A 72,089-nucleotide genomic window follows, 5' to 3' on the forward strand; every position below is an offset into this window, starting at 1 on the left:
TGTTTGCTAGTATTTTGTTCAGGATTTTTGCATCTATATTCATCAGTGATATTGGCCTGTAGTTTTCCTCTTCTGTGACATCTTTGTCTGGTTTTGGTATCAGGGTGATGGTGGCCACGTAGAATGAGTTTGGGAGTGTTCCTCCTTCTGGTATATTTTGGAAGAGTTTGAGAAGGATAGGTGTTAGCTCTTCTCTAAATATTTGATAGAATTCGCCTGTGAAGCCATCTGGTCCTGGGCTTTTGTTTGTTGGAAGATTTTTAATCACAGTCTCAATTTCAGTGCTTGTGATTGGTCTGTTCATGTTTTCTATTTCTTCCTGGTACAGTCTAGGAAGCTTGTGAATTTCTAAGGATTTGTCCATTTCTTCCAGGTTGTCCATTTTCTTGGCATATAGTTGCTTGTAGTAATCTCTCATGATCATTTGTATTTCTGCAGTATCAGTTTTTACTTCCACTTTTTCATTTCTAATTCTATTGATTTGAGTCTTCTCCCTTTTTTTCTTGATGAGTCTGGCTATAGGTTTAGCAATTTTGTCTTCTCAAAGAACCAGCTTTTAGTTTTATTGAGCTTTGCTATCGTTTCCTTCATTTCTTTTTATTTCTGATTTGATCATTATGATTTCTCTCCTTCTGCTAACTATGGGGTTTTTTTGTTCTTCTTTCTCGAAGTGCTTTAGCTGTAAGGTTACGTTGTATATTTGAGATGTTTCTTGTTTCTTCAGGTAGGGTTTTATTGCTATAATCTTTCCTCTTAGAACAGCTTTTGCTGCATCCAATAGGTTTTGGGTCACCATGTTTTCATTGTCATTTGTTTCTAGGTATTTTTTGATTTCCTCTTGGATTTCTTCACTGATCTCTTGGTTATTAAGTGGTGTATTGTTTAGCCTCCATATGTTTCTATATTTTACAAATTTTTTCCTGTAATTGATATCTAGTCTCATAGCGTTGTGGTCAGAAAAGATACTTGATACGATTTCAATTTTCTTAAATTTACCAAGGCTTCATTTGCGACCCAAGATATGATCTATCCTGGAGAGTGTTCCATGAGCACTTGAGAAGAAAGTGTATTCTGTTGTTTTGGGATGGAATGTCCTATAAATATCAATTAAGTCCGTCTTGTTTAATGTATCATTTAAAGCTTGTGTTTCCTTATTTATTTTCATTTTGGATGATCTGTCCATTGGTGAAAGTGAGGTATTAAATTCCCATACTATGATTGTGTTACTGTCGATTTCCCTTTTTATGTTTGTTAGTATTTGCCTTATGTATTGAGGTTCTCCTATGTTGGGTGCATATTTACAATTGTTATATCTTCTTCTTGCATTGATCCCTTGATCATTACGTAGTGTCCTTCTTTGTCTCTTGTAATAGTCTTTGTGTTAAAGTCTATTTTGTCTCATATGAGAATTGCTACTCCAGCATTCTTTTGATTTCCATTTGCATGGAATATCTTTTTCCATCCCCTCACTTTCAGTCTGTATGTGTCCCTAGGTCTGAAGTGGGTCTCTTGTAGACAGCATATATATGGGTCTTGTTTTGGTAGCCACTCAGCCAGTCTATGTCTTTTGGTGGGAGCATTTAGTCCATTTACATTTAAGGTAATTATCGATATGTATGTTCCTATTACTAATTTCTTAATTGTTTTGGGATTGTTTTTGTAGGTCTTTTCCTTCTCTTGTGTTTCCTGCCTAGAGAAGTTCCTTTACCATTTGTTGTAAAGCTGGTTTGGTGGTGCTGAATTCTCTTAGCTTTTACTTCTCTGTAAAGGTTTAATTTCTCCATCAAAGCTGAATGAGATCTTTGCTGGATAGAGTAATCTTGGTTGTAGGTTTTGCCATTTCAGCACTTTAAATATGTCCTGCTCTTCCCTTCTGGCTTGTAGAGTTTCTGCTGAAAGATCAGCTCTTAACCTTATGGGGATTCCCTTGTATGTTATTTGTTGTTTTTCCCTTGCTGCTTTTAATATTTTTTCTTTGTATTTAATTTTTGATAGTTTGATTAATATGTGTCTTGGCGTGTTTCCCCTTGGATTTATCCTGTATGGGACTCTCTCTGCTTCCTGGACTTGATTAACTATTTCCTTTCCCATATTAGGGAAGTTTTCAACTATAATCTCTTCAAATATTTTCTCAGTCCCTTTGTTTTTTCTTCTCCTTCTGGGACCCCTATAATTCGAATGATGGTTTGTTTAATATTGTCCCAGAGGTCTCTGATACTGTCCTCAATTCTTTTCATTCTTTTTTTCTTTTTTCTGCTCTGCAGTAGTTGTTTCCAGTATTTTAATCTTCCAGGTCACTTATCCGTTCTTCTGCCTCAGTTATTCTGCTATTGATCCCTTCTACAGAATTTTTGATTTCATTTCTTGTGTTGTTCATGATTGTTTGTTTGCTCTTTAGTTCTTCTAGTTCCTTCTTAAACGTTTCTTGTATTTTCTCCATTCTATTTCCTAGGTTTTGGATCATCTTTACTATCATTATTCTGAATTCTTTTTCCAGTAGACTGCCTATTTCCTCTTCATTTGTTAGGTCGGGTGGGTTTTTACCTTGCTCCTTCATCTTCTGTGTGTTTCTTGGTCTTCTCATTCTACTTAACTTACTGTGTTTGGGGTCTCCTTTTCGCAGGCTGCAAGTTTGTAGTTCCCGTTGCTTTTGGTGTCTGTCCCCAGTGGCTAAGGTTGGCTCAGTGGATTGTGTAGGCTTCCTGGTGGAGGGGACTAGTTCCTGTGTTCTGGTGGATGAGGCTGGACCTTGTCTTTCTGGTGGGCAGCACCATGTCCGGTGGTTTGTTTTGGGATGTTGTGAACTTATTATGATTTTAGGTAGCCTCTCTGCTAATGGGTGGCATTTTGTTCCTGTCTTGCTAGTTCTTTGGCATAGGGGGTGCAGCACTGGAGCTTGCTTGTCGTTGAGTGGAGCTGAGTCTTGGCATTGAGATGGAGATCCCTGGGAGATTTTTGCCATTTGATATTACATGGAGCTGGGAGGTCTCTGGTGGACCAATATCCTGAACTTGGCTCTCCCACCTGAGAGGCACAGCCCTGATGCCTGGCTGGAGCACCAAGAGCATGTCATCCACACGGCTCAGAATAAAATAGAGAAAAAAGGAAAGAACGAAAGGAAAAGATGAAATAAAATTAAAAATTATAATAAATAAAATAAAGTAAAATAAAATTAAAAAGTTATTAATACAAAAAATATGAAAAAAAATTAAGTAATTTTTTTAAAAAAAGAAGAGAACAAGCAAACCAAAAATCCAATCCACCAATGATAACAAGTGCTGAAAACATTCCAAAAAAAAAACCAAAAAACGAAAAACAGACAGATAGAACCCTAGGACAAATGGTAAAAGCAGAGCTATACAGACAAAATCACACACATAAGCATACACATACAGACTCACAAAAAGAGAAAAAAAATATATATATATCATTGCTCCCAAAATCTACCTCCTCAGTTTGGGATGATTCGTTGTCTATTCAGGTGTTCCACAGATGCAGGGTGCATCAAGTTTATTGTGGAGCTTTAATCCACTGCTTCTGAGGCTGCTGGGAGAGATTTCCCTTTCTCTTCTTTGTTCGCACAGCTCCTGGGATTCAGCTTTGGATTTGGCCCTGCCTCTGCGTGTAGGTCGCCTGAGGTCGTCTCTTCTTCGCTCAGACAGGACGGGGTTAAAGGAGCAGCTGCTTCGGGCGCTCTGGCTCACTCAGGTCAGGGGGGAGGGAGGGTACGGATGTGGGGCGAGTCTGCAGCGGCAGAGGCCAGCGTGACGTTGCACCAGCCAGAGGCGCGCCATGCGTTGTCCCGGGGAAGTTGTCCCTGGATCCCGGGACCCTGGCTGTGGCGAGCTGCACAGGCTCCCCGGAAGAGAGGTGTGGATAGTGACCTGTGCTCGCACACAGGCTTCTTGGTGGCGGCAGCAGCAGCCTTAGCGTCTCATGCCCGTCTTTGGAGTCCGCGCTTTTAGCCGCGGCTCGCACCCGTCTCTGGAGCTCCTTTAAGCAGCGCTCTTAATCCCCCCTCCTCATGCACCAGGAAACAGAGGCAAGAAAAAGTCTCTTGCCTCTTAGGCAGCTCCAGACTTTTTCCCGGAATCCCTCCCAGCTAGGTGTGGCGCACTGGCCCCCTTCAGGATGTGTTCAACGCCGCCAACCCCAGTCCTCTCCCTGCGCTCCGACGGAAGCCCGAGCCTCAACTCCCAGCTCCGCCCGACCCGGCGGGTGAGCAGACAAGCCTCTCGGGCTGGTGAGTGCCGGTCGGCCCTAATCCTCTGTGCCGGAATCTCTCCGCTTTGCCCTCCGCACCCCTGTGGCTGTGCTCTCCTCCGTGGCTCGGAAGCTTCCTCCCTCTGCCACCCGCAGTCTCCACCCGTGAAGGGGCTTCTAGTGTGTGGAAACCTTTCCTCCTTCACAGCTCCCTCCCACTGGTGCAGGTCCCATCCCTATTCTTTTGTCTCTGTTTTTTCTGTTTTCTTTTGCCCTACCCAGGTACGTGGGGAGTTTCTTGCCTTTTGGGAGTTCTGATGTCTTCTGCCAGCGTTCAGTAGGTGTTCTGTAGGAGTTGTTCCACATGTAGAAGTATTTCTGATGTATTTGTGGGGAGGAAGGTGATCTCCACCTCTTACTCTTCCACCATCTTGAAGCTCCTCCTAAGGTTAAGTTTTGTGTTGCAGACCTGTTGTAGGGAGAAGACGGGGAAAGGACATAAAAATTTTGTACAGGGAAATTTTATTTGTTGGCAGTAAGAAGCACACACATATAAACATTGGTATTCTCATCACTTACTAATATTATATATGTATTGCCACATAATTATAATTAAGTAAATTATAATTTTTATTTTGTGTTATTTACATTATAAAATAAAATTATCACTTACCTCTTAAATTTCATAAAATTGCTGTGAAATCTCAAAAGATGTAATAATTTTTGTCTCCATAGCACGTGCTTCTCACCACTTGGTGGCGCTATTCTGAAAGTTCCCCCCCCTTAATTTTTAAAGGATGTCTATTTAGTGTTCTTTTCAGTGTATCCTATGAAAGAGCAAAAATAAATAAATAATAAATAAAAATTATTTACTTTAATGTAATGAATATAGATTTTAGCTGACTTACATGAAAAATTTCCTTATTGCTCATGGAGCTCCCACACATTCTAGAGCCGAGATTACAAAGAGATGAAAAATACCTGATCCTCAAATGAACCATTATGGGAAATAAACGCATAATGTCTATAATGTTAACAAAATTCAAGAAGTCGATGTAAAAGCATGTAAATTAGAGATACAAGATAAAGTCCCAAAAAGATAAAAAGAGGTAAAAAATTCAAGATAATTCTCACTGGGGATTAGGAAGAGGGAGTGGGTGATACTTTGATAACACAGAGAAAAAAGGAAGTAATTTAACTTGCAGTATAGGTTTCCTCCTCTCTTTCAAATAATCTATATAGCTTTTTCCCCTATCATGAACTGCTCAACATTAGCATCATCTTGCTCTTAAATTTACATAAAGAAATAAACCTAAAGTAATTGGGAAAAATAAAAATAGTCAATGAATCTGCCCTAAGTGTAATCATGACTGTGTAATAAGGAATATTTGGGTGAGAAACTTTAGTTAATTATTTATGAGGTAATATTATATGACGAAAGAGTAGATGCCATGAAGGAATAAAAGGAAATTTTCAAAAATGTATGACCAGTGTTCATTATGTACAAATGTCTGAACCAGCTGGACCTCAAACACTGTATGATGTTCCTCTATACTCATGTTTACCTGGAGTAGGCTGTTTGTTATCTTAAATGCACTCTTAATGACTAACCTTGTTTGATGCAGTTTAGGGTGAGGCACAAGAAAGTTTAACTAGAAAAAATAATTAATTTAACTGTTCTGTGGCAACTATTAGAGAACCAATCTTTTACCTAATTACAGACCAGTTAGGATAATTTGGGCTACACGTAACATGCAAACCAATTCATAGTGACCCAAACAAAAAGGATATGTGTTGGCCTGCATAACAGGCAGTCCAGGGTTGAAAAATCTCTCTCTTCTATTATGTCATTAAGGACCTGTGCTCTCAGTCTCTCCATTCTGCCATCAAGAGCTTAAACCTAAACCAGCTTCCAACCTCCTGGTTTTAAGGTGGTCACCAGTACAGATCAAAGCCACATGTTTCCTTGTTCATGACCAGCTCAAGAGAAAGAAAACACCTCTTTCCTAACTGCACAACATAATTCCATTCTATTGGACTAATTGGGCCCCTTAGGTTATTACATGCCCATTCCTAAACCAATCACTGTCACCAGGGGAATGCAATGCACTAGCTGGCTTATGCCTGAGTTCCTGACACTTAGAAGAGGAGAGGGATTTTCATGATTGCCCTGGACCTCTCAAGATTTACTCTTAGATTTAAACAATTTGATAAAGTGCATGGCAGCTACAATGGGTGTTGAGGGATACACAGATGTTTGGAAGTTGAACAGCAATCGTGACTCCCCCACAGAATAAAACACCATCCAGCTTAAACTGACTACCATTCATACCCGATATTTACTATCTCAATACTGAGTCAATATCTTTTAATATGTTTTTGCTTAGAAAAGGACTTTCCTTTGAAGGATCTTCTCAATAAAAGGTTGCCACCTGAGCATATCCTTTTATAATATAGAGACAGATAAAATATACATCCAATTTGATGAATAGACATGAAGAAAATATTTAACTCTCAAAGTAGTACAGATATTTAATTCTACTCTATACATACATCATGTATTTATTGTGTGCAACTTTTTTCCCAAATATTTAGCTGTTATATTAACTATACTTTCTAGTTAAACTTTCTTGTGCATCACCCTAAACTGCATCAAACAAGGTTAGTCATTACGAGTGTATTTAAGATAATAAACAACCTACTCTAGGTAAACCTGAGTTTGGAGGGGCATCATTTTGAGATCCAGCTGGTTCAGACATTTGCACATAATGAGCACTGGTCATATTTTTTTTTAATTTCCTTTTTATTCCTTCATTGCATCAACAATTTCTTCGTATAATATTTGTTCATAAATAGTTAACTAAAATTTCTCACCCAAATATCTCCTTATTACACGGTTATGATTACACTTAGAGCAGATTCATAGACTGTTTTTATTTTTCTCAATTATTTTAGGTTTATTTCTTTATGTATATTTAAGAGCAAGAAGATGCTAATGTTTAGCACTTCATGATAGAAAAACAAAAACTATATAGATTTGAGAGAAAGGAGGAAACCTATACTACAAGTTAAATTGCTTCTTTTTTTCTTTGTATTATCAAAGAATCCCCCACTCCCACTTCCTAATCCTCAGCAAGAATCATCTTTAATTTTTTACCTCTTTTTTTCTTTGGGGGAATTTATTTTGTATCTCTAATTTACATGCTTTTACATCGACTTCTTGACTTTTTGTTAATGTTATAGACATTATGCATTTATTTCCCATAATGTTTCAACAGAGGATTAGGCATTTATCATCTCTTTCTATTTATTGACTGTAGTATGTGTGGGAGCTTCATAAGCAATGAGGAAATTCTCCACGTCATTCTGCTAAAATCTATATTTATCTCTCATTGGTACTTCACAAAGGGAACATTTGGCTTTATCACCATTCAGCATGAGGTACTGTATTAGGTATTTATTTTTAACGGTAACTGAGTAGCCCAATGCTGGCTGTGTGATGGTTTGTCTAAGGTCCATGGTCTAGTTGGCTGTGACTCTTATAGAAATTTGTTCAGGGCTATTCAACCATTATGCCTGTTGTACCTGGACTTTTTCATTCAGTTGAAGCTCCAAAGCTGAAAACAAAGAGGATAATTCTTCCCAATTTTAAAAGAGGCATCAGAGAATCTGTGCTGAACTTGCTAAGTGATGACCTAAAAATAGACACCTTAGCCCATCACCCATACAAGGGTATGTAAGAGGTAGTGAGGAGAATGATTCAAGGATGACAAAGAAAACAGAGTTTTGGAGAGAATTTTCAGAGGGCCAGGCAATCTTCCAGTCCTTTGAGGTAGGGACTTCTTATCCATTTCAAAACAAGTAGGAAGGATGTAACCCAACCAGCTGGAGAACTTGATCTTGGGTTTCTAGAGTTCATGGGGTGCTGGAGCTGGTGGCTAATTCTCAGTTGGAGATGTGTTAATGTTAAAAATCCATCAGGAAGTATCTTGACACATGAATGATGGGCGTGGGAAGCACATATGCATTGCCTGTAGGCCACAATGACCCGGTGAAATCCCCAAATGGTGGGACATGAATTGTTTTCAGAAGGATCCAGCAGAAAAGTTTGAAATGTTCTGGGAGATAGAAGCCAAATCAGCAGGAAGGAATGACCTTTCTATCCTCTGTGTGGTTATGTCACTGGTAAATACACAGATTCATTTATTGCATTTTGACTTTGACTTTTAGGGATTCCATTTTCAAATTTAAATTAGTTTTTTAGTTATTGAAATATATAAATAGTTGAAAAGTCAAATCTATGAAACAAAGATTTTCAGTGAAGTCTAGTTGTCATCTGATCTTTTTCTTTTATGTCCTGCTCCTGCATCCAGATAGATGGATTGATAGATAGATAGAGATAATAGATAGATCTATAGATATAAATAGGTCTCTATATATAAACACACATTTATGTTATATATATCATATATACACACATAATACACACACATATGCACTTACACGCGCGCACGCGCGCGCGCGCACACACACACACACACACAGATTTTATAGCTACATAGTACTGCATAGTACTCCACTGTGTGGATATACCATAGTTTATTCAACCATTTCTGATTGATAGATAGTTTTGTTTTCCCCATTACAAATAGTAGGTAATACTCAGAGAGGGAGGGAGATGAGTCTGGGAACTAGGAAACAGAATGTGTAAGGCTTTGAAAGCCATAGTAACAGTTTTGGAATTTATTCTAAGGACATCCACAGCCACTGAAAAGTTTTGAGCAGAGGACTAACATGCTATGCTATTTGTTTTGTCTAGGACTGTGTGAACTGAAGAAGAGAGGCCCAGGAAGGTGACTACTGCATGAATTACAAAGTTCTCTGTTAGGAAGATCATTTCTATTAATGAAATATGTCCTTTGCTTACCCTGAAGCCTACAGTTTTAAATAATTTCCTAGGAAAGCAGATTGATATAGCCAACTAGAGTCTGCAAGATATTTAAAACTAGGTTTCCAAGATTAAGATTTTAAGTTTATATTGCCTGGTCCCAGGGCATATATTTATTTAACATTTCAGATTATATAAAAAATCCCATACAGATTATAAATTAAGGAAATGCAGAGTAATTTCTGTATGTACACAAAGACTGAAATCTGAAATAGCTTTGTGTTCAATGAGAGTCCTGAAGGTCATTTAGTTTTTCAGAATCTGTAAAGCTTTTCCCAAACCATGCCATTAGCTCTCCTGTGGTACTACATATTAGAGCTAATAACGCAGTTACAACTTATGTAGTTAAACAGTGACATTGCTTACTTCCTCCAGAAGTTCTTCTTTTTAGACATACAGTCATCTTCATTGTACAGTTGTATGGATTCACATTGCTGCAGCCGAAGTAAAATTATCAATATAAATTCTCTGTCTTAGTAAATGCCAGATTTTCTATCAATTAACCAAATACTGAATTTCATTAAAGCTCTAACCTATTTTAAAAGAGTATGTAGTGTTTCCAGGCAAAGACTCAGGTTCTTTTTTTCTTTTTTTAAGTGACTTAAAGAACAAAGGTTTTTTGTTTTTGTTTTTTTGTGGTGCGCGGGCCTCTCACTGTTGTGGCCTTTCCCATTGCGGAGCACAGGCTCCGGACGCGCAGGCTCAGCGGCCATGGTTCACGGGCCCAGCCGCTCCGCGGCATGTGGGATCTTCCCGGACCGGGGCACGAACCCGTGTCCCCTGCATCGGCAGGCGGACTCTCAAGAACTGCGCCACCAGGGAAGCCCGGTTTCTTTTTGGTTGTTGTTTCCTTTTGTTCTCTTCTTGTTTGTTTTGCCATCTTTTGCCTTGTGAAATGTGTATAAATTCTCTTTCTCTAAAAACTAAAACAGTTATATTTTAATATTCTAGCTACAAATAATAAATCTTATGGGATTCCTGGTAGATGAAGTAAACCTTTATACTACAGAGGAGGAGAAGGAGAAGGAAGGGGAAGAAGAGGAGGAGGAGGAAGAGGAAGAAGAAGAAGGAGGAAAAGGAGAATATGTGGCCACCATATTCATGGGTGGCCTTGAAAGATATTTTGGATGAAAATCTTCTCAAGGGGAAGATCAACAAGGAGTGTACCTGCTCATCTAGTTTGTGTGAGAAGTGGCCGAAAGTGAGACTATGTATAGGTTCCTAGGCAGTAACCAAACAGATGAACTTCTGGTCAGAACATTGGAAAGGACCAAAAGTTCAGAAATAAGAAGGTATGGGGTAGAGGTATATGTCTGGACATATGGAATGGACAGAAAGTATAAATACTTTGTAGCAATTTTAATGCCCATCAAAAAACATGCACCACAGAAAAGGTCCTGGATAACTAAGCACACAAAATTACTTGACCAACAGATATTAGCTAATCTCATTATCAGCAACTTCAGACTTAGCATAAAGGGTATATTAAAGGAATGGTCACAGTGGCATAGATGGAGGTTATGGATGTCTCAAGCGCATGGACTCACTTACCAAGCCCTATGTAGCTACTTCTGCTTCTGAACATGTAACTTGTTCAGTAACAGAGACCAACTCTGTGCATCTGATTGTTGAAAACAAGTCTCCATGTGTTTCTCATACGTTTGAAGGCTTTACCAGCAGAGGCACTGGCCACTTTTGTTCAGGACTATCTTTTCAAGGATGTTTATAGTGAATAGACTTTGAAGACAGAGGTCGTGTCTTCCCCTGGAGTTAAGGGGCAGGTTTGTTTACTATCCACTGTTATAGTGATAGCACCTCCTTCTGGGGAAAAGATACAAACCTACTTCCCATTATAAAATATCTGGGTTCCCTAAGGTTGGGGTTCCTGTCCTGTCCAACTCACTGCATGTGTATTCCTCTTCACAAACCCCTTTTGGGAAATGGGGCTGGAGCAAAGATGATGATACTCTCACTACTGCTGTTGCTGTACATAATAAAGGGCCTGTTTTCTCTGATTCAGGAGTCTCATGTCTTCTGGCAAAATCTATGAAACTATGGCAGGCTAATGTAGTTTGTAAATAGAGTAAAATCTCAACTCTTTCACAGTTCTTGACAACAATATGTCACTATTACTTGAGGAGACCAATAGACCAGTTGGAACATGTTGACTACGTTGGCCCCTTCCATTCTAGAAAGGCCAACAGTCCTTCCCTCTTAGAGGAATAGATGCCTACTCTGGGTATGGATTTGCCATTGTTACCTGCTTAGTTTCAGTGAGCACCAATATTTCAGGGTTTATGGATTTCATATGGCATAGCATCAGATCAGGTAACCTACTTTGTGGTGAAAGAGGTATGAGAGTGGGCCCATGACTGTAGAATCCAATAATTATATCACATACCAAACCATCCAGAAGCAGCCAACCTCACAGAATGCTGGGACAGCTTTAAAGGCTCAGTTTCAGCACCAGTTCAGAGGCAATTCTCTGAAAGTATGGCATGCCACACTTTGGTATGTATTAAATTAGAGGCCTCAGTATGGCGTTTTGTCCCCAATAGAAAAATACAAAGATTTGAGGACCAGAAGGTAGAAGTAAGAGTGACCATATATAGCATCTCTCCCAAATACCCAATGGGTATTTTGTGCTTCCCATCCTACAGCTCTGGGCTGTGCAGAAATGGAGCTCTTGAAAGCCAAAAGGATTATACTGTTATCAAGGTCATCAACAAAAATTCCATTATATTATAAGCTACAGCTGCCACCAAGACGCCTTGTCCACCAGGACTCCTCGTGTCCAGAGACCAGCCAGCAGACAAAAATAGAAATTTCCATGCTAACAAGGGTAACTGACTCTGAGTGGCAGGAACTGGTGAGGCTGCTTTTACACAATGGGGGCAAGAAGGAACACATGTGGAACCCAACTTATCCACTTGGGTACCTCCTAGTACTCCCTTGCTCCACTGAACAGATATATGCAGCAACTCAGGCCTGATAAGGGCATGATCATCAAGCATTCAGTCCCTCAGGACACCACCAAGTAAGTAATCAAGATATGCTGAGGGGATAGCTGAGGGCTTTAGAATGGATCATATAGGTGGAAAAAGATGAGAACCAATGAGATCAACCACCATGACCAAGGCTCTAGTTCACCCTATAAATTTCTCTTTTAAGTTTCCCCTCAGGAAGACAGATCCATGGGAACCATGGAGGAGCTCCTCCCCAAATAAGTGTGGAGAAGTAAATCTGTGTAGAGCAAGTGCTAAACTGTGGCAGCCATGAAAATGGACCATTCAAATATCTTGCTGAATGAAGTGTAATTGATTGGTGGCCCAAGCTGTTACATTAGGAATCCACCAACATGACTGTGCTGAGGCCACACTTCCCACATGCTGCTTCTAGCCAAAGACTGAACACACAAGGAACTCCTCTGATGGAAAACTTTGGCTCAAAACCTCCCATTGCCTTAGCTGAAATTTTCTTCAAACTGCAGTGCAAGACCCTCCTTCCTTCCTTCTCTCCTTCACAGAATTCAGAACTACGTTAGAGTCAGAAGGCTTTCCCCACCTTCTCCAGCCCCTTTTCATTTGTCCCTCACAGATGTTTTCTTCAGTATAGTTCTTGCACATCTAACCCCATCTTGCCTTCTGCCCTTAGAGGACCCAAACGAACACAGACGCATCATTAATAAGTACATCCAGAATAAAAGACTTTATATTAAGTAAGCCACTATGAATAGTGTCAACAGTGACCTCCATTAGCTCTGCTAGATGTAATCATCAGGAATGCTGTGAATATGCGTCAGAAATAGAAGCTGAGTACTCTACCTTACAGCAATTCTATAACTCAAAAGTGACACTGTATTGCAATTTTCTTGAGGTCAGAGCCAAGATTAAACTTTCTGTGATCAAGAAGAACTGTCCTCAAACACTCTTTTTGAATGTTGAATGAATTTGGAGATTACCATTTGTGGTAGACTTGATAACATTTCTTAATTAATTTGACCTAAAATTACAAGGCAAAACTATAAGTACTGATATCAGTACTTATACGCAAAATTTACACTGCAGGAGTGTCATTTGGATGACAACTAATATTGTTTGAACCATAAGTAAGGTCAAGCTGCTTTATACACCACCTAGGTTGTCAAAAGTTAAGATAAAAAGAAATACCTCCACTACTACACAATTTTGAAAGAGATATACTTTTCAAGCTCAACCTAAGTTCTAATAGTTCCAGGTTCAAAGGAAATTTCCATGTTTCAAAATTCATTTAGCTACGTAAGTGAGGAGCTTCCACCTAACCTGCAACTGAAAAGGAATAATCTGAAATGTAATGACATACTAAAAGGCAAATGTCTAGAGAAGAATCTAACGGAATTCTATAAGTGCCTTTCATGTGCTCAAGGATTAATATCAGTATTTGGCAGAATTTAGCTCTGTGAAAAGATATTTTCAAAGATAAAATAATAAAATCTCATTACTGATCAGCATTGTGATGAATACTTGCAATTGATTTTGATGATGGGAAACACTGACTTGGAACACAATTAGTGAATATTATTCCTAAAGGAGAATTCCACTTTTCTGATTAATATGCTTATATTGCCAAAAATTGTCTTCAATTATTATGTTTTGAATGTCATCAATGGAATCCTGATTTCTCACTTGTTATTTAATGTCCTCTATAATAGTCTCAATTTTGCCTCTTGGCCCACAAAGCCTAAAGTATTTATTAGCTGATCCTTTCCAGTGTAGGTTATGAGTATGAAAGGTTCAAAAACAGAAACCGTATGCAAAGCCTTGATTGTTTTTCCTTGCATTTGATATTAATTAAATATACTCTATTTTCCAGAGTGTTATTTGAGAACAATTCTCTGATGCCTTCAAATACAAACATGTTTGCAGCAAAGCAGATATGTGAGGGGAAAATGTCGATGAGGAATTTTGAATGATGCCATTTAGATTTTCACAACCCAGTTTCCTTAATCTTATACTGCCTGAAGTCATCATTTGTGGCTTGACATAAGACAAAATTATTTGAAATTGTTCAACATGCTCCATTATAGTAGTATTCTTAATGATATCAGATGCACTATTAATCTAATTTGTAAATTGTACTGGTACCTAAAATGTTTTACCTGTATTTAAGTTTCAAAATACAAGAATATACCAATAACTGTGATCTAGGGTAAAATATATGACTATGCAGAAATTATATGTTTGGGCAGTGCAGGAAGCTATTTACAGATTCTACCTGCCTTACTCTGTGGTCATCCCCTGTGGCATACCCAGATATTTTCATAAGCTGGCAAGAAAAACACTGGGAGTGAGATAAATATGCAGTTTATACTCAACAGAAAATGTAATGAAAATATTAAATGTACTTGTGCTCACATTAATAATCTTTAAGATTCAATGTTAAAACTATAGTGCCACTAATAATGAAGTTTTTAAAAAATATGCACACCCAAAATAAAGCTTTAAATGAAAAATAATGAATATTAGTTATATTACTCTTCAGAATGGAATTTCAAGAGTGTTATTAAAATTATAAAACAAATTAGACCCAGTTTGTTAATGCTTTTTTTAAAAAACTATTTTAGAAGATAAATGCTTTGTTAGAATTCATTCATCTCAAACTTATTCCTTCCGCATGCTAATTAATAGAACAGGATCATGGTTTTGTTAATTAAAATACGATACCTCAGGGAATTGAAATTAATTTTGAAGTCCTAATAGATACTCTCATATCAATAAATCTCCCAGATGTTTTGTTAGCATTATATGAAAGTGGATAAAGGCACTCTTAACTTGACTTTGGAGAAAGTGAGAGGGAATTATCCATTTTAGCTAATCACAATGCATGAGGTAGATTAATGTAGTTTTTCATTAAGATTAATCTCCATGGATATGTTAGAAATTTCAGAATAAGCTTTCAAACACTATATATCTAAGTCTTTTGTTCAAATGAGATTCAGTTTAATAGTTACTGAAAGCTGTAACCATCTGGCAGATGTTTTCTGGCCTATGTGAAATGAGTTGAGGGGCTCATTTCTGTTTCCAATGAACACATGTCCAGGTCACCAGAAATACCACCACAATTTGCACCCTAATTAGCAATCTCAAGCGTGTTGTGGGCTGCATGGTAATGGAACATGGGCTACTCTCCAAATTTGGAAATGAATCTATTCAGATACAAATAGAAATGCCCTTGTAGGGTCAGCATCAAGAGAGCTTGCGTTTCTGTGTAGTGTAAATTTCAAAAACAAAAGATTGGGTTTTTTTTCTGGCTTTAGGTATTCATTTGACATTTTATCTGAAAAATTCTTCTTTTTCACTAGCAATTTTTTGATATAATATAGAGTAAAGCATATGTCATTATGGTTCTTAACATTTTGAGGAAAACAGACCCTTCTGAGAATCTGATAAAAGCTACAAGAGCTTACCCCATAAAATTAATTGATGGATATATACCAATATTTATATACAACGTCAAAGACTTTACAGAATAATGTTATCCTAAGATAAGGGAAAGATCTTAGAAACTATGACCAAGATTTTCACTGTGATGTGTAGACTAAATTCAATAAAGAAGTTTCTTCATTACAATAATAGGCCCAATAAAAATACATGGTAAGAATTTTTAAATAAAAAGATTCGATACAATTGTCATTTCTTTCATATGCTAGTTGGAATGGTACCCCCCAAATTCCAACATTTTCTTAGGTTGGTAGTTCTCTAACGTCTGAGGCTATATTTCTATAAATATATTTGTTTGGTCCTATAGGCTATACATTAACTACAAGTCACTGCCTTTTACATGAGGCCTTCCATTTTGTTTATAACTATCAAATACCTGCTCTAAAAGATTAAATGCAATGTCCTTGACCTGTGAGAAGAATAATTACACAAGTATGAAAATGAAATTCAGGAGAGAAAACAAGAATTTTCTTTGTACATCAAATTTATATAATATTAAGGCGGGTATACGCCACTTGAAAAAATCTGTTCGTTTAAGTCAACTAATCTGTATTGAGTTAGAAAGAGACATAAACAGGATAGAAGGGGTTGCTGTCCTTTTAACACAATGAGTGAGAGATGAACATGTGGAAACAAGCAGCTCTAGTACAGCATGGGATAAGCCATGGGGGGGAGCAACAAGATGGGACAGTAGTTCTTAAGAGGTAAACCTGGGTGATGCTCAGGGTCGCTGGACCTAGAGCTCCTGGAGGGCCACATGTGTGTTTTGTTTGATTCTAATTCTTATGTCCAGCGTGATGACTGGCCAGCAGAAAGTCACGTAATAGAGATTTTGTGTTGAAAATTCAATTTGTCATGGAGTTGATGATGGTGGTGGTGGTGTGTACGTACAACTTATAAAACATCAGAGCTTTCTGAACAATCAATATGTATAGTTATTTATACATGTTTTACAAAATGTGTTATACAAATCGAAAGATTTGTATAACACATTTACAAAATGTGTTATACAAATCGAAATATTAGGACTAATATTATGAATTTGAGAGTTGATAGAAATTAGAGTGCACATGTAGATCAGATTGTTCAGGGAGAGAGTATAGAATGAAACACACAAAAAAAGGACCAAGGATGCAGCATAGGTAACACCAAAATTAGAAGTTAGGTAAATGCAAGAAGGCCCTCAGGGTCATAAAAGCAAAACCAGGAAGAAATAATATCAAATAAGTCAAAGAAGGAAAGTGTTTTGAAACAAGCAAAAACCAGATTGCGCTTGTCTAGGTAGAGAATGGCGGGTAGTGGGTGGGGAGAAGAAGCTGAGAAGGCAAATAATGATGTTTATTTCAGGAAGCTTTTATTCAAACAAAGGAGACAAAGACTCTGGCATTGCAACTGACACAGACACCAATGAGAGAAATATGCTCCAGATTTTCCTTCATGTGACACATGGATTCCTGCCCAAAGGATTTCACACAGATTTAAGAACTCTCTGCCAGGAAGGGGAGGTCAAATAAACATTACAGTGAATTATGAGAAATGGTTTCTGGAATCACCTTTCCTCTAGGTTTATCTCCCCTAATTACTTGTAAAATGTGCCTGAGGCTAAGGAAATGAAGCACCTGAGACTTGGAGACTTTTTGCAACTCTGTAGCACTGTCATTCTTTTTTTTTTTTTTTTAACTTTAATTAGCCTTCTGAGGAGCAACTTAGAAAGGCCAATGTACCATTTCTCAGATAATTCCTGGTTATAAAGAATATAAAATATGAGGGGAAAAATTAAACACAGATGACATAGAAGCCCTTAACTCGATTTCCTTATTTACAAATACTTGCAGCCAAATACAACTACAATGTTCACTTTCCTTCCTTGCCATTGTTTTGTTTATTTCTACTTCACTTAAATAATTGGTTTTGTTCTGTGACTTCTCTTGTGCAGTAATGCATGCGAATATAAATGAATTAAATCAGCCAAAGAATAAAATTAGATGATAACGTGTGATTCCTTCCCTCTGCGTTTTTTGCTAAATAGAACAATTTTTAAAACTGAAAACTCTCAAATTTAGCTTTTCCCCTTTGTTTACTTTAAACTAATAGAGGGTCTAATCCTCTCCTTTCTTCTGGCACACTAACCAAAGGGACAAGGTGGGCCTCTGTGAGATCCCCTATGGCCTCCTACTTTGTAATCTCATTTTAGTTAAACTCAAGAAAACGCTGTTTTGGAAATCCCGCCATTTGGGAAAACATGAATGGAACTTGAGAGCAGAGCATTATGCTAAGTGAAATAAGCCAGACAGAGAAAGGGAAATTCTGTATGATATCACTTAGATGTGGAACTTGAAAAACCTGAATTCATAAAAACAGAAAGTATCATGGTGGTTACCAAGGGATGGGGGTAGGGTGAGGGGGAGAACTGGGGAGATGCTGTTTAAGTGTACAAACTTGGAAATAGTAGATAAATAAGTCCTGGAGAGCTAATGTACCGTATAATGATTATAGTTAACAATACTGTATTATAATATTCAAAGTTGCTAAGAAACTAGATCTTAGTTGTCCCCACTGCAAAAATAGAAATGATATTTGTGTGACATGAAAGAGGTATTAGCTAAGGCTTTGCTGGTAATCAGACTGCAATATATACACATATCAAATCATCATTTTATATACCTTAAACTTGCACAAAGCTTTATGTCAATTATATTACAATTTAAAAACATTTAATAAAGATGATTATTTGAGGAAATAAAACGGTTTGGAACTCTTTTTCCCTCACTCTTTCTTTAAGCTCTTGGTGACAGAGTGACTTAAGGCTTTCTGTGTAACTGGATAGGCAGAGTTCACACTTCCACCTACCCGGGCAAAATTACAGATCCCTTCTAGACCCAGCAGAGGCATAAAAAGGCAATATTCATACAATAACTGGACAGGTTACGGTTGCTTATTAATTCAGTAAATAGCTCAGTAAATACCGTTCTCTTGGTAAATGTAACAGGGTGATCACAGAGACCCAAAAGAATCGACAAATGCCAGCTCTTAAGGAGGATGAAACGAATCTTTAGTCTGGGAGGTGGGTCACGTTCTACTCTTTTTCACTTTCACTTTCCTAAAGAACTGTTTGTATCTGATCGCATGTTTGTTTAATGAAGTGTCTGGCTTTAAATGAGTTAATGAACCTTTGTTTGCAGAGCAAACTAGGCAATGCTGGTTCTTACGTGAATAGCAAGCTGACCATTGCTTCATTTCTCCTTAATTGTAATATCGTTTGAAAGCTTTATGCCACTAATATATTAGAAGTGATTTTGAGAGAATATTAAGATAATTAATATTAAGAAAATTTTGAAAGCAGATTAAATCAAAGCTCCTCTGTTTGGGGCTTCCCTGGTGGCGCAGTGGTTGAGAGTCCGCCTGCCTATGTAGGGGACACGGGTTCGTGCCCCGGTCCGGGAAGATCCCACATGCCGCGGAGCGGCTGGGCCCGTGAGCCATGGCCGCTGAGCCTGCGCCGGAGCCTATGCTCCGCAGCGGGAGAGGCCACAGCAGTGAGAGGCCCAAGTACAGCAAAAAAAAAAAAAAAAAAAGCTGCTCTGTTTGAAAGGAGAGAAGAGGAGTCCAAAGTCTCTCTGCCCAGCCTCACATACACCCCTGGCTGCACTCTGCATCCCACACCCTGCCCCTCACACTCAGAAGCCCCTGAGGCCTGCTCTTGGAATGTGAGGATTTCCCGAGACAAAGTCAGAAATTCATTGATCTAGACTATTACCTTCTCACATTCCTTTCCTCTCCTAACTTTGGTTATTTTATGACTCATAATCACCTTCAACTGTAGAGCAATCAAAGAACAACTGGAACCGAATTTTGTGAAAAACATACACAGCACTTGTAAAACAGAGAGAAAATTACTCGCCTTATCAATTTACTGTGATTAACTAAATTAAATTAAATATATTTAATTTCTCTCATAGCATCTGATACAAAGATAATAAGGGTATAAAAATTAATAAATAAAAACCTCAGTTAAATAGAGGGGCAGCTCTCATGCTCTTCCATGATAGCAGAGCCCAGCAGGAAGAAGAAAGACTCCCTCTTCTTGCCCGGCAAGAAGCTTAGTCAGTGAGAGACAGTCACAAATCAGAGTATGAAAAGCCATGGACTGTTTGTTTACTGTAGCCCTCCCAACTTCCTTTTCCCTCTATAATAGAGCTGTCCTCTCCATTCATGCTAGGGACTTACTTCCACATGGCTCACCATAGTTGCAGACCCCAAACTGCAATTCTTTGCTGATTCTGAATAAACTCTTTTTCTGCTGGAAAAATAACTGGTAGTCTATTTGTTTTAGGTGAACAAGACCATGTGAATTTCCTTCCTTCCCCTTACCTCCTTCAAGTATTCCCTTTTTCAAATGAACCAAGGACTCTAGTGATGCCCTAGATTTTTTAAAAGAAGAAATTTTATTTAAAGTCATGATTTCTGCAGTGAAAATCATTTTCTCTGTGTGTTTCTCCAAACAGGGGAATAAGTATTCTAAATAAGGGCTATAGAAAATGGAATTCAAAGGAATTCTCTGATGGTGGACCTGAAGCATCTTGATGGGGACAGCTCCCACCTGTTGAATTCCATCAGTGTGTCCTTAGTGATGCAATGAAATTTAAACTCATAGTAGCTCCCTTTTAGGGGTTAGTGTTGCATTATTAACAAAAGATACCAATACTGGCGTCTTTTTACTCAAACAGAAGGCAGCAACCCATGGCTTAGCAGGTGGTACAGTGCACAGTGTTGCCATATCTAATGAAGGCCATACATATTATAGATATGGCAGATTTGTATATTGATTACAACAATTTTTCTAACAGATGAGAGTAAAATCCCAGTTCTAACAAAATCACAAAAGGGTCTCAAGGTAGGGGTTTCATGGCAGGTATTTCCCTTTTGTCCCTAAAAATCCATTCTCTATCCATCTCCACCTATCCCTACCTTGCTCTCTACTCAGAAAAACTGATTTGTTTGTTCTACAAAATAGAAGCCCCTGTCTTCTTGTTGGAGTTTAGCCAGAGACGAGCCGGGAGATGGGAAGGTCAAGGGAGGGAGAAATCAGAGTAGCTATATTCCTTTTACATACCTCTCATGTCAGCCAACCCCACCCACCTCTGTCTTTCTGGGTTCTTGTTGTAAGTCACACACTTGTCCCTTTGGGGCTGACTAGTAGACTGAGGGGTATTCGTCCTAGGTCACCACACCTACAAATTTAGAAATAATGGCTTTGTAAATAAATAAATAAATAAATATTTCTGATCTTGTTCTATTTTGAAAGTGCTTCTGTTTCCTCTTGGTACCCTGACCGCTGGGGGTCCCTTCCTCATTCATATACAAGCAGTGCATGTATTGGCCCTTCTTTGTGCTCATGCTCCAAATTCAGGGCCTTGGGTCCACTGATATGTGCCTCTGTACTTTCTCCCTAAGAGAGAAAAGGAAATAAAGGGAAAATCTCAGAAGAAGAGAAATGTTTATGGGGAAAAGGACCCTCCTAGAGAATCTAGGGCATACGCTTATGTTCAAATTCAATTTGGAGAGATAAAAAAAATTCGTACACATTCCTTTTTACTGTGAAAAACACCATTCCAAAATTCAGAACAACAAAAATCTCGATTTGCTATTTATTTAAAATGCTTAGTGCTTAAAACATAAATGTCAAACCATATAAAAGTTTTAAACTATGAGTCTTATAAACTAACTTCCAACTCCTGGTTCCACTTTCTTTTAAACAATTTACATTTTTTTCAAGATGGATATCAGAAGATATGCTTAAAATATTCTAAAAACATTCAAATATCTAAATATTAATAAGAAACTATCTATAAAATTATTCTAAAATATGCTTATGCTTTAGCTTCCTGATTTATACATTTAAATAGTACCTCTTGAGTCAACAATATTAGGTTAGCTATTTAATAAAATCACACTTGGTTTCACCAAACATTATACGGATAAATGTATACAATTGCTTTTATGTTCAAGGTTTCTAAAATTTACCTTCTGTTATTTATCTATAACCATATTCTCTGTGTTTTATCCATAGGTTGATTATACAAACTGACCAATAATAGCATTTATCATATGGCATACAATACTGCAGAATCAAGTTATATGGGGGAAAAATGGATACAAGTAACCTTTAGCTGCTAAATATGTGCCAAAAGGAAAATATTCTCAGCATCAAGGTCAAATTAATTTTCTTTTCAGATACTCAATGAATTGCTCAAAACATTGTCACGTGACTGTGCTTGTTCCTCCATCTTGAACCATAAATCCAGTTATATATAATTTTAAATGAGAATTAAAAATAATCATACTCAAATCCATAAATTATGTACAAATACAGTATTATTTATGTTCAACTTTCAATAGATTTATTAATCCTAAGAAAAATTGTTAATGAAAGTGAGATCATAGCTTCAGGAAGGTTACCTTGGTAACAGTTTGGCTTGGTTTCCATGGTTACAAAGAGTACAGCTGAGAGGCTCAAAGAATCACAATTTCCTTTGATTGGTAGAGTCTCAAAAATGATGATTTGGAAAGTGACAGGGGATTAAAAAAAAAAAAGAAAAAGGTTTCCCTCATGAGGAAAGAGACATTAGTGTCATAATAGCACACTGATGCTCAGACACAAGACAGGCCTTTGAAATTTAATGAAATCTCCCTTCGCCTCTTCATAAAAAAATTGGACAGACTATCTCAATTTATAACAGCATGAATCTGCAAACCCAAATTCCTGCTCCTGATTAACTGGTCAAAATATGTTAGATGGTTTATGAAGAACTTTTGAAAAATTAGTTTAAAAATTTACTAATTGACTTAAAAATGTAAATGATTCAAAAGACTAAAATAAATTTTTTGATTTCTCTTATTGTTTTCTGGGTTTGAGTAGGAAAAAATAATATGGTGTAATAGAAGTATAGTGAGTGATAAGGGCATTAAGAAATCAGAGTCAGGGATATCTCTGTAGCTAGTTGCATGTACTTAAGCATATCATTTTATTTGCATTTATCAGTACTTACTATCAAAATTAACACAGAAACTGAAAACTATCTAAGCTACTCGTTGGAAAAATACTATAATACATGATTTTAAGATCTCTTTCTGTGCCTTGAGTCCTTTGATTTTAAAATATTTCCTCCCAGTTGAAAAGCACACTGAAGAGATGTGTGGGCAGGCTAGGAAAAATGTGGACAAAAGCTCTAGACACTTAGCCCCTCCCTACTGTGTCAGAGCCTCATAAGAAGAAGAAAAAATGTCTAAGACTCTTCATTTAGATTTTCCCAGCAGGAAGGATGTTTAAAGGAAAGACAGAATGAACAATCTTTCCCAGAGTTAATTGTCTCCAGCCGGAAGGCAAAGCAGTCAAAGACAAAGAACTTAAAAAGCAAGGCAGATCCACTGAGAGAGGAACGAAGCCCATAGAAATGGATGCACTAAAGGCCATGGGTCTAGACACCTTGACTGCGGTCTCCTAGTCCCCTTTACCAGGCAATTCCCCAACCCCTCAAACTCTAACCCCCCAGTTTGTAGACTAGTCATTCTGGAAATTCTGTGGGCAAAAGCAACAGTTTCCAATTGTGTTTCTGTTCCCCTGCTTGGTGAGAATGTGGAAATGGCAGCTGGAAGAAGTGACAAAAGAACTACCCAGCCAAACCTTGCCAGAAGCAGAGGAGGGCTCCAGGATCCCACTTGACTTTGGATACAAGGGTATCCACCAAACAGAAGCAGGATACACAGCCAACTTAGGACATTGAAATGGATATAAAATCTTTCACAACAAATGGAAAAAGGAGTACAGAGATCAAATCTTGCAAATAAGATAACACAGAGTCCAGGTTGAATTCTACTCTTGATTTTCATGGTCTTGGGCTACATAATAGTAATAGATTGTTAAAAAACAAGATGTTAAACTGGAGCTCTGTGAATTATATATCAGTCCAGAAAAGAAAATCATGGAGGATTTATCCACACTACCTCAAATAGATTAGAAGATCCTGGCAGAGCTGGATGAAAGATAAAACATTTTAATACTGCAGAGATGCTATTAGAAGGAAAAAGGAAGGGAAGAATGAGAGAAGAGAGAATGAAAGAAAGGGAAGAAGGAAAAAAAGAATTTGGCTGAAAGGGAAGTTGGATGAAATGATGGCATACAAAAGTGAAGTAAAAAATTAACTCCCGAAGGAAAAATTATCTAAGAAAATAAATAAAAATTTCTTACTGTTCCTTGACAAAAAATAATATAAAGAAAACACAAACCCAAAATACTAAGTTTACAGTGTTAAAATAGCTGCATAAAATGCAAATGCAGAACTAAGGACCAAGTTGAAGGGGCAAAAATAGCATTACAGAACTAAGAAATAATCTGAAAATAACAGGTACTTCCAGTAACTAGATTATACTAGATAATATAGGTAAAATGCATAACATAAAAGATAATATAGGAAACTCTTGAGATAATAATGTGAATGCAGATGAACAAAGTTATGAAAGCACTTAAAAAAAAAATAGTAGATACAGAGCAGGTAATAACAATGAAACTAGGATAACCCTTGAAGTAGAGAGCACAACTAAAGGAACAGAGAAAAATACTTTTAAGAGAAAAATTCTTTTAAAAGAAAATTTTTCTTATATAAGAATAAATGGATGCATGGATCAAAAGATTATGTGTTTCTTTTTCTTTCTTTCTTTCTCTCTTTTTTTTTTTTTTGGCCACATCACGTGGCTTGCGGGATCTTAGTTCCCCCACCCAGGCCTTCAGCGGTGAAAGCGTGGAGTCCTAACCACTGGACTGCCAGGGAATTCCCAAGATTATGTGTTTCTAAAAGAAACGGTGGCGCAGTGGTTAAGAGTCCACCTGCTAATGCAGGGGACACGGGTTCAATCCCTGGTCCAGGAAGATCCCACATGCCGCGGAGCCACTAAGCCCGCACACAACAACTATTGAAGCGCGCGTGCCTAGAGCCCATGCTCCGCAACAAGAGAAGCCACCGAAATGAGAGAAGCCTGCGCACTGCCACGAAGAGTAGCCCCCACTTGCCTCAACTAGAAAAAAAAAAAAGTACTAAAAAAAAAGGGTTACAATACAATTAGCTTCTAACATGGTAGTCAACTTCTTGAACTTCAAGGCTAAAGAAAGTATTCTTCATTCATCTAGGTAAGGAAAGTAAGTCACTTATAAAGTGGGAAATGTCGTTGTCCTCAGACCACCACATAAATATTGAAAAAGTCATAGGAGCAGAGTCTACAAAGTTCAAAGAGGAAATCAAGTATAATCCAGGAATGTTATACACAGCCAATCTGTCAAGCAAGTGTAAAGACAACAGAAAGAAATTTTCAGATATGCATGGTTTCAGGAAACACGAGCCCACAAGCCCTTTTTGAAAACACAACATCATGACAAACGTAGCCCTAAATAATATACTGATCTTGTGGTAAAGAGCTAATGTTAAACATTGAAAACTTTATGTATAGAACTAAGAGCAAACATTAAGATATGGTATAGAAGATAACTTTAGACTTTATTACATACATGTGATCAATATATAAGTTTAGGCTTTATTGAATAGAAAAAGAATCTATAAATTTCAAGCCAAGAAGCTGAAGAAAGGGGGGTTGTATAGGAATATTAAACGGGGTGATTAAGATAGACTGCATATAAAAGGTGAAATTTAGGCAAAAATGTAAATGATATGAGGGAGATTATTTGCAAATATCTTGCAAAAGAACATTCCAGATAGATGTTACTCAGCAAGGGCTTGCTGCCTTATTTGCAGGTTGATGAGCAAAGAGACAAGAGGCAAGCCTCTCAAATCCGTTTGCTGATCCAAGGTTAGGGGTAAAATTTAAGGGGCTGGGGCAATCTCAAACTTGGAAGCTGATTGGCTAATATTGAATTCGTACATATAAGTTACTCATCTGCTGGAAGCTAGATTTTCCTTAAGGAAGGACTTCTTGCTTTGTAAAGGGCTCCAGTGACAACACTTCTATTCTTTGAGTTCCATAGACTGAAGATTCTTGGCTCTGGGGTCATGCTGGAGACAGGGGTTCCTGTCCTGCACCTCCACAGTGCTGTCTCTGTAAAACAACTCAAGGTTTGATTTTTCAACAACCTATTTGAGGAGGCGAAGTCAGTTTAAGCTGATGCTATTTCATAGAGGGAATAGTTAGAGCAAGTCGTAAAGTGGAAGAATCCCAGGCATGTTCTAGGAATAGTAAGAAGGCCAGTGTGACCAAAATAGACTAAGGGGAAGAGTAGCAGAAGATGGGATAATAGAGACCAGATACTATAGGATCCATTGAGCTCATTCCAAAGTTTCAGGAGCAGGATGATATGATCTAACTTACATTTTCAAAGAGTCGTTCTTGCTGTTGCATTTGAGAATTAACTGTAGGGGGCAAGGGTAGGAACAGGGAGTCTATTCCCGAGACTACTGCAATAATCCAGGCATGGAATTATCATGGCTGGGCTAAGATGGAAACAGTGAAAGTAATAAGAACTGGTGGGATTATTGATGTAGTTTGAAGAAAGAGCCAAAGAACTTCCTGTGTGAAATATAAGGTGTGAGATAAAGAGAGGAATCAAGAATGACCCACAAGATTTGACCTCACTGGGAAGACAGGGTTACCAATGACTAGACGGGTAAAGCAGATTAGGAGTTCAGTTTGAACCTGCTGAGTTTGAGATGTTATTACGTAAGCAGAGAGTTCAGAACAGCAGCCTGAGCTAGAGATATATTTTGGGGTAATCAACATTTTTAAAACCATGAGACTAGACAAGATCACCAAGGAAGTGAATGTATAGGAAAAAAGGACTAAGGATTGAGCATTGGAGTATTCCAAAATAAACATTTGAAAGAAGAAATGTCTCCAGCAAAGCAGACTAAGAATGATCAGTAAAAACAAACAAACAAAAAAGGGATATGCTAAAGCCTATTAAGAAAAGTGTGTCAGCAAATGAACTTATCTACAAAACAGACTCACAGACATAGAGAAGAGACATGTGGTTTCTAAGGGGGAGGCAGGTGGGGGAGGGATGGATTGGGAGTTTGGGATAAGCAGATGCAAACTATTTTATATAGGATGGATAAACAACGAGGTCCTACTGTATAGCAAAGGGAACTATATTCAGATCCTGGGATAAACCATAATGGAAAAGAATATAAAACAGAATGAATATATATGTATAACTGAGTCACTTTGCTGTACAGCAGAAATTAACACAACACTGTACATCAACCATACTTGAATAAAATTTTTTTAAAAAAGAAAAATGTGTCAGGAGGAGCACATGATCAACAGTGTCAAGTGTTGTCAGTAGATCAAGCGAAAGGAAACAAAATTGACCACTGGATTTAAGAACATGGAAATTATCATTAACCTTAACAAAAGTATAGTTTTTTTGTGGAATGGTTAAGGCAAAGGTCCATGTGGGGCAAGTGAAGAGAACACAGAAGGAGAGAAGTCAGAGGCTGCAAATACAGAAATCTCTTTTGAGGAGTCTTGTTACTAAAAGGAGCAAAAAATTGGTCTGTAGCTGACAGGAGAGGGGGTCAAAAAAAGTTCAGATGGAAGTTATAACAGCAGTTTGTACACTGATGGACGTGATCCTGCAGAGAGTGAAACTTGATGTAGGAGAGAAAGGAGAGAATTGCTGGTACAATGTCCTTAAGTGTGCCTGAGAGGAGGAGATGCAGTGCACACAAGAAGTGACCAGCATGGACAAACCATGTATGGATACACTGGGGAAAGCAGGCTATGTGCTTGTATAGTTGCTGACAGGTGGATGATATGGTGGTAGGAGTTTCTGAAAGTCATGTTCAGATTGTTGTACTTTCTCAGTGAAGTAGGATGCAAAGTCATAAGCTGAGAAGAAGGATAGGATAGGAGGTGCTTGTTTAGAGAGAAGGCATGAAATTGTTGTTTAGGTTAGTGGATGAAATGGTAATCTGGCAGCATTGAGGAACCACTTGATTTTGAGGTCATGAATATAAAATTGGGACTGATATGCATTGTTTTGTGTCCTTTGTTCATGGTAAGGTACAGACCTGCAGTAAAAGTGTTGCAATTAACCAGGATTTTTTTTTTTTTTTTTTTTTGCTGGTTGGTTGGTTTTTGCTAAATAAGTACTACAAAATAGGAAATATGTATATTCAGGGGTGTGATTATAAGAACTCTCCGTAGACCTTAGGCTGAATAAACAAGCAAATGAAGACATCAAGCGGGGGCAAATGGTAGGCAGGATGGGAGGCCTCGGTGCATCAAAAGATTGTTTCATTGAAAGTATCAGAGAGAGCAGGCCAGAAATAGAGGAAGGAAATAGAGGATAAGATACATGAATTTAATATGATGGAAGGACTGCATTCACTAGTCACCAAAAATATCTAAGATACACCTATAAAGAGGATATCTTTTTAAAATATAGGCTGCGGTTGAATAGGAAACAAAACCACCAGAGGAAAGTAAAAGGGCAGGCACTGTTGGGATCATTTATGTATATATTGTATTTTCCAAGTGTCAAGATAAAAGTAGTATTGAAACAGGTGACAGAGAGTCAGGGTCTAAAATCACTGAGAAGCGGAAAGCAATGTCAGCAGATACCAACAAGAGAGTAAACTTGTTCTGTTCCTCCTTTTTTAATAAACATTTTTACCACTGTCTCTTCAGGTTAATCTGTGTACATCTAGTTCATTATTCCTAATAGCTGGTTGCTATTCCACAGTGAGTATCCACCACACTTTGTTTATTCATTGTCCCAGTTACAGACAATCTAAGCTGCTTACAAATCTTCACCACCACTAGCTATCATGAGTTTCCCTTATGGTCCCAACAGAAGAATTTCACTGAGATATCTGCCCTCGGTATATACCCAAATACTACCAGATTACTCTCTAGAGTGGAAACACCTATCCACACATCACACCAGTTAAAAATTAGAATGTTGCCATGACTTAAGGATCTACTTGTAGGTCTCTCCCTTTCACATATCTTCCTTATCTCTCTAAAGGTAACTAACAATCTGATATTCACTTTATTTTTCTAAAAATGTATACTTTTAGTTTTTATGTATGCATTTGGTTTATAGCCCATTTCAAACTTTACAGAAATGGAATCACTCTATACAAGCACTTTTTTTTTTTTTTTTTTTTTTTGCGGTACGCGGGCCTCTCACTGTTGTGGCCTCTCCCGTTGCAGAGCACAGGCTCCGGACGCACAGGCTCAGCGGCCATGGCTCATGGGCCCAGCCACTCCACGGCATGTGGGATCCTCCCAGACCGGGGCACGAACCCGTGTCCCCTGCATCAGCAGGCGAACTCTCAACCACTGCGCCACCAGGGTAGCCCTATACAAGCACTTTTTGATGACTCACTTCTTTTGTTCAATATCATGATTGTAAGAAATAACCATATTGCATGCGTGTAGCTGTAGTTTATTCATCTTCATTTATGTGGAGTATTCATTATATAAGTATGCAACTATTTGTCACATTTTTTGTGAATGGAAATTTTGGTTGTGTTGGAGAAGGTAATCAAGTAACTGAGAGGATGTGACCACCAATTGACCCTCAAGCTGGACCCAGGCAATCAGAGGCTCCTCAGTCCCTCCCCTGTCCTTGGAATGTGTGTTCTTCTTGCCTTCCCTAAGCTAGAAGTTGCCCCATGGACACAGCCTTGAGATACAAGGTGTTGTTGAGAACATCTGGACAGTATACATGACTGAATCCAGTTCAAAGCCTTATATAAGTTTTAAGACTCTAGTGAGCAGTTGTGGAGATCTATTCATTTTGCAGACACCCAAGCAAGCTGCCTAAGTTCCCTTGCTTATTAAAACTACCACCTACCAATCTGGAGTGGTCTGCCTCTTTCTTTGGTCTCTCTTTGTCCTCCATGTACAAGGGCCAGTTTGCAAACCAACAGGTTGCTTCCCATTGGGGGTTATAATGATCAATGCTTCTAACGAGTAGTCTTCCATATTTCTCATGTGGGAGATGTGCAAGGGTTTCTTTGTATATACCTTCAAATATACAGTTGATCCTTGATGAACACAGGTTTGAACTGCCTGGGGCCACTTATACATGGATTTTTTTTTTTCAATAATATACAGTCATCCCTCTGCATTTAAGAATTTCACATCCACTGATTCAACCAATGACAGATTAAAATTTCCATCTGCTGTTCATTGAATCCATGAATTCAAAACCCATGGATATGGAGGGCTAACTGTATTCACTATACTACACCATGTTAAAAAAAGGGGCTTGAGCAACTGTGGATTTTGGTTTACCTGGGGCCTCCTGGAACCAATCCCCTCTGATACCAAAGGATGACTGGACTAAATAATGCCAAACTGTTTTCTACATCCTTGTGGCCATACACACACTCACCAGCAGTGCATAAGAGCTAACATGCTCCATGTCCTGTCAACACTTAGTATTGTCAGTACTTTTAACTTCTGCCATTTTAGTAAGTGTGTCATGGTATCTTATTTAATTTTTCTCTGTTTACTACAGAAGCTGAGCACAGTACAGGTCTGTTTGTATAAGATTTCATATGTTTAGAAATTCTTTATATTCCCATATTTTAAGTAGAAGAATTTTTTTAACCTAAAAATATACACATAAAAGTTAACAGTAATGATTTGGGGAGGAAAGGAACTGGTATCAGGGGAGAAGATAATCTTTTACTTTTCATTTATCATTTTCAGTATAATTTCAATTTGTTTGCCCTATCAATGTGTTACTTTTATTTAAAAACTATAAATTACAAATTGAAGTTCAAAATTATCTTAAAGCACATATGTATTTAAACAAACACATAAGCTTAACACACAACTTTTAATCTGTCACCAGCCAAGCCGTTTTCTGGATAATTATGCTAGAATTTCCATGTCCAGTACAGTAGCCACTATCCACATGTGGTTACTGAGCACTTGAAAACTGACTAATGCCACATGTTGAAATTATATGTTTGAAATAGTTGGTGAAATAAATCATTTAATTTCACCTGTTTCTTGTAAGTTTTTTTAATTATTTTTTTAAAAGTATTTATTTATTTATTTTTTGGCTGCGCTGGGTCTTCATTGCTGTGTGCAGGCTTTCTCCAGTTGTGGTGAGTGGGGGCTATCTTTGTTGTGGTGCATGGGCTTCTCATTGCGGTGGCTTCTCCTGTTGCAGAGCACAGGCTCTAGGCATGCAGGCTTCGTAGTTGTGGCATGCGGGCTCAGTAGCTGTAGCTTGTGGGCTCTAGAGCGCAGGCTCAGCAGTTGTGGTGCATGGGCTTAGTTGCTCCGTGGCATATGGGATCTTCCCAGACTGGGGATTGAACCCGTGTCCCCTGCACTGTCAGGTGGATTCTTAACCACTGCACCACCAGGCAAGTCCCTCTTTTAAGTTTTTAATGTGGCTCCTAGAAAACTTTAAGTTACATATGTGGCTCAAAATATATCTCTATTGACAACATTGCACTCGAATCTATTTAGTAACTAGAGAAAAACATGACTAAGGATATTGCCAAAGAAAAAATACAGCTATGCAAAACATAAATATATTTCGCTTTAAGCCAGCCCAAAATTATTTCTAGTTATGCCAAAAACACAAAGCATACTTGGATACATCTTATTCAAATCACAACTGACTACAATTTGAGGTCAGGTGCAAGATTATAATTCTCATCAATTTTTACAGTTCATACATTTGCTTGTAGACAAAACATGGAAAGAAGTCCCAAACCACAAACAATGCTTTTGGTAACATCTACTCCCTCGTTCTTGGAGTTAACATTTCATGAATGCCTATAATGGGTCAGGACCCGCATTAGACAACAACAAGAAAAAGGATGTTCACTAATAAACACAGGCCTTCCTTTTCCAACCCCATTCAGTGAAGCCACATTCTCCGTGGCTTATAGGACACGTCCCACACTTTTAGCCACCACTTCGCAAAGCATGCATTTAAATGCAGTAACATTTTCAGGATGATCTAGCCTATAAATAGCACCAGAAGAAAACACTAGATATGCACCGTTAAGCATAAATTAACTCTAATGTATGTTGTCTATGCACTTAATGTATATTTGTTATAATAATTATCTCAATTTCTTGGGAACTTTGCTCTTGGGGGGATCCAAGCTTGGGGAAGCTTATTTTCGAGGCTGGAAATGTGAAGGGAATGTATTGCAGAAAACAATTGGTGTCCTCTGGCTGGCACTGAGCTGCAGCTGCACCGGCTGTGTGTGATATGGCTGCTGTCAATGAAGGCAATTGCATGCAGAGCACTGCTGGGCTGTCGACTGCAGCCACGGAAGGGTTTGTTGCAGTATTTTGGTGATGTCTGAAGATGCAGGCAAATGTTGGGAGGACAAAGCAACCACACTGAGCAAGGCACAAGAACCCAGGCACAAGGTAAGTATATTTAAAATAATGATAGAAATAAAGAGATTTTCAAAACGGTAAAGCAGTTCTTGATGGGGGGCACTGGGGTTTCTGATGATTTTAAATGTCTTCTTAATTCTCCCCATCAGTCTACTTGGTAGCTCCAATTCCCTTCTGTTCTCTTTCTCTCTCTCCTTCTCCTTCTCCTCCTGTCTCTCTCAGAGACACAAACATACACCCTGAAGGACATCTAAATAAATAATTATTGATATGTCATATGTCTGTACAGTTTTCTGCTTGCAATGCTCTTCTTCTAGTACTATAGCTTGCAATGAGCCAGAACCTCTCAGAAGAGTCCCACTACTTTTAGACTCTTTAAAGGAAAAATGCCGTTATGAACTGTTAAAAGTTTACATTATGCATAAAAGGTCAGAAAAATGCCAGAAGACAAAGTACAGTAAAGACAGACTACTTAAAAGAACTCCATTCAGCTTAACTTCATCTTACCTGAAGAAAACGTACAAGGCAGAAAATTTTAAAAAGAACTTCTATGGACAATCTAAACTTTTGCTTCTGCCTTGGGCTTTACAATCTACTGATTATGCGATACCCTTTGTCCCAGGGAGTTTGTGCACAGGACTCTAAATTAAGAGTCTTTTTTTATGTCATCTTGGTGAGTGGGGACCCCTCTAGATATATTTGTTCCAGAACCAGCTTCTCTTAGTTTCAGACAGATTCTTCTCTGTATCTAGGATTCTTTTCCATTTTTTTCTAGTCCTTTAAATCAATCTCTTTTTAAGTAGGCAGAAAGAGAGAATGCAAGAAATCTATCCCTCATTAGCAACCAAGAAGCATGATCCAGTATACTATTCTTTCATTATTTAAGAAATAATATCTTAATAGTTACTATTTTTCTGTTTTAAAGTAACAGAGGAAAGGAAAATTAGACATGTACATGTGAAACAAAGAATTGCTCATTTGAATGATACATTACTGATTCTGATTAGCTTGGTTTTCAGAGAGAGTATGAGTTGTGTCATTTTATTTTCAGGAGGTGGTAACTGACTCTTACTTTTTTAAAAAAACAAAAGGAGTATTGCATCTCTATGCTGTGATCCTCCACTAGAGTGGAGGTCATATCATTACAGTCTGTAGGCTCCATATGATATGCCCACAGTAAAAAGTTAATAAATAATTATTGAAAGAATGAATGAAGCATTGTTTCAAAAGGGCAGGTCTGAATAAGACAGCAAAGAAAAGCACTTTGATAGGAGGTTTGCAACATGTGGACAGATGGCTGCTGAAATAGGAGTTGTATTTTCCCAGGGAAGACACATCCAAGTTCGCATTAAAAGATTGGATATCTTGGACTTCCCTGGTGGCGCAGTGGTTGAGAGTCCGCCTGCCGATGCAGGGGACACGGGTTCGTGCCCCGGTCCAGGAAGATCCCATATGCTGCGGAGCGGCTAGGTCCGTGAGCCATGGCCGCTGAGCCTGCACGTCCCGAGCCTGTGCTCCGCAACGGGAGAGGCCACAACAGTGAGAGGCCCGCGTACCGCAAAAAAAAAAAAAAAGATTGGATATCTTACATCCACAGTGTAGTTGCAAATCAAATAACTCTGGAAAAAACATTTATACTAATGATATTTCTTCCCATGATTGTGTTAACTAATTAATTAGTACCCACCCTGAATTGTTTCACAATGAATTTTAGTATGGGAAATTATATATCCAGAGATAAGATTTATGCATAGGAATGCATGCCTTAAGTGCTGCAAGTTTGCTAAAAGTGGATTCACGTTTTAGCAGATCCAACCATGAGCCTCACTGAATGAAAGGAGTTATGTTATCACTAAATTGCAGTCCATTACCATACCATTCCTCACCTGTAGCAGTTACTTGTATGATAAGCTGTTCGTAAAATTTGCTATTAATTATTCTTGCATGATATAGTATGATAGGAACAACTGAAAATATAAATACATGCAATCATGTTTACATATATAAGATTATAATGTAATTAAGACTTCTAGATGGTGCCTTCTCATAAATTAATACTTAGGAGTCCACTAGATATTCCCCACTATGGTGACCAAGCCAGTGTTGAAAGGGATATGTGGAAATGGAAATTCTTATCCCTTACTGTTGGGAATGTAAATTGGTACAAGACCATTGAAGATCAATTCAGTGATACCTAGTAAAAATGAAGATCTTCATATCCCATAAGCCAACATTTTTATTTCTGGATATATATCTTCCAAAGGACTGCTATACATGTGCATAAGAACCATTGCCTTACATAATGGAAACAACTAAACATCCATTAAAATGGCAATGAGCAAAAATTGTATTCATTATACTCATAAAATGTAATAACATGCAGTGGCTGAAAACAAAGTAATGCTATGCATTACCATAAATTTTAAAAAACATAATTTTAAGTGACTAAAATGTGTTTGAGTTATACCTAAAATAATATTTATATAAATCAAGAAAAACAAGTAATTCTCTCACTTCATGTATATGTATATTTAGTTATATATTTACATATATATGTTTATGTATGTATGTATGTATATAATTTCCAGGAACACATACTTTTATAGTAAAACCAGAGGCAGAATAACTATTAAGCTGATGAAACAGCCTAAAAGTCAGTTCCTACTAGTCCTGGTCCTTGGTCCTGCCCCAGACCTGTAGGCTTACATCTTAACGCACTCTATACTCTTTCCGCAAAGGATGTCATTGGGAGCATATTGCTGATTTTGTTTCGTTTCGTTGTATAACAGGTAGCACTTATTTGTCACTATATAGGCTTAAATAAATAGGCAATCTCTCCCTTTGTACTGAGAGAAACTATTTTGGTGAGACTTTTCAATCATGAAAATTTAAGTCAAACATCTCACAACTAAATAATTAAATAATAGGGAAGTTCTGAACAGTGATGTAACATTGAATGGATGGACCTTCTGAAATAGCTTTGACAGGTCCTGGGAAAAGGCCATGGGCAGGCATGATTGTGTCAAGATTATGATGGAATTTTTTTTCATTTCCTTTTGGCTGAAACTGAAGATGGAGGATATAGAGTCTTTTCTTTCAGCGGGGGGACAAGGACAGGCAAGGCAGGACATCCTGAGTAGATGAGCACGCCCAAACAACAGAGCAGCAGAGCTGAGGCTCATGACAGAGAGACCGGTAGGGAGTTTCCTGGGAAGGGGCAGGCCCACTGACACTAGATTTCCTAATATTCATTTTCGCGTCTCCTTTTGTGTACTTCAATCCCACTATGTTATCATCAAGCCCTGGGTTATGTCTGTTGGACATGCCCAACTTGTACTGTCTATATTTTATGGAATCAAGGGAGCAGACTGAAATACTGTAGCCTGCTGGCGAAATAAAACTGAAGCTGCTTGAAAAAGGCCAGGGCTTCATAGCACAGGGGTAGGAGGATTGTGTGACCATTTGGAGTATTGAGAGTGGTCCCGGTTCTTCCATAGAGGCGGCAGGTGTTAGGGGAGTTGGAATGAGAGCACTGTGAAGGTGAATGGCAGCAGGAAAGCAGCAGGATGGGGGTTGAGGGCAACTTGTGGAGCAACATCTCCTGTCTGTGGGAACACTCAGTGACAGGACACTTGAACCTCTGGGAGGTCCCTTAAGGAGGGTTTGCAAGTCTCTCCTTGAGAAAGGCTGGGAAACCGAAAGGAATGGAGGGAAGGGGAGACCTCAGGTTGGTATCTGCTGGGCCTTTTTTAAAAAGAAGAAAGGACGTTGGTGCTGTCTTTGGCAGGACAGAGGAAGAAAGTATAAAGGAAGAAATAGGCAGTACCTACACATCATCAAGTTAGATGGAAAGTCTTTGTTGTAGGTCAAATATTGAAAGATTCAGTGAGTCAAATGGCCATGTCCAAATGCATAGATGGTTGGCCTTATATAGGCCAAAACATATGTTTAATTCACTTAGGTTTCTATATTTTGTTTCAAAATTGGTGCTCTGTTGAAAGTCAAAATTAACTGGTCTGTTATGACCATAATTTAAAATACCATGTTTTTTAAATTAATTTTTATTGGAGTATGGTTGCTTTACCATGTTGTGTTAGCCTCCACTGCACAACAAAATGAATTAGCCATACACATATCCCCTCCCTTTCGGACTTCCCTCCCATTTAGGTTACCACAGTGCATTAGGTAGAGTTCCCTGTGCTCTACAGTATAAAATACCATGTTTGATAGTGCTAATAACAACTTAGTTTCTTTGGATCAAAGTTTTTCCAAATGCCTGTGGCAAACATTGAGAAATTTAGGAAACATATAATTTAATTTAAAAATACTAATCATATTTATACACATTTTCTGCAAAATGATAACTCAAATAATGGCAGCTCATTTTAACCTCGAACATTTCAAAACAACAACAAAAAGAAACATCTCTTTGCCACATAAGAAGAACCCAAACTTTTGGCTGTCTACAGCCTGTGAGCTGACTTCATAATTTTTCATCACTATCCATGCCTTCTCAGGACACTTAACTATTTTTAGAAGCAGACAGTGTTGCTGATAATGTAGTATATCCTACAAGTTCAACCTTTGCAAATCACGCCATCCAGGGCAACTGACTTGGTAAGCAAAATCTCCATGGTCATTTAGAAATATGAACTGTCTAGTCAAGTTTACAGTGCTTTTTTGTTTCCCCTCAGTGTGCAATGCAGTTAAATATTACCTGTATGTTTCATTTAACTCTATGAGATTATTGAAGGTTTCTATTTTCAAATTCCTGATTAATCAAATTCAACTAAAAATAAATATTCATTTATGTATGTAAAAAGTAGGAAATAATCCTTGTTACGGGGAGAGGAAAGTGGGGAGAAATCCAGAGTCAACATAAAAATATTGCCGTTCAAACATTTTCAAAATTTAAAAAAAATTATTTATAACTGTCAGAAACTTACATGTGATAAGAATGTTTTATCACAGACTCTGGTACAGGAGATTTCTAGAAATTAGAAAAGTAGAATATTTCTATTATAGTAGTGAGGGCAAAAATATATATTCCAAGAAGTAATTTTTAAACACTAAGTGGAAATAAGGCCCATAAAAATGAATGTTGTATGTTGTATATTTTCCTTCCTGGTTTTTATTATTTTGAAATTGGTCCTTCAGCCACCAAGTGGGATGATGGTTTCTGAATAGTGTTTACTTTTGATGATAGCTTTGTCTCCCCCTGTTGTTCAAAATGATAAAATACAGCACTCTGGAAACAGCAAGGCTCTCCGTTCCTCCGGTATTTGTAAGCTGACAAGAAGTATACAGATACCCTCTGAAGTTTTATGCCTGCTGTGTTTCTCTCTTTGCTGCAAGAGGAGCCTTTTCTTTTAACCTGCATGCCTTTGAAGAACTGACTCAGCATATTCATGGCCTCTAAAGGTAAGAGTAAATATAGGCAGCTAATAAATTTTTCCTTATATTATGACTGAAAATACACAGTTCTAAGGGTGTTACAGTCGGTGAGATTGATACTTTAAAACCTGTCATTTAGTGCTTTTCAACGTTGGAATTTTTAACTTTGAACTCCAAGGAGCATGTTGCATTACATTTTTAAAAAAACCCTCTATCTGATAGAATGTAAAAGTTAAGATGCAAACAGTGTTTTTGTTATCATAAATATAAACCTAGTGACTTGATGTGAAAAGCTGCAGAATAAAATTTAGAATGGGAATATTTAATGCCAAACACAAAGACAAGTTGATATTCCCAGTTTCAAGGGATTTGTAGAAAACTTTTCACACATAAGTTAAAAAGTGTTAAAGTACAGTTCAATATTTAAAAATTTCCCATTTGTTGTTTAAAATATGTGATACAGCCATTTCTTATAGAGAATTAAACATGTGTTTTCAGGAAATCCTAGTAAATTTAATGGACTAGAAGTAAAGATTTCTGAACTATGAAGCAAAAATCTTTCAAAATTTCTTTGATGGTAAATTATATCTAAAAAGCAAACAGAAACTAAGCAAGCAGATTAAAGACTTTGGGAGGGGGAACTGGTAAGTTTTCCTCAAATCCCTAAAACTGCAAATATCATTAGTGTTGTCTCACTTAAAGAACTTCTCAGAAGACAAGGGATGTGCTTGTTTTAGGTAATGGGTTGCAATCTCACAAAAAATATTTGTGAAATGATATAAAAATGAAATTATAATGTGTTTTCATTCCATTATCAGAAGAAACCATTAAACTCTAGGCTATAATGAAAGTGAAGAATTATGATTAGTATAATTAGTGGAAACCTTTTAACCTAATTACAAATAGGATAATAGAGTTCACAATTTAAAATATCCTAAATTAAATTAATGATCCATTCAGAGAAACATGTATGCTTATTTGCTTCCTTTATCAAAATAGACTTTGGATGATATTTAATTTGGAACAAAGGAAGTAATCTTTTCACTTTTTGTCAACATGTAGCATACACCAGTCCCTGAGTATCACTGGGAAAGCTCAAACAAATTGTAAAATATAGACGTGAAACATCAAAATTATGAATTTTAATACATGTGTACTTCATTTTTATATTTGAAGACAGCCAAAAAAAATCTTGGCAAGTTCTTTCTTTCATTTAAGACTGACACTAAGACTTAGTCCAAAACACTTCATCACTTTATCAAGTAAGAGTTACAGCAACAACTGCAGCCTGTAAGGTAAAGAGTTGCAGAGTATGTGAAATATTTATAAGCTAGTTATACATTTTTAAAAGAGTAGATAGAAATTCAAAGCCAGATAGAAATTCAAAGGAGTTCCTTCTTCATTTGGTGGTCTGAGTCTCTGAAGAAACTTGTGACTAGAAAGCAATATTATGATCAAAATATGATTAATCTACCAAAAAAGCAGTGATGTTCAGTAATGATAGGGGCTCAAGACTAAACTTAGAGGCAAAACTTACGGTAGAAAACTAACACTCTCGCTCCATCTCACTCAAAATATTTAACAGATGAAGTGGGTAAAACATCTGTGAGAGACCCTATACTACTTAAAAGAAGTGAAAAATGAAGTTTCCTTTTGAATTAGAAATCTGGTTTTAGGGGGCAAGTTGGTTTATCATCATTATTTACCTAAAATATTTTTGTGGAGTTTTATTCAAATATATTTAAAGACATTATTTATAATGTCATGATGTTTTCTGGCCCATGAAACTGTATTGGCAATTAGCATTTTTCCAGGGAATACAGGCTAATTAGACATTTCACACATTTTGTAGGAAGGTCAATCAGCACCACTAAATCAAAGGACAGTCTGGATACTGGATGCCATTAGAACTGAGGAAATATTTGTGTGGTCTGGAGTCCCCTGGTTTAGTATAAATAAACACAATTTAAGAACAGGTTGGTCTCAGACTTTAAGTTTGAGAAAAACAGGAGTTTCCAGGATGATCTAAACTGAACAGAAGCTTCAGTTTAGGTCTTCAGAGGCTGTGCTGCTCCAATGTGAGCTGAAATCCCAGAAGAGAAAGCAAGTGATCTCCGAATGGTGATCCCAGCAGTCTCTAACTGAGCCTCTACTCCCCAGTAAAGACTTTGGACATGATCTGCTCTGGGCCCCAGTGCATTAACATCTCTTAATGCCATGACATCTAAGGACCTAAAGACCTGGGTCAGAAATGTAGGGCCACTTGCCAGACACTCAAGAATCTACCACGTTTTGTCACAGCAAAATAGTTTACAAGATAAAATTGGAGTAATTTGCTAATCTTTTCAACAATAAAATTGGCAATGAGAGAGAATCTAATAGTCTTCTATCAGCTATTATTAGAAATTAATCCCTACACATTTTTTTTAATTGAAGGATAACATGTGTACAGTTAAGTGCATAAAGGCACCAAACTTAAGCTTCATGATTTTAAAAATCAGGATGCACTTGTGTAACCACCACCAAGATCAAGATACAGAACATTTCTGGCACCTCATAAAGTTCCCTTTCTGGTCAATAGCCATGAACCTCCACTCCCAAGTTGAACCACTATTCTGAATGTTATCATGATGAACTAGTTTTCCCCAGATCACAATTTTGTCTCTGCTTCTCTGAAAGTCAATGACAACAGTGTTTTTGGCACTAATGCCAAAGAAAGGATGTTTGTTGCCTTTTATTATTTTCTAGCTGTTATTGCGGTAGGGGCCATTTGCTCCTCTCCCAGATTTGACATGGTGTTACCTAGTCTTCCTCTCAGTTTACTCAGTTAGTAGCTCTCGAGAAGGGCTAAGAGCAAGAGGAATTCTAAAGTCTATATCCTTTGTGTCTGCCCCAAATCTGAGAGGAGTTCAGGATGGGGGCCTTTGGGGAAGCAAATTGTTATAATATTATCAGTGTGGAGCTCTCTTTTCATGGGGCCAGATGACAAGATTGCTTCCATTCATTCCTACCCCTAAAGCGTGTCCAAATTCTTAATGTCACAGACCAGTATAATCTTAGAAATCCATATTGGTCTCTTCCCACAACCTTATTGTTAAATGAATAAATGAATCATTTGGCAATTAATGTCCCTCATTAACACCAAATGTACACATGACTTTAATGAGCCAATTGTTACTAGAAACAGTTTATGTCAGTGTCCAAAGGACCACTCCTTAGGTGCCTGTGTTCCTTCACCAGGTTTGCTTGGGCTTTTTTAATCCCTATCAGATGCTCACCCAGGCTGTGCTTGAGAAGAAATGAATGAAGAGGAATTTATAATCTCCAAAGGAAAATCAGTCCTTTCTTCAGATTTATTTTGTAGAGGTTTAAAAGATTCAGAAGAATACCTCCTCCCCCTTCACACACACACATTACATGGACCTGGGTATCAGTGCTGAAGAGAGACCATTCTCATCTACTGTGAATTATATAGCTGTCACTCCAATCTTAGTATATGTACAATGAGTGCTTATCCAAATCTTTGTGCATCTGTTATAAATTTCTTCCTCATATTAATCCAGAGCCAGTTTCCTTGTCCTTCCCATTCATCATTTTTGTTTGTTTGTTTTTTTACGGTACGCGGGCCTCTCACTGCTGTGGCCTCTCCCGCTGCGGAGCACAGGCTCCGGACACACAGGCTCAGCGGCCATGGCTCACGGGCCCAGCCGCTCCGCGGCATGTGGGATCTTCCCGGACCAGGGCACAAACCCATGTCCCCTGCATCGGCAGGCAGACTCTCAACCACTGCGCCACCAGGGAAGCCCCATAGGTTTTTAAAATAGTCTAAATTACTTTTCTTCATAATGGCTTCTCTGATATTTGAAAACACCCGTCATGAACCTTGCTTGCTCCATACCTACACTCAAGCTAAAACAGCAAAGTGTAAAGGAAATGAATGCACATGTGAGAACTCTGACAATTTGGCTTAATAAAGATGAGAAGTAAAAACACTGATAGTCTTTGAAAGAAATAACGGTATGTAATGAGGGAGACAGCCAAATGGCAGTCATGTGAGAAGAAAAGGGAAAAATAATAGTAGAAAGGAAATAAAGTATATTTTTAACAAAGAAGAAGAATTTTGCACGCACCATGTACATGTCTTATGCATAATATTAGGCTCCAGACTAAGGCAGTATAAATAGCAAATCTCCGAATTACAATCGAAGAGATCATTGAAATAGTAACAATTTTACCTGGCAATAATATAATATAATATAAACAGGTGATTAAAAAATCAAAGCCAAACATTTTAGAACTCTGTAATTCTTTTATCATTTGTAATTTTGGGTGAGCTACAAAGGGATTCATACTGTCAAAATTTTTTCGGATGCTTTTATACCAAACACAGAAATCAAAGCTAAATTAAATATTACACTGCCCTTAAGAAGCTCATAAATTAGTTACAAATATTCCCATTTGTTCTCAAAGTATATATCGTCAGACCAGCAGCATTACTTTACCTGGGAACTAGTTAGAAATGCAAAATTCTCAAGCTCCACACCCACTCCAACCACAGAATTAGAAAGTCTGGAATGTGGCCCAGCAATGGGTGTTTTAATAAGCCCCCCAGCTGGTTCTGGTGCAGGCTAAAGTATAAGGGCCCTGAATTACATCTAGCCATAGCAGTATGATTGACAAAAAGAGACAAAATATCCTTGGAAATTATGAGGCACCTTCATAATGTTTGAGGAAGGGAGAATATGCTTGAAAGTCATAGTTATGATTTAAAACCTATGTCTAAGGTTATCCTTTTATGAGTAGAGAATATCTAGTTTCTTTTGCCATTGATTTTCTTTTTGCAGTGTATAATCTTTTAGCTCTTTGAATAGAAGTTTCACTTGCCTTCAAAAAATATACTTTCTAAAATCATTTATTTTGCCCAAATTATCCAACTTTTCTCACAACTACCTCTGGTAGTCTTCCACAGTCCTTTATCTCTGGCTTCAGGGTCAAGTGGTGCTGACAGTGAGTAGGAAAAATGAAGGAAAGGGCACTGTAGTGAGAGGCTACTGTGGGAGATACTCCACCCTCTGAATTAAGAGGAAGCAAATATTATAAGACAAACTAAATAAAATGGCCTACATTTAAATACGGACTGGGATGGTCATTCTCTTGCAGATGCACAGAACCAAAGAAGCAGAAGTCTGCCTGGTTTTCTTCCGGGAGCTTCAGACCCAGACCACGACCTTCACATCTCACCTTCCAATCCAGGGAACCAAGTGTGGCAGCGGGGTCCCCCTCCACCAGGGAGTCTCCCTCCTGGTCTAGAATATTTAAGCCAGGTGCTTTTATCTATTTCTACTAAGTGTTTGCCCTTAAAATGAATATAAACTTGATTTCTTGCCTTTCAATCAAGGCTGAAGAACTTCAACAAATAACTTACTGAAGTGAGAAAAGCATTATAAATCATGAAATTATAAAATCTGTCTTTTATTTATTTCTGTTATTTGGGAAGAAACATTTTTCTTTTATGGTCACTTCTAATTTCCTTATTTAATTGTCAGAGGAAGAACACTAAACATTTTCGATTGAGCTGTTTAGCACATTTATCATTTTACTGCTCATTGCTCAAGGTGTCAGCACATTTGGCCTGGAGAAACTGTCTAATATGTCTAGACACCTACAGCTATTTAATTAAGGACATTGAGTACCTGTCTTAATCAAGGCACATTAATGGTATAAAACCTAGTCCCTCTCACCCAAACGTTCTGCAACCTCGTTGGCAAAGACAAAAAATGATGACAAAAAATGCAAGGCTGGGTACTAGAGCCAGATAAGCACACAATTTTAATTTGCGCAGGTGTACAGAGAAGAGAAACGTTGTTAAAGATCAAAGTACTCAAGAGAGACTTCTGCAATGAGCTGAGAGCTCAACATCTTCAACTGAATCTCAAAAAGGTGGATGGAAATCCAAGAGAAAATCAGCCTATCAAGTTAGCGTTGTCTTCTGATGCTCTTGCATCTCCAGGCCAATTTGCTTGAAAGATCATATTATCATTAGGTATAGCCACTGTTCTAGTCATTGGAGGGTAAGCAATGATTCAAGCCTTATAATAAATCAATCAAGAAATATTATCACCTGAATTCTACGGCACATAAATAGCAATTGATATTTATGTATATTATTGTTGCTTTTGTATTTATCCTACAAAAGATTAGAAATACACTTACACTAATATTGAGATGTCAGCACATCTGCTGCAATTTTCAGCTTGTTTGGCACTCTTTCAAACTATGAAGTCTATCTCCTTTATCAAAATCAAATCTCTGTGTTAATTCCCTTAAGGTGCAAGAGATTTCTGTTATGCCTGATAGGGTTTAAGCTGCACGCAGCATATGTTCCCGGGAAAATGTTTATAATTGCAGATGCCTTCTCCAGAAACCCACTGGCAGACAAATGTACTTTAGAGACTGGAGAGCTCAGGGAGATATGTAAAAGAGCTGGAAAGGCTAACCTACCATCTTCCATCTGCAGGAAGGATCAGCTGTAATAGCTGACTAGAGTTGATTAACTGCTGCAAGCTGTTTGGGAATGTTGTCAGACAAGGTTTCGCCGAGTATAAAAGTGATATACCAGTGCCAGAGGGCTGAGGTTTGATGATCACATATGGTCATCACATAGTCTTCTTCCATCCATGAATGATGACACACCCGGAGCCAGATGCTTGACATGAATACACTTTTTTCATATTTGATAGAGATATGAACCCGTTGGCTGCAGTTCTAAAATGAAGTCAATTTTCCAAACGTACACCTTTGGTAATCTTTTTCAGAAACCAAAAACATGCCACAAATTGGTGGCTATTTTACTTCAAAGGGAAAGAAAATGTATAATCTTTATACTAAAAGAACACTAATTTGCTTTAAAGTGGTGCGTATAGAAAAGGATGAATGCACATTTTGAAAGTTTACTACTACTAGTTTGTTAAGAAACATATATATAAAGAATTTTATGAGTTAACTTTTATCTAAAACCATAAGGTTAAATAAAACTATGAACATTTGAAAATAGTACATGCTTCAATAAACAAACAGGAAAATATTTAATAAAAATCCTTCTAAGTTAAAAAACTCAAAGTAAAATTTTAAAAAAATCATCTATTCTCCTTTAATCAAGACTATCCAATGACTACTACTGAAAATCATGTTTCCAATAATAATTTGAAAATAAACTCCCAAGCGGTGTGTGTGTGTGTGTGTGTGTGTATACATACATATGTACATGCACATACTTATATGTCTAGACATGTATATATATATATGTTGTTCATGTAGGTTAAACTTAAGAATAAAACCAATACATTCTCTTTCCAGATGGATTAACATGTTCATAATAGTCAATAACATTATATCCTATAAGCGTCAAAGGATAACTATTTATAATTTAGTCACCTATAGCTAAGAGTAGTGAATCAAAGTCTACAAGGACACATGTAAAGATCACATTTATTTTGCTACATGTATTAAATGGAATCAATGATACCTGTAAACCTGATAAATTATACATAAGAATTGATTCTTAGTTACATATCCAAGGCTGTAATTAGGTTTCCATTCTATACCTTTCATACTTCAGGAGTCCTTTACTTGCCCTGACACCCGAATACATGACACAATCTCTTTAGACTTTCCAACAATTCCTAGTTCATCAATTAATAGCAAAAGATGAAAAGGGCTCTTTTGGACCATGGTTTATAAGTGGCCTGGGGCGATTTAAAGGAAACTACAAGAACAACCAAAACCAAGACCCTCAAATCCAGGACGTTTGCCCACAGAGGTAGATTAAGTCAAATGTTATTACAGAGGATGGGTGAGTATAAGAGTAAATAGGGAGGAAAGGTACTCAGAAGTCCCATAGCATCACTTAAGAATTGTTTCTCCCAGTTCCTAAGATTAGTTTAGTGATGTGGTACAGCAGAGTAAAGAGCACGTCAAAATCAGCGGCATTACTGCCTGGGTTCAAATCCCAGTCTAACCACTTATTGATACATGCTCTGTGACGTTGAGCAAACTACTTCCTTTCTCTGGGATTGTTTTCTCACATGTAAAATGGAATGATATCTAGCTCTCTGATGTGTGTGAGGATTAAATCAGACACTATGTCAAAAAATCTGGCACAGTGACTACCTCACGGTAGTCATTAAATAAACAACTGCTATTATTAGGTATTAGAGAGGTACAACTTCCCTTTTCAACCAATAGTCTTTAAATTTCAAGGCTGAAAACTTGATCCATGACACAAATAGTCAAAGCTCCTAAACTCAAACTTAACTTCTGTCCCCATACTCCTTCTCTATCTCTAAGTTACTCCTACATAGATCCACTGCTTAATAATCGTGCATGTCCTTTTGAAGCTTACCCCTTCTCTTTCCTCAACTCTCCATTTTCCTCAAAAGAGGAGAACAGAACTAACAATACTACACAACAAAGACCGATTCAAATTTTTTTTAAAAACTTTGTCATAGTTGTTAAAATATGTTTTAGAATATCTTAAATCATAAATTTTGGAAAAAATATTTTTGTGAATCTTAAAATGGAGGTCACATGTACTTTTATCAATAATAAGACTTAAATAGAAGAAATGATATTAGTTTTTACCTCCACCTCAGGATATACAAGGAGAGTGAAGGAAATAAGGTAATGTTATATTTTCTGCGTTTGTGATGCCCAATCAATTCCAACTGTTAGTATCGATTACTTTCATTTAAAAGTTATCAGTGAGTATATTAATGTGAAGGGAGAATAAAGTGAAGAAAATTTTAAGGCAAGATAGAAAATGAAGCATTTAAAAAAGTAATAATCAGCATTGCACTCAGTGATTTTGCCTTAGTGAATCTTCAAGTATTGAATATCAAAATGAAAACATACACAAATAAAATTCACTCTAAGAACATATTTTAAATATTTCCTTTAAAAAGCAGTTTGTACTGTATTCTGTTTAATAAGTCACTCCTCAACTGTGGCTACTTTAGCTCTGTAAATTAACTTCACTTCTAATTACATAGGCAAGTTTTAATGTGTCATGCATTTAGTGGCTTAACTCTTTTCTGCTTAAATTGGTACTTTGCTGGCATCAGCAGGATTTCTGGGTTTTCTTCCCCTAGTTCAAAGGAAGATGTGAATGAGAAAATTTTAAAGAATAGCTTTTTTCAGCTTTAACAAAGACGTTTCATCACTGTGAGGAATGAGTTACTGCATGACAGAGTGAAAGTAGAGTTATAGGGCTGAGTGGAGAGGCCATGCATGCAGGTCATTACTGTTTGGTTTCATTTTGGTTCATTTCTTTTAAAAAGAGAGAGAGAGAGAGGTTTAAAACCTTATAGGCATTCTTATTCAGATTGTTTAAAAATATTCTCAAAGATATTGTTTCCAAGAGCTACACTTTTATCTGATTACCACAGAAAAACACACAGAGCTAATCACAGTTGCTAATGTTATTCTGGGCAATTCTGCCTTGAAATTTTCAGGGTTCTTGTAATTTTTAAATTTTACTTGAATAAAAACCATGTTAACTTCTTTTTCATTATAAAATGTGAGCTGTTTTCAACCATTTCCCTCACAGAGAACATGAAAATCATCTAATTTCAGGTAGTCTAGTAAACAGGTTAATAGTAATAGCTGCAAAGGTTTTCAAAGACCTGTGATGTAATACTTTTTATTTCCTTTATGTCGTCTTTTAACAGTTAGACCTGATAATTATACACCAGCAGGTGGAGCTTCTTGGAAGTAAGTATATTATATTCTGTAATTATTAAAACTGTTGAAATGTTTTAAGTTTCAGAAGTTTCTTTACATCTAAATATTTTATAAATGATAAAGTTAAATGTTTAAGATAGATTAAAAAGAGCACTAGGCTTATTTTATAAAATAAATATTGAAAGTAAAATTATTAGTCTGATATAGATAAACATAAAAGCATAAAACTCCCCAAGTCTTTGATGATATTGTCATTAGGAATCTAATATTATTTTTAATCTTAAAGTAATAAAAACTATTTGGTCATTTCCATGGCTGCTAATAGTTTAAATTTTCTTAATGCTGTAATTTCAGACATGGAAATCAAGGTTGAGACTAAATAACAAAAAATCATCAAAACAAAATATGTTTTATCATAGTGTCAGAGATTCGTCAAATAGGCAAATCATGTAACAATACACAAATTTACAATGATGACTAACTGAATTCAAATTAATCAAGTATTTTTGTCCTTAACTAAGATATGTCAAAATTGTAATAGATAGCATGCAGCTGTAGATATAATAGCAGATAGAGATTTTAGACAAAATCATTACTATCAGTGTGAGTTGTCCCAGTAAATTCCATAACAGTGATAGAATTATTATCTGAGTATTTGATTCTTCTTTACAACGTTGCTTCCCTAGTTGAAAAGTGGTACTATATGTGTCCAAGTAGGTCATATATCTGTAATCAAAATTTAGTAATTGCACAACTTTGTTCTCAGAGTTTACTTCTATTTCTATGCCTAAATCCTCAAAATTTCGAGCACGGAAGTAGATTTGTCTGAATAAGATACCATATACTTAATAACTGATCACACACTCTGTTTTCTTTTAATAACACAACAATTTTTACTCACATAAAGTTTTGATAGTAAGCAATAAGCATGATTTTGATAATTATTTTTTTTGCTCCATTAGTGATACTTGGCACTGAGACCTCCAACAAATATGAGATTAAAAACAGCTTGGGACAAAGAATTTACTTCGCAGTGGAGGAAAGCATCTGCTTCAATCGTACTTTCTGTTCCACACTGAGATCTTGCACTCTGAAGATCACCGATAACTCCGGTCGAGAGGTGATTACAGTCAACAGGCCCTTGAGGTGTAACAGCTGCTGGTGCCCTTGCTACCTACAAGAGGTTAGTCTTTGGCTCTGGGTGTGCTTGTATTTTTCCATGTTTGGAAAGATCAGCAATTATTTCTTAAATAAATGGCATTCATCTGGAGATATGGGGCAATTAACCTTTCAATTGGTTGAATTAGAATGTTGCTCCTTTAGGATCAGAACAGCTTGAGGATTTGGTGATTCACTAAATTTTTTTTCCTTTCCAACCAAAAACTATAGTGGCTTCTGTGATGTTAATCGGTAACGACAGCTCATGCATCATGTAAATGAGACACATCCTCCTGAATCTCTGTATTAGCCACGTAATTGTAATAGCTATAAGTTCCACCATTAAGCAAATCTACCCTTTTTCTTCTCTTATTGGTGCAAAGTTCAGGGAGTGCTGAGTGATACTAAACTCTTCTAAAGTATTCTCTTGGGTAGGTATTATTTTTAGTACAGAATCTCAGGTTCCATTCACCCATTTATGACAAACTTCAAGGTTTAGCAAAGACTATGTTCTTGTTCTAGAGGGAATCATCTGATTCTTATATTTTTAATATATAATAGATTTTCATCACGAAAAGGTCTATAGTAATAACTTTCATTGACATGATGCAGCTAAGTTGATATGGAAAATATACTTACTTTGATGTTTTTGATATCATAACACCTCTATAAGTTAGAAGGAATAGATTTTACTCTCTACATTTTGCAATTGAGGAAACTGGGACTTAGAGAGTGGAGGTGCCTTACCTATGATCACACATCTAGAAGATACAATAGATGGAACTTGAACCAGGTGCCTTTATTCAAGCCCAAGCTTCTCTATTGAGGACCTATGTATAAATAGTCTACGTAGCACAAAGGGAAATAAATAGTAATGTGGAACTCTCCTTAATTAGAGAAGTTTCTCACAATATATATTGAAGCTAATTCTCCATTTATAGGCAATTACCTGGCTAAGTGATAGGATTGCTAAGGTACTTATATACGGAGCCCAAGAATTTTTATACTTTTACTGGGGATATTCAAGATCTAATATGCCCCAAGATGCTAAACTTAGTATAATCCAGAATATATGCCCATTTGAAAATTTCTGATAATTGATGTTTTATTTCAAAGTAGCTCCATGTCATATAACTTAACCATAAGACGCATCCTAATGCTGATTAATATATTTTTTAATTTGGTTAAAATCACATCAGTTACTTTAAAAGTTATCCTAGAACAAATCTATATAATTCTAAGAAGACTTGTTGAAACCACATTTGTCCATCTGAAAACACTACAGACATACACATAAGACTATGAACTTAACAAATAAGGAAAGACAAAAGGAGATCAGATGATGAGCGCTGGTTTGATCTAAAAGCAAACAATGTTCATCATTTTCACCCACTTCCAGCTTATTTTACAAAGTATTTGATTTGGTTACATAAATATGTTGAAATAGAATATTATGGACAATAAAGAAATCAGGGGAATAAAGGATGATGGAGTAAAATACTAAAGTCAGCCCTGAAAATGCAAGTGCTAGTCTTTAACACTTTGGACAAAATGAAACAAATCAAATTGGTGTGTAACTCTGCAAGAAGCATTTGTTTTTAACTGAGCAAGAAGCATTTGTTTTTAACTGAGCACAGAGAAGCTAGAAGTTGGCAATTCAAAGAGAAAAAAGTCCATAATAATCAGTAAGTGACACTTAAAAATAGATGTGTGTTGTGGCCACAACTGAGAGGGGATGGAAACATCTTCAATACTTGATCAATTACTGTACTTGGAACAAAATGGCAAAGAAGCCAGTGTCCCAGGGTCAGAAAACAGCTTTGGGATAGGTTCTCCTTAGGGAAGGAAGATCAAAGACATGGATATTTAGCGCATAATGCAGAACACATATCTATATAGTGAATTTCTTTGTTTCTATAAATTATAAAAAAAAAACCAGTATAAGATAAAAGCAGATATTTAGAAGCTTTTATATACTGTTTAGAAGTAAGCTGACATTATAGTAAAATTAAAATACAACAACTTTAGGAAATCTTATTTTATTATCTCTTCTTACAGTTAGAAATCCAAGCCCCTCCTGGTACTATAGTTGGTTATGTTGCACAGAAGTGGGACCCCTTTCTGCCTAAATTCGCAATCCAAAACGCAGACAAAGAAGATATTTTGAAAATTGTTGGTCCTTGTGCAACATGTGGCTGTTTTGGCGATGTGGATTTTGAGGTATGATTGACAAAATGAAGGACCGTTTTCACTTAGGTCCTGATTTTTTGCAACATAATTCAATTTTTAAAATGTTCAAATCATGAAACATCTCTGAAATAAATTTAGAAAATTATGTATTTGTGAAATAATGTAACAAGTAATATTGTACATGCCAATAATAACTCATAATTCCAGAGATAGTAAGTTCAAGAATTTTTTTAAAACATACTACAAAAATTTGATTTATGTGGAATATAGTGCCTATGGTATAAAGCAAATATATTTAGTTCAGAATCACCAAAATTACATCTTCTTTCCTACATCCCTGGTGGTAACATATCCAGTCCTGATCTCAAGAGCACACTCCATTAAAATACCATTAATTCAAAAGCTATGCTCATAAGACTTGCTAACTTCATTTTGTAAAACAATCTATTCTCATGTAAACATATTTGTGTAAATTGAATGTTAAAAAACACTAATTACTTGCAAATTCAATGTGTAAGAATGTGAACTATCTTAACAGATTTTCCTAGAGGATATAGTCTAATTTAAAGTATGTATTTCTTTTTCATTTCATTTCATTTCAGTCCATTCATTCATGTATATCCCACATAAGACATTAAAGTTGCAGGATTTCAGGGAACATTATTCACCTAGAATACAATGTACATTTTGCAAAATGAGCTGTCATAACTCCAGCCCACGCCAAAAAGACTTGGTATAACTTTCCTAAGAGTAAAGGATAAAAATATGCCCTATGATTGAGGAGAGCTTAAGAGTTTCATTATTCATGGTATAGACATGGCCTAAGTAACTTTCTCTATTTTCTATCCTCTACTCCCATACAGAAAGTGAAAGTTTATACTGAATCACTTTCAGCCTTTGAATGAGAAACAGGGCAAGCAAATGAATAGTGGATAAAGTTTAACTGTAGATTCCTTCTAGCTAAAAAGAACTATAGACTTTTGATGTCAAATTAGTCTGAATTTCCTGTGTGGTACATTAGCCCAGAGAATTTTTCGAATGAAAAATAGGACTTAGGGTTAGTTATAAAGGAATGACCTAGTAAATATCTGAGTATAATATAAAAATGAAATTGAGCAATGACTGATAATATTTAAACATATTAGTAATTATAAAATCTTAGCAATAAAAATTAAAAGGTTATAAATTGTACTTAGAAATTATTTTTTTCTAAAAAATTTCTTCTAAAATATTTCACATATTTTTCTTTTTTGATGAAGAATTCAGATTTAAAATCTGGACTTCAGGTAAAGGAATCATGGTTAGACCATATAATTGAGACTATGTACCTGCTGCCATCTTGTGGTAGCCTGTCCTCAATTACTTGAGGCTATTAAATTCTCAATCTGCATACAAAAACAAAAAGAAAAAAAATAAATAAATGAATTACAATGGATTAAAAAATGTCAGAAAAGCAAAATTCCTGAAGAGTAAACTGGAAAGTTAAATCTACAAACCTATGCTTATATAAAGGAATGAGTACCATCGAATTGTCATTTAAAGATGATGAATAAAATAATTCCTATCTCTCATGAAGTAAATATATGAAGAAATGTAAAACCATCTGTATCACCTTCAAATTTACAACTTCTTATTTTCTTCTCAAAGGTGAAGACCATTAACGAAAAGCTTACAATTGGGAAGATTTCAAAGTACTGGTCAGGATTCGTAAACGATGTCTTCACCAATGCTGACAACTTTGGAATTCACGTTCCTGCAGATCTAGATGTGACAGTCAAAGCAGCCATGATTGGTGCTTGTTTTCTCTTTGTAAGTGCAGTCTTAAAGAGTAAAGGTGATTTATTTCTTTCCTTTTCCCTTGTTGATTATTATAGAGCCAATCCCGTTTTACACAGCATTTACTCCAAAGAGTAAGTTTAATCATAGAAGGTTAGTTTGGGGCCAACATTCTTCAGAAGTCAGAATGTACAAGCCTGCATTTCTATTAGGCAGGTGTCCTCCAGTGGCCCTCATACCCCCTCTTCCTCAAGGATTGATACCCCATCAACATCCTACTCATCATTTCTCGAAACATGAGTTATCCTTCTCTTTCAACTTTAATTTAGACTTTTGGCTTATTTTCACTTTCACTGAAAAATATTTAAACTTAAATATCATATTATTTATCCTGTGTAAAGTTCAGAACTGCTTAAGAGCTTACCAAGGAGTTAGGTGATATTCAGAATGTGAAAAGTACTGTTTTCTTGCCCTTCCAATATGTACATAGATACATGAGTAGGCAGAGATGAGTTAAGATGTATCAGTTTCTATTAGTACAAAGATAAGATGTCTTTGTCCTTTCTCGTCAACTTCCAATTTCATTAAAAAACATTTTCTTCTAGATTGGTGATAGGAGAACAGAAGTCAAGTAATACCAGTGCCAAAGGTATTGGCCTTTGGGCTGGTTTTCCTGACTTTTCTTCTGATATCTCCCTCATTGCTTACCATCTTCAGTGCATTCACAAAAGCTCATGGAATTATAAAATAAACGTACATTCCTCCTCTCATATTTTGTTATTCTTCAGGGTTTTAGGATCCTAATCTTATGGTGATATTAACGTGTGCTGCTGTGGGGGAAAAAAAATGGTCCTATTTACTTAGTCTCTTCTAGAGACACTTGGGAATTATATTAACTAAAAATAATTCCCCGGTGACATCACTGATGGATACTTAGAGTTTAATTAAAAATATATATTAGGGGACTTCCCTAGTGGCACAGTGGTTAAGAATGCACCTGCCAATGCAGGGGACACAGGTTTGATCCCTGGTCCGGGAAGATCCCACATGCCGCGAAGCAAGTAAGCTGGTGCACCACAGCTTCTGAGCCTGCACTCTACCGCCCGCGAGCCACAACTACTGAGCCCCCGCATGAGCCACAAACGTTGAAGTTCGGGCACCTAGAGCCCGTGCTCCACAACGAAGAGTAGACCCCGCTTGCTGCAACTAGAAAAAAGCCCGTGCACAGCAATGAAGACCCAGTGCAGCCAAAAAAACAAACAAACAAAAAACCATATATATATATTAGGATTTTTTTCTCCAGCAGCTTAGAGAAACTATTTTAACTTATTCATTCCCTATCATTGGTAGACATAGAATTAATACGTAGAGAGCTAGGTTTCTATACTTACTAAGTCATCACTTACCCTCAATTCCCGTTTTCATCTACAGATCTAACCAAGTCCAGTCAATTTTGCCTGTCACCTAATACTTTTTCAATTTCCCACTCTCCTTACGTGTTTGGTAAGGCTTTTAATTTGCCACTTCCTGCTCACCCCTTCTATTTTTTGATGATTTCTGCATTTCGACACCAAACACGCCAGCGATCATGTGCGTGCATGCACGTAAAGGTGCGCACGTGTGCACACACACACACATGCCCTTTTCCCAAAACCTTAATTTGGCCTGTTTAAGCCCCTTTCTTAATATTTATATTAAAAATAGATTATCTTTAATCTGCCCTACTGACCTATTTTATGTAACAAGCTGATGGCAAAAATGTACTGTCAACAATTCCCTATGCCTATAAACTGAAGAAGTACTGATCTAGATAACATCCAAATAATCTGAAAGGATAACTTTTTAACTCCAGTGTCTGAGGGAGAAACACACTCACTGAGACTATCAGACAGCTCCTATCCATTGCTTTTCCTTTCCTTTTTACCATAATATCATAAAATATTTGCACTTTTTTGGACAATATAGCTTTTAAGATAATTTGTCACCAAGAATTGTCTTTATTGCTGTCTCCATTTTATTACCTTGTGGTGAGAGATCTTTAGAAAGCTGTTGGTGTGAGGATATTCCCCGATCCAAACAGCAAAATTCACAAGTGTAATCTTATTATTGGTCTCTTCTTGTTTGAGGCTACCACTACACAACACACAACTCTGACCCCTCCCCGCCAAAGTTCCCTCTGGTATACTTCCTCAGATGACTGCCGAGTTACTGACCACAAAGTCCATAATGATATGTCTACCTCTTGTTTAAAGGTCAGAGTCTATTACGACTTCCCACGCTGACCCAGACTGCCCTACAATCTAATTCTAAAAAGTCTTGATCACCCCAAATTTGACTGGTGATACCATGTTGATTCAGATAAGGTTTCCAAGTTACTTGTACTCTGTAAATTAGACATCTAAGTGTCATGAAGCGAAAAACTTTGATTTCTCTCCTACTGATAAATCACCTGTTCCTGGAGCACCACTGGGAAACATAATTGCTTTATGTAATCAAAGCTTACATGTGAGACTCTTGTTGCCTTTTTGTAAATTCACTCATATTCCATTTATTTATTTGTAGGATTTTATGTTCTTTGAACATTCGCTAGCTGGATTATAACAAGCAAGATGACAAAAACAATAAAATATGCAGAACAGATTTCAGTAAGTAAAAGACAAGTTTAAATGATCTCTTTCCCTTTGAAGAGGTCTATATTTGATGCTAATTCTTTTTCATTTTCTTCTAGAAATCCCCTGGGCTCTGGATTTCATTTCTGAATGGCTTGAGTATTGGCTTTTTTTTGGTAACAAAATGTTAATTATTATATTTATTAAAGCATAATATAATGAAGCAATTATCTGGTTGTGAATGCATGATAGCTAAAGACAAGATGACTGGCCTTAGCAGAGTGTCGCTTGGAGAGATTACCATTCTTTCTTTTTATCCTTTTGAAGTTATTGCATGGTAAGCATGAAAGATGAGAGCTAAGGCTTGCAGCATCACTGATGAAAATTCAATGTTTAGAGAGCACTTTGAAGTTTTTCTGGTACTAGGGCTGGTTACTAATCAAAAGGACTGGATTTCTAAAGTATTTTTTCATAAATAGTCTTTTTTACTTTGTTTATTAATCTTCTTATTGTAGTGAGACATTTTTACATTATGTTGGAAAAGCTAAAATTTGGGTAAATAACACGTTTAAAGGTGAGATGGAAGATAGATGAAATCAATTTGTTCTAGTGGCAAAAGGCACAGTTACATTCCATAAAAAAGATAATATTTACAAATCAAAGCATGTTTTAAATACATACCCATGCTAGGGATTTAAATAAGCATATTAATAGACTTCTAAGTTAGTATCAATAAAGCAGTGGTATAGAGCAGGAATTTTATCTATTTGCAGTAGAAGTTCAGTCAAAAAAGGGATCTGAGGCTCTGAAAAATAGACAACTCCAGGCCTTAAAAACAAGCAAACAAAAAGAAACAAAGCCTTAATACATGAGGCAAATACAGATGTCAGGAAACACAGCCAATTCAACCAATTAACGCCTTCCATGTTAATGTTTTCATAGTCCTCCAGATTACTATGTCTAGTTGTCCACACGCTTCCAAAGTCCATTCAAAAGAAAAATCTTTTTTTTATGAATGACAATAGTCCTCTCCCTTTTCAAAATGAGGAAACAAATTTGTTTTAAGCAAAGCAGCATATAGACTCTACTTTAGAGTTACACAAACATGCCAGACACTATGTTTGCTGTGACTTTCTGGTGGGGTAACAAAACGAAGTAAAACAAAGAAAAATCAAGCAGTATGTGGAAGGCTGCCTGGCAACCTCTCTTTCCCCATGCTACCCTGCCCTCCATGTCCCAAATGTTCTCCCTAAAGATGATCCTGCTTTCAGGGCTTTTTCTTGTCCTTCACTTTGATTTCCAAAATGAAAGATTTTTGTAACTCATGTTACAACAGCAGCACAGCAGTGGTTGAGACTTTCACAGTGAGGCAAGAATTGGAGAAAGAAAACACCATTTGTAAATACTGCCTTTTAATATGACAATGTTTTGGATTTTTAAAATATTTAAATGAACCCTAAAACTAGTGAAAAGAGCTACTTAATACCTACATCTAATGGAGACTCCCCAAGAATCAAAGTCCTTCTTAGAATATAACACTCATTTTAAAGTTGGCCGTATTAAATGAAAACCTGCTACAGTATTTGCTCACTCCAACAGATTAGGACCCATCCTTTCTCTCCTTCTTTGTTAAAGATGAAATTGATCTTTGAATGTCTTCTATGCACCACTTTTGTCTTTACCACCAAACATGAGCCCACAAAAGACTAGGCAGACTCTTGCTTTTCAGTGAAAATTTTAATGAAAAGAAAGCAGCTCTAGAATGACATTTTTCCTCACTGTCTTTCCTTGGCCCACTACGCTCTCAGAACACAGGTTCCAACCCTGTTTACTCTGAAATATGCTGGGAAAGTCTTGACCAGATTCAAATTCTTCCCTTTCATTCATTTTTTCATTAATGTAATAAATACTTCTGACTCCCTCCTATATGCCCAAAATAGAGTGCCCCCGCCCCATGAAGCTTACAGTTTAGTTAAAGAGATGGCTATTAATCCAATAATGACACAAACAGAACTTAGATTTTCAGCATGAGAAGTGTTTACAGGAGATAGACAAGGTTCTCAGTAAGGTAGGGGTATGTGACTTGGTCAGGGAGTGAGGGAATGATAGTGGATTTAATATGTGTAGAATAAGTCAGAGCAGGAGGAAGAATGTTTTAGGCTGAGGTACTAACATTTGCAAAGCTTTCTGATGGAGGAAAAGGAGGACATGATAATCTCAAGTGACTTAAAGAAAGCCAGTGACACAAGTTTAGACAATGAAGAGGAATGTGGTACAAGATGAGAATGAATGGAGTCTGGAGGCCATGTTGAAGATTTTAAACTCTGTTCTATTAGCAAACCATCTGATAAAAGTTTATAAGGAGAGAGTTGACTGATGAAAGATTAGATTGGTGAGAGGCCTCGAGAAGGTGCTCATGGACCAATTAGTGTTACTAAAGTAGTTTAGACGACAGCTAATGGTAGCTCTGATTAACGTGATGCTCATGTAAAGGGAGAGAAGTCAGCAGATTCAAGATATATTTGGGAGGTAAAATCACCCTTACTTGATGCTGGGTTGAAAATGGACGTTCAAGGGAGAAAGGGGATTTCTGGCCTATAACATTTAGTGACAGAGAGAACATTAGAAGAGGATCTGGTTTGGTGGTAAAGAAAGAGTGTGGGTTCAGTTTTAAACACATTAAACCAATAATGCCTCTAAGTCTTCCAAAAGGAAATGTCAAATAGCCAGGTGGGCATCTTTTCATCTAGTATATCTCTGGAGAGAGAGATGAGTTTATGAGAACTATATGGACCCACAGAGATCTGAGTAATCTCTGGTTTACTTTAAGATATCCCTAACAAATATTTTGAAACTTGCATGGACAATGAATTCATTCATTCATCTAAATAATACTTTATGGAATTACTTCTGTGTAATAGGCACTGTATTAGCAGTGGGGATATTATGCTAAGTGGCCATTATTCCTACTCTAAAGATACATTCGACAAATACTTGTAAATTTCATATTATGTGCTAGGCACCTATGTCGTCAATAAGTTGCAGCAGTGAACAAAGCAACAAAGTACCTGCCCTCTTAGAGCTTGCATCCTAATGCAGATAGATAATAAACCAACAGGGAACAAAAATATCATGTAATTATAGGTGATCATAAATACTAATAAAGAGTCTATCACTCAATATCTAAAATAATAAACTGAATGTATTTCTTGCTAAGGCAAGGGAGGGCTGAGCCTATAAGACACAGTTTATAAGCAGAGAACTTAGAAAGGGTTTTGGAAAAGTGTGGAGTTTAGAATCTGGAGTATTGGCTTTAGCTATGGAAGCAGGTTTACCAGAATAAGACTGTTGCTCACTGGCTGACTCTCAGACATCTGTTCACTGGATGGAAGCTGTTGCTGATTATCTGATTTTCAGTCTGATTTTCAGGAGTTGATTGCAGGGGATGTTGCCGATTTCCCTTCAGAAGTGTGTGCACTTTTGTAATCAGTCAGACCGATTAAACAAGCTTAATACAGGCACACCTCATTTTATTTCACTTCACTTTATTGTATATTTTACAAATTGAAGGTTTGTGGCAACTCTATGTTGAGCAAGTCTATGGGTGTCATTTTTCCAACAGCATTTGCTCAATTTATGCCCCTGTGTCATAATTTGGTAATTCTCATAATATTCCCAACTTTTTCATTATTATTTATTTATTGTAGTGATCTGGGACTAGTGATCTTTGATGTTACTATTGTTAATTGTTTTGGGGCACCATGAACAGAGTCCATATGAGATGACAAATTTAATCGATAAATGTTGTTTGTGTTCTGACTGATCCAACCGACAGGCTGTTCTCCCATCTCTCTCCCTCTCCTCAGGCTTCCCTTTTCCCTGAGACATAATAATATTGAAATTAAGCCAATTAATAACCCTATAATGGCCTCTAAGTGTTCAAGTGAAAGGAAGAGTTGTAGATCTCTCGCTTCAAATCAAAAGCTAGAAATGGTTAAGATTAGCAAGGAAGGCATGTGGAAAGTCGAGGTAGGTTGAAAGGTAGGCACTTACACTAGTTAGTAAAGTTGTGAATGCAAAGGAAAAGTTCTTCAAGGAAACTAAAAGTGCTACTCCAGTGAACACATGAATGAGAAGAAAGCAAAACAGCCTTACCGCTGATATGGAGAGAGTTTTAGTGGTCTGGACAGAGGATCAAACCACCCAAAACATTCCCTTAGACCAAAGCCTAATCCAGAAAAAGGCCTTAACTCTTTTTTGTTTTATGAAGGCTGAGAGAGGTGAGGGAGATGCAGAAGAAAAGTCTGAAGTTAGCAGAGGTTGGTTCATGAAGTTTAAAGGAAGAAACTGTCTCCAGAACATAGAAGTACAAGGTGAAGCAGCAAGTGCTGATGTAGAAGCTCCAGCAAGTTATCCAGAAGACCTAGCTAAGATCGTTAATGAAGGTGGCTACACTAAACAGATTTTCAACATAGGCAAAACAGCCTTATACTGGAAGGAGATGTCATCTAGAACTTTCACAGCTAGAGAGGAGGAGTCGATGCCTGGCTCAAAACTCCAAAAGACGGGCTGACTCTCTTGTTAGGGGCTAAGGCAGCTGGTGACTTTAAGTTGAAGCCAGTGCTCAGTTACCATTCTGAAAATTCTATGGCCTTTAAGACTTATGCTAAATCGACTCACCCTGAGCTCTATGAATGGAACAACAAAGCCTGGATGACAGTGCATCTCTTTACAACATGGTTTACTGAATATTTTAAGCCCAGTGTTGAGACCTACTGCTCAGAAAAAAAGATTACTGCTCATTGACAATGCACCTGGTCACCCAAGAGCTCTGATGGAAATGAACAATGGGATAGATGTTGTTTTCAGGTCTGCTAACACAACATCCATTCTGCAGCCCATGGATCAGAAGGCATTTCAATTTTCAAGTCTTATTCTTTAAGAAATACATTTCATAAGTCTGTAGCTACCACAGATAGTGTATTCCTCTGATGAATCTGGGCAAGGTAAATTGAAAATCTTTCAGAAAGGATTCACCACTCTAAAAGTCATTAAGAACATTCATGATTCATGGGAAGAGGTCAAAATATCAACGTTAACAGGAATTTAGAAGAAGTTGATTCCTAGCCTCATGGATGACTTTGAGGGGTTCAAGACTTCAGTGGAGTAATTAACTGCAGATGTGGTGGAAACATCAAGAGAACTAGAAATAGAAGTGGAGCCTGAAGATGTGATTGCACTGCTCCAATCTCATAATCAAACTTTAAGGGATAAGGAGCATAAGGAAGTTTCTTATGGATGAGCGAAGAAAGTGGTTTCTTGAGATGAAATCTACTCCTGGTGAAGATGCTGTGAAGATTGTTGAAATAACAACAAGGGATTTAGAATATTACATCAATTTAGTTGATAAAGGAGCAGCAGAGTTTGAAAAGATTGACTACAATTTTGAAAGCAGTTCTACTGTGGGTAAAATGCTATCAGCTAGCATGGCATGCTACAGAGAAATCATTTGTAAAAGGAAAAGCCAATTGATGTGGCAAACTTCATTGTCTTATTTTTAAGAAATTGTCATAGCCATCCCAGCCTTCAGGAACCACCACCCTGAACAGTCGGCAACCCTAGACACTGAGGCAACACCCTCTACCAGCAAAAAGATTACAACTCGCTGAAGGCTCAGATGATGGTTAGCAATTTTTAGCAATGATGCATTTTAAAATCAAGGTATATACATTGTTTTATTGGACATAATGCTATTGCACACTTATTAGACTACAATATAGTACAAACATATGTTTTATATACACTGGGAGACCAAAAAATTTGTGTGACTCACTTTACCGCAACATTTGCTATATTGCAGTGGTTGGGAACTGAACCCACCATATCTCCAAGGTATTCCTGCCCAGGTTTTGATTATTATTCTTTGCTATAATGAACAAGCAGTTATTTCCCAGGAGGGTGAAAACTTTATATTCCCAAAAACCATGAAGAAAATAATTCAAGATAAAAAAAAATAGAGAGAAATGAAGCTGCTGTTACTTTTGAACAGCAAAAGGAAATAAGGCAGCAATTCATAAGAATATTTGGGAAAAGAGAATTCCAGGCAGATGGAAAAGCAAGTGCAAAGGCTCTGAGTCAACAGGCTGCTGGACAAGTTTTAGAAATGCTGGAAGCCAGGGCAGTTGGAGTATATTAAAACAAAGGAAGAGAGGTTTGAACTGCAGTAGGAAAAGTGGCCAGGGGCTGGATCGTACGGAGTCTTGCTAAGCAAGGTATGGAAGGGTAATTGATAAACCCTGGAATTTGATTGCATGTGGGATGTAAGGAATATTCAGAACTCATGGAAAAAGCCCCAGTTTCTATTGTGGCCATGCCACTCACCAAAACAGGTGCAATTTAGTTTTACAGGTGCCATGATAAAAGAATATACATGAAGGAACAAAAAGAGAAAGAATTAAATATATTTACGGTGGGAAGTCAGAACCCCTAGAGAGTAGATAACAGTACCTGAGATGAGTGTGTGTCCTCCAGGCCAGGTGGGGTCAAAGCCAGGAAGTGTATGTCTGGGAGAACATTCCAAGCCAAGAGCACAGCACTAAGGCACAGAAGTGAGGAACGTCATTCTCAGCACCAAGAATGAAAAGCACCCAGGAGTTCAGGATGTACCTAGTAAGTTCATAGTTTTCTTGGACAACGAGGCCATACTTTCCCACTCAGCTCTCCTCCAAATTGTAGCACTAGATCATGATTCAAAGAATAGCTTCTTCTCCTGGATGTATGTTCTATGTCTATACTTGACCAAAGCATCCTCTAAGGGCTGTGAAAAATGATCTAGACACTAGATTGAACTCAGAAGCTGAGTCTGAGTGAACCAACAGGTACAGAGAAAAACAAAACAAATCAACAAAAACCTTGAATATTCGTCCCTATGCAGAATATTCTGGAGGAGAAAACCTAAAACTCACCAGATAAATCACCTATATTTTGCTACAAGAGAGGTTTTGATAGATGATCTGAAGAATCAAAGTATAGCCGAGACAGCATACATAGCAGTTCACTGAAATTCTGATTTCTTGGAACCTTAATTAGAGGTTTATATACATTTGTTTTAGATTTGTTGTTTTTTTTAATCAGAATAAGAATAAACCTAGGAAATAACATAAAATTTTACCATTTACTCATATTTTTCAGTTCTGTCATATTCTTTAATTGTTAAAATTGGAGGGAAGAAATTCTTGTTTATAATAATTTGAGTTCTCAAGTTCAGCAATTTCCCTTACTATAAACTGTGATTTTGTCCTTTATCCTAACATTTTGTTTTAGAATCTGCAGATTATCTTAAAAAGAAAAAGCCTTTTTTAATAAAAATTCTCTAAATGCAAATGGATTTTGTCTATTTCTTATACTATGACATTTTTTGCCATAAAAACAAGTGAGCATGGTCCTTAGTGACATGTATGATAGTTCATCCAACTGCCCAGGTATTAAATTTAGACATCACAGATTTAAATAATTTAAATTAAATAATTTAAGGAATCTATGATTTATTTTTAAGAGAAAAAACACAGTAATTAAAATCTTGTTAAAGAAAAGGAGAGCTCAAGAGGGAGGAGATATGGGGATATTTGTATATGTATAGCTGATTCACTTTGTTATACAGCAGAAACTAACACACCATTTTAAAGCAATTATACTCCAATAAAGATGTTAAAAAAAAAAGAAAAGGAGAAAAAACACATTAGATCTTGCTGACTGAACCAGTATTTTATGACTATCTGCTGAATATTATCAAAATAATTGAAAATGCATTTTCTGGGCATTTTCTATTTAATTATAAATATCTGGTTTTTAAAGATCTGTTACAATAGAAATAGAAGAGATTTCACATATGAAAATATGGCATTTTGTCTGAAACCAAACATGATGAAACAATTTGTTTTATGAATATATAAAAGCTAATATCAATGGGTCTGTTTCAGACATTGTGCTACACTTTCCACACTCAATTCTCATCCAGTTTCAATGCAACACGACAAGGTGATCATTATGAGCCCAAAAGCACAGATGAAGAAAACAATGCTCAGGAAAGTCAAGTAACTTGCCAAATTCTACAGAACTGGTAGCTTTTTGTCTACCTTCTATGATGAGAATATCAGTGGCCAAGAAATGGCAAGAGGAGAAGAACTTTTAAAATACATGGAATGAGAATTCGGAAACCTAGGACAGAAGTATTCTCATCCCTTAAAGACCTGAATAAGTAATATTCTCACCAACCCCATGAGCTATCTCTATTTGGAAAACAACATATAAACGACTTAAAATCTTTCATCCATTGACAATATACCTCTGGTGTCATTTTTGTGGATGTCTCTGTGGTTACTATTCTATATAACAGATTAAGTAGGTAATGGGTAAACCTGAAAAAAATCTCTTTGAGAAAAAGTTTAAATTTTATTGGAGTAATTTGTTTTTAAAACTTTGTCAAACATAATCGATTTAGAAAATATTTCCTGGTATCAATAAATCATAAAGGCTATTTTAGTCTATCATTTAATTGTTTTTTAAATTAATTTTAGTATAATCAAATAATCAATAAAAATAATCTCAGGATTCGTTTTGGTACCTATACTATATTCATAAGTACTTTGTGATGTAAAATTTAAAATATATTACATTTTTAAGTAATATTGAAAGCTAGCAGTTGAAAATACATCGAAAGACTAAGAGAGAAATCAAAGATCTTAAGTAAGCAAGTTGTTCAAAACCTATTTACATACGTACAGATAACATACACTTTTAATGTTTTTCATGCTGCAGATGGCAGCAACACTTCACATTATCAGCTCTGCTTAGCTACACCAGCAAACTCAAGGAAATACAAATGTCTATTGAATATTCACTTTGTTCTTTCTGTAATTTGGAAAAGAAAATGTGCTGATTTTGTATGCAGGAGGGTGAAATTTGATGTTATTTTTCCTATCAAACAAGAAACAAACCATTATGGTTGCATTATGCCCAACATAAAAGTTCAGTAATTACTATTTTTGATGACAAAATATAACTTCACAATTTCAATCAATTTAGTGAATGTACGTATTCCTATTTTTCCAAGGAAACTGAGTAACACTGTGTTATCAAATAGTTAATTATAGGCAACCGTAAAGATTAAGCATATAATTAAAAATAGATTCCCACCTCTGATTTGCTATTTCTCACTTAAGAGATCTAAAATTATTCAGAATCATGCAGGAAATCTCTTCACTTTGGTCATTTGTATGTTGCATCTTGATCATCGCAGGTAATGTACAGGCAAAGCTGAGGCACATACATGGGGTCAAACCTCTTCCAGAATTGGTGATTCAAGGTCATCAAGCAAAAGTGAGTAGGTCTGATTGTGGATGGGAACATCCCACTATTTCAAAATAGGCTTTTAAGATGATAAAGTCATAGGAACTCAAAAACTGTAATTAATGTTTTATCCAGAATGGTGAGAGGAGGAAGAGCAATAGTAGGAGAAATGCAGTGTAAAATATAGACAAATCAGCTTTATCCTGTATGGGTCATTTTCAATCCAGCCTGAATGTTCAATGTGGACAGATTTTTAAAAATATCAATTCTCAGGCCTCATTCCAGATCAATTAAATCAAAATCCCCTTGGAGTGTCCTTGGGTCACTGCATTCTTTGTTAAAAATATTCCCAGTAATACAAATGCTCAACTAGTGTTGCAAACAATTTCCTATTCAGTGCTGACAAAATAGTATACGATTTATTTTTAAGTCCAGTTCCCAAATTCGGCATTCAAAAACTTCAGTAATTTGGCTCTCATTTACTTACATAAACTTCCCAGTAGCCTATAAGCCCTTTATAGTACACTCATGTCCCCCTGGGATTCTTGTGCAGATCCCTAGCCTATTGCCCATGTTTCCAAAATACTGAGTGACTGCAAAATCACAACAACAGTGGTGTCATCTATATCCTGGTAGAATTCTTTACAGTAGTTTAAAGCACTTCCACACGTATGAATGACCTGAGCAGAACCTCACAAGAAAACAGAGAGTTTCAATTGTGCACAGTTTGTAGATGACCAGGTACAACCTCCATACATTGAAGTTATAGAAAATGAGACATAGAAAAATGACATTTTTCTACTTCATGTCTACAGGTCAATTTTATAATAGCAGAGTTTACATAAAAGACTATTAATAAATATGTAAAATGCTCAATGATGGTGAAGAGATGAATAAATTATGGTTCACACATCACATGGTATTCTCTTTTCTTAAAATTAGATTGTAATTTAGACAATAGAGAGGATACATAGATATATGGACAGACAGACTAGAAAACATCTATATTATAGTAGGTAAAGGAAAAGCAAGTTACTTTGCAGAAGCATGCAGAATTATGATCACCTTTTGTAAAATCAAAACTAATTACATGTGAGTTGTGGGTATAAAGAGAAGTACAAAAGGTTAAATTGTCTATTTGCTCTAGCAGAAGAAGCATACAATTATAAAATCCATATAAAATGTTTTTAGATATATGTTTAAAAGCATGACAGGCAGAATATAGGTCTATTCTATAGACTTACATCTGTTCTAAAACTAATTTGTTTTCTCAACTTCTTTGTACCTAGGGGTCCCCATGTAACTCAGATTTGTCAGTGAAGCATAACTAGAAGTCTCTTAGGGCTTCCAGTAAATTATCTGCTGTTCTGTTAACAAGGGCAAATATGGCTTGTTATTTTTCTGCCCACTTCTTCCTTTCTGGAACATTATATGATGCCTAGAAATATAGCAGCGATCTTAATGAGTCAGCAAGCCAATAGTCTAAGGATGGCAACTCTAATAGAAAGAATATAGGTCTTTAATGATATGATGTAGCTCGTGTACTATCTATCTCCAAAATTCTTAAGTGAGATTATCATTGTGCTTAGGAGATCATTTATTGCTAGTATTTAGGTAGACTGTAACATGAAATTGAGAATATTGCTATATGATATATCCATTTAGAAAAAATAAAATATGACTTAAAGTCACACACAAACAGAACTTTAGATATAAAAATAAAACCATGAAATTTTAGAAGACTAAGATTTTCTGTTTTGCAAAACACAACCTAAATTAAGACAAAGGAAAAAGAAGTTGCGACACAAAAGAAGACACAGATAGTGCTTATTTATAATGAGGAAAGAGCTTCTACCAATGTATGGAGACAAATATTTTAAAAGAAAACAGGTCTAACAATGAATATAAAATTCATTAAAAAGGAAATATTAGTGGCCAGTAAAAATACAGTCATGTTCAAATAGTCTATTAAAGAAAGGAATCAGATTAGAAAAGATTCAAAAGTTAAATTATCCATTGTTATCAAATGCTCATAAAAGCAGCACTTTTTATACACTCTTGGTGAAAGAGTAAATTGATATTAAGGAGGAAAATTTGGTATCAAGTGTAAAAAATTTTAAATGTAGATATCAGTTGAGCAAGCAATTTTGTTTTCTTGGAATTTATTCTATAGATATGCTAAATAACTGCAAAAGCTTTCAAAGATATATGTACCATGGTGCTAGTTACAAAACTGTTTTAATATTCACAATAAAATGAGTGGAGATATTCTAAAGGTTCGCCAGTGGTAGATTGGTTAATAAATAATTGTTCACAAAGGGAAGGGAATTTTTCTTTCTTAAAATTACAAAAATTGATCGCCTTTTAGATGGGGGACAGGAGACGGGGGCAGGAGATAGGGAAGGAGGATGGAAAATATCTACACTATAGAAAGTAAAGGAAAAGTTACTTTGCAGAAGTATGCAGAACTATAACTCATTTTTTTGGTAAAAAATATATTCTAAATATATATACATTATATAGGATATTCTTTTTTTAACTAAGACTTTTATTTATACAAGAAATATTTTTTTGATTATCTGAGACAATTAAAAACAACCAAAATAACTCACACAGTACACCGACGTTCGATTATGCAATGATCAAAAATTCTGTAGGGCTGCGCTGTCTGCTGTGGTAGCCACTAGCTACATGGGCCTATTGAAATATTTTAATTAATGAAAATTAAATAAAATTAAAAATGCAGATCCTCAGTTGCACTATTCACGTTTCAAGTGTTCAATAGCCACATGTAGCTAGTGCCGCTGTATTAGTGCAGATAGAGAACATTTCTACCATGGCAGAGAAAATATATTACAAATCTGTTCCACAGTCATCCAATCTCTGAAACTGCTGAAACCCTTATCCAGGTGTGACTGATGAAAACAGTTCTGTCCAGTCCTGTCCATATGTTCCTCATCATTAATTCTGAAGCTTTCTTACCTGTGACCCTCATCCTATGCTGTCTGACCCACAAGGAGTAACTCTTGATATCTTTGCTGATCTGCTCATTACAAAGAATTCTGTCTTTCCATCTGCGATTGCTTGGAGTTTACCTTTTAAGTGCAGAATCCTCTTCAACTAGCTCTACACTGAAGGCTTTAGAGAGTGAATCTTAGGAGCTTGCATGAAAACCTCTCCTTTCTGGAACTTGGCTGAGTTGTCCTGGGAACATGTGTCCTGCATTTACACAAGTCTGAGGCAGTAAGGTGCCAGACACAGAGCCTAGGGCAAGAACCAAGGTCTTCAGAGTCTGCTTGTCCTTTGGTTCAAACACCCTTGGGCTGCTGTAATCATTAACTCTTGCAGGAGGCTCAGAGCATCTGCTTCTGATCAACTAGAGGCAGCTTCTACTGAAGTCCTCACTCCACTCAGGCTGTGACACCTTTTGCAAGCCAGCTGTTCCCCATGTGGCATCTTCCTTACTCCAACCTCACAGGATGGGTCACTCTTTGCCTTAGTTCAGGCTGCTATAACAAAGTGCCTTAGACTAAGTGGCCTATGAACAACAGACATGTATTTCTCACAGTTCCGGAGACTGGACATCTGAGATCAGGGTATCAGCAGGGTTGGTTCTGGTGAGGACCCTCTTCCAGTTTGCAGACTGCTGACTTCTTGCTGTGTCCTCACATGTGGAAAGAGAGTGAGGGACCTCTCTGGGGTCCCTTTTATTTACAAGGGCACTAATCCCATTAATGAAGGCTTCACCCTCATGACCTAATCACCTCCCAAAGGCCCCACCTCCTAATACCATCACATTGGGCGTTGGAATTTCAACATGTCAATTTCGGGGGACACGTTCAGTCCACTGCACTCTTCTACCCAGATGTCCCCTTACTCTGCTGAGGCTCCAACACCACTGCTTTTCTCCCCTCCCTCCATGCATGCCTGTTTTGCTTGGTGTCAACAAATGTCTTTGGGACTGAATTGACTAGAAGGGAAAGGGAAAAGAAAGAGGAAGAGAAAGAGGAAAGGGGATTGTGTCTTTATTTTTAACATCTAATATGTCTCGGCACATACTGAACACGCTTTGTCTATTTCCCCTGGTGCACAGTGTGTCAAGTTGCCTTTTATTTCAGGAACATTCTTGCATGATTTGTCCAGAATAGGATATTCTTAAATTTAAAAATCTGGAAGAATACATTCCAAAATTTTAATAGTGATTACTTCAGAGTTGGGACAGGCATAAGGAGGGAGTAAATTACTATTTTATATATTTCTGAAATGTTTGAACAATAAACCCATTCCATACCTACATACACACACACACACACACACACACACACATCAACCCCACATACAATGGTTAAAGTGCAAATATCTTTAAAAACAATTATCCAGATTTGCCTCGTAAGGGAACATTTGTGACATTTTTTGAATTCATAGAAAAGGAATTATTAAGGATAAACTTAAGAAAAATAATGTCTTTTTTCTTTATGACTACTTCCAATATTTTCACTTGTGTTCTAAATGAGTCCATCTTTTATGCTTATCTATTCCTATTTTTTCAATTGATTTGTTTGTCATAATGTCCAGCCTATAAACATGTACCAGGTTTCCTGGGCTCTATGACACTACCCAACATTTTAAAATTCCAGTCTGTTAATATTCCCCTTTGCATAATTTAGTAGAAGTCAGATTTGACATAGCATCAATGGACATGAGTACTCAACATGGGAAGAATAAATATCCTTCTGTCAAAATACTAAATAGGACAAAATTTACACTCTGAAATCACTTGGTATCTAATTTATCATTAATACACATTATAACCTTTTTTCATTACTAGTTTATTTTCCACTCACACAAGAAATGCGGTCAGAAGATAAATTGGGAAGGGAAGTTCATCTCTTACTGGACTGGCTTTGAGGTGTTTATGACACATCAAAGTGAAGAAATTTGGCAGGTACGATCAGGAGAGAGCTTTAGCTCAAAGGTTTAAACTTAGGAATTGAAGCCATGAGTACATGACTTAACCCACTAAAAATATATGGCATGAAAAGAGAAAAGTGTCAAAAGTGGAGGGAAGCCTTCAGACACTATACTTTAAAACTGTGAAGAGGAAGAATTGTCCACAAAGGACAGAGTAGAACTGCCTAGACACTAGCAGGACAGACAACAAAGTATGATGATACAGAAATTAAGAGAGAAGACATTTCTATGAGGTGTGTAGTAATTCACCACATTCAATGCTATAGTGAGTTAAAATGCTACAGCGAGTTTAGTTATTTCCTTTGGATTTAGGCTTTCAAATATTATTAGGCCTTAGAGAAATACTATTAAATGAATTTTGTTAAGGGTCCTAATTTAGTGCATTTGGGCATGATGAAAAGAAAGGTTAGAGAAAGTGAGTGAAGAATTTTTTTTTATGTAACAAAACTAACTTGCAATTAATATTAAGAACAAATATCAGCAATCACAAGGATCTGGAAGAGGATGGCCATGTCAGGTCTTAACTGGGCAGGGAGGATTTTATTATGCTGCAAAATCACTGTAGGAAATTACATAAGAGAAGCTGAGAGAATAATACGCCCAAAACAGGTGGATAAATCTGTTATTCTGCTAAGAGTGAGGTAGTTCTTCCAGAATCAAGAACATAAACATTTGATGAGTCTGAGTTAAAAGGCTGAGCCTCAAATATCATTTTATGGAGTGACAGTAAAAGACGAGGAACAATGAAGAATTATGGCTTCCAATGTTTCAGTGAATTGCTCCATACTGTTTACATATAAATCCAGACATCACGGCTCCATGACAGATTTCAGAAAATATATCAGTTAAAGTTAGTAGATCAAATTTTAATACTTAGAACCTAATTATACAGTTAGAAAGCAGTTCTGAAGAGACATGCGTCCTGGAGTTTTATATATTGTTTTTATATTAAAATTATGTTAATTGACCATGCAAAAGGAAAAAAATTATTTCCTCCTGTATATTCACAACTGCCAATGACAAACTAATTAGTCACCAAATGTTATAAAGTCTATCTTCTTTTTACCTTTCTTCTCTCTCTTCATCTCCCTTTCTACTGTCACTATCTTATTTCTGAACCTGCTTACTTACATCCCTGGCACAAACCTCTCCTTCCTATAATCCATTCTCCATATAACTGATAGATTGACTTCTTAAAGCAAGAGTCTCAAAACATCTCTTCCAGTTCAAACAACTAAAAGTGAGAACTGACCTCCCCTTTCACCTAAATCTCTAATAAAATTATAGTAAATGAAGATATTAATGAATAAGACAGAACCAGCAAAAGGCAGGCCAGTACACATGAATGGTCTACAAAGGAGAAAAGCCTTTATCCCAGGGAGGCACCTGGCTCACAGACCACAGTGTCATGCAAGGTGGGACTAGGAAGAAGGTTTAAAAACAGAGTTAATTGAAAGTCTGTCTACTGAAATGCTACACTAGTCAAGTGCCCCACACTGACCTCACCCTAACCTCTCCCTTTTCTCCACACACACTGAGCAAAATAGCCCAACATTATACTCCCAGGCATCCAAAATAGTACTCTTAAATAATTTAATTAACTGCATGAGCATAACGTTTCTAATGGTGCTGGAACGGTCTCCAGTGCCACAGAGTAAAGATCTCAAGATCTCCCCATTTTAGCATCCAAAGAGTGGTTTCCCCATCTACTCGCCCTAAAGATAACAAGCACTGTTCACACCTGAGCTTCCAATCCTAGTCCTATAGCTGGGAGAAAGCTAGCAGAGAAACAGGCATACAAGAGCAGAGGGAAATAAGTCACCAGCCTTCTATTCTCAAATATGAATGAACTAAGGACCACCAAATATATGGAGAAACAAAAAACCAAATTAATAAAGAATTACTTACCAAAAAGAAACAAATATAAGCCAAGGAACAGAAGAGAACTCTTATAAACAAAACTCCAGTGTATGTTGAGGAATTTGAAAAATCAATACATCCACTGAAGAAGAACAGCAGGCTGTAAAAACAAATAAAAGAACTCTTGGAAAATAATATATTACTACATTCCTGGGACCCCTGTGACTTAGTATCATGTTCTGAAAAAAATTTTGAATTTTTTATTTAAGAGTTTTTGCTCTCTTTCCAGGAAATACTTATTAGAACTACTAATAAGTAGCATAATTAGCAAATTTTAAATAGTAAACCTTTTCAGTCTCATATGAAGGAAAATAACAGCAATAAAGATATCATTAACCAAAAAGAGAAAAGGTATGCAAAGACACATAGATTATACATAAACCAAGTATATAATCACTTGCTGAAAATTTTGTTTACATTTCCTTAATGAATGTATCATTCATGTGCACTTTGGCACAAAAATTAGGAGCCATATTGCAAAAAGAAAAAGGTTTAATTTTTAATGTTTTATTTTATAGAACATAAAAGAAAATTACAAATGCATAATCCATATAAATAATCCACATAAATAACTGCTAGTTCTTCTCTTAGATTTTAATGTTACTGAAACAAACGCCAAATTCTAACAAATAAGTATCTTATAAAAAATTTTCAGCCTACAGGAAATTAATACGTTCTCTCCTTACCCTACAGTTTTTAATAACCATTATAATGAACTATGCAACTATTACATGAGTCAAATTGTATAAAAGCATTATTGTACTTCTTTATATTATAGTTAACATACATTTTCAAAAATTAATACCAAGAATAAAGTATAATAGATAAAAAGTCATGTATTAAATAATTATAAGAAGAGATATGGTGATTAACTCAAATAAATACTATACTACAATGTCTTATGACTATTGTAGGAAGTAAAACAATTTTATCCTTGATATGTACATTGCAGTAGATTAG

The 72,089-nt window shown here is 36.6% G+C and overlaps 1 protein-coding gene across 1 annotated transcript; it reads left to right on the forward strand.

Moving 5' to 3' along the window:
* Positions 1-23,264: 23,264 nt before the first annotated feature.
* Positions 23,265-54,882, forward strand: PLSCR5 (phospholipid scramblase family member 5; the record flags this gene model as incomplete). Its single annotated transcript, XM_082654650.1, has 7 exons — positions 23,265-23,367; positions 42,580-42,743; positions 47,145-47,187; positions 48,120-48,340; positions 50,374-50,535; positions 52,153-52,314; positions 54,844-54,882. 7 exons carry the CDS (start codon positions 23,265-23,267, stop codon positions 54,880-54,882), a joined length of 894 nt encoding a protein of 297 aa, XP_082510776.1.
* Positions 54,883-72,089: the final 17,207 nt, after the last annotated feature.

Source organism: Grampus griseus, assembly GCF_964374135.1.
Source record: "Grampus griseus genome assembly, chromosome: 5".
Classification (NCBI taxonomy): Eukaryota; Metazoa; Chordata; class Mammalia; order Artiodactyla; family Delphinidae; genus Grampus; species Grampus griseus.